General features: G+C 33.4%; 2 protein-coding genes across 2 annotated transcripts; one reads left to right on the top strand and one right to left on the bottom strand.

The window, feature by feature from the left end:
- Nucleotides 1–33,713: 33,713 nt before the first annotated feature.
- LOC120184438 (nucleobase-ascorbate transporter 4-like) lies at nucleotides 33,714–42,743 on the bottom strand. The gene is given in 15 exon segments (XM_039188910.1): nucleotides 33,714–33,972; nucleotides 34,068–34,228; nucleotides 34,574–34,651; nucleotides 34,824–34,850; nucleotides 34,853–34,914; nucleotides 35,191–35,249; nucleotides 35,352–35,438; nucleotides 35,563–35,659; nucleotides 35,770–35,954; nucleotides 36,199–36,258; nucleotides 36,941–37,016; nucleotides 37,099–37,199; nucleotides 37,288–37,464; nucleotides 37,545–37,642; nucleotides 42,611–42,743. Coding segments are annotated over 15 exon segments (1,599 nt in total). The 5' UTR covers nucleotides 42,723–42,743; the 3' UTR covers nucleotides 33,714–33,753.
- Nucleotides 42,744–57,950: 15,207 nt separating this feature from the next.
- On the top strand, nucleotides 57,951–58,663 carry LOC120184457 (cysteine-rich and transmembrane domain-containing protein WIH2-like). The gene is made up of 3 exons (XM_039188922.1): nucleotides 57,951–58,076; nucleotides 58,196–58,352; nucleotides 58,603–58,663. Exons 1-3 carry the CDS (start codon nucleotides 58,025–58,027, stop codon nucleotides 58,646–58,648), a joined length of 255 nt encoding a protein of 84 aa, XP_039044853.1. The 5' UTR covers nucleotides 57,951–58,024; the 3' UTR covers nucleotides 58,649–58,663.
- The last annotated feature ends 13,426 nt before the right edge of the window (nucleotides 58,664–72,089 follow it).

The following is a 72,089-nucleotide window of genomic DNA, read 5'->3' as shown; positions in this document are numbered from 1 at the left end:
TAGATATCATGACGGGGTAGGTGTTATATTCATCTTGGAATAACATTTTTATCCATATCAATTATTTTACATGTACTAACTTGTTTTTCTCTTTTATTTTTACACACTAACTTATTTATTTTTGTTTGTGTCATTTTTCATCATTCTTTGCATTGCATTGCATCGACATAACATAATGCGAAATTGTTGATCCGCAAGGGGATATCCATGAGAAAATCTTCACAAGAAGAGATAAAAGTTTTCAATCAAGCAATCGCATACACAGATATGCACCGAAGGTTAAAAAAGTTCAGAATACAAGAATGAGACTTGCTCAAAGATCGTGAAACATTTGAGACTGAAGACATGATCCCCTGATCCACTGAGTAATCTAGCAGTAGAGCCTCATCTACAATTATTCATCGCTATCCATCAAGGAGTGACGCACTGACTTCAGCACGGCCGGGGCATTAATGGTGTCAGATTATAGAACGCTTGAGGGTCATCGTTTTCAAGGACGAAGATCTGAGACGAAGCAGCGATCTACTTCAGACTCAAACATCTAAGCCAAAGAATGTTTGTAAAGTGGATTGTCTTGTAATGTGAAAGCTTTTATTTCTGGTGAAAATTATTCTATGATATTCATCGTTGGGATCAACATATTTGCATCTGCATTTGCATATTTGCATTTTGCATATGTATTTCATTTGTAAGCATTTTCACATGCATCATTCATAAAAACATGTAATTAATCCATAGAGTATTTGATGAAGTGGTCCTAACCACATTTTCAATTAAAAGAAGAAGCTGAAATCATTACGATGAGAGCCTGTTCAGCTGGTTGTAGAACTAAGCATACCAGGACAATATGAGAAAAGAGTCTCCGTTTCTTGAGGTCCATAATGTTGATATCACATAGGAAGCTCCAGACAGTCCGCTAAAAATTGTAAGGCACTGAAGCGCAAGATCCAGAACCTGATGGATTTAGGGGTATGTACAATCTAATAAGGACTAGGGCATGTCATCTACCATTTGCATCCAAAGAGATTGTGTTGTTTGAAATCGTTTTTGTTCTAGCTTTAATATTTTTAATATTTTTAATCTTAATGTTTGAATTTATGCTACCTTCTAAGGTGGAATAATTGAACAAATTTTAATTTTTAGTTCTTTGAATATCGAATAAATTACGTATTCTCTTAATTCTTCAAGAATTATAGATTTTTTTGACATATGGCAAGATTAAACCTTTCTTATCCCGTCTAAAACCCAAAATAAAATCTCTCAATTTTTACCCAGAATAATTCCTGATCACCACCAAAGAACCAATTTTTACATTCCCTCTTTGAGACCTTGAAACATTCTTTTCAAATTTTAAACATTGTATATATCCTTTCGATATACAAAAATCATACCCATGCATTTTGTTGAGTTAATAAATTCACACCATCGTCTTCTTAGACGTCAAACCAACTTTTTCTACCAATAAGACCTACAGACATTGAGTACAAGATGTTCACTTGAACATGAAATTTCCTACAAGAAGAAACAATGTGGGACATCTCGAAACGATCTTCTGAGGATGATCGAGCAATTGAGACATGTTGAGAGCAAGAAGCAGAATAAGAGAATTATTTCAAAATAATTCTATAATGCATTAATTACATTGTTTTCATGTAACTAAAAATTAATCCTGAAAATCTATCCCCTGGGGATACCTCTTCTGCAAGGACTTTGTGTATGAGATGATGAATGACATTTTTTATTTATCCCTTCACAAAATGAGAAAATATATCCCTTGTGTCCCCTTTGAGCCTAAATTATGTTTTCTTCTGATTCGACCCTAACCAAGGATCACCCTCCATACTGGGGGGCAAGGTGGAGGAAGTCTGCTCATATGAGTGAAGACATCGATTCAGATGATATACCGAAAGTGAACTAAATGCCAAGTGCGAAGATCGAATCAAAACAAAGAGAAAAAGAAAAGAAAAAGCAAAGAATAAAAAGAAGACAAAAGCACAAAGACAAAGAGTCCCTTGACTCAAAGGACGCATCAAGATTCAAACCGTGAGATTGATCAAGCACAATCACTCCAAAATCACTTCATTTGAAGATCATAGAACATTAGGAGAAGACATACGAGCATATTCAAATTGAGCAAGACAAGATCGAATGCATCAGAGTTAATTGATCCTTGGTTCAATTACCCTTAAACACTTGTTTGGGCCTTTTATCTATTTCTTTCATAACCGTGAACCCCATGGCCTACATTATGTTCCTTAAAAGTCCATTCTAATCATACATGGATTTCTAAACAGAAAAGACTATCTTCATATATCATCCCGCCCATCAGGATTAATCTTTTATTTACAAAAGGTTTTCTAAAATCTTTAATGCATGATAGAGAAAAAATAACAAAGGGGGGTTCAAGACGTAAATTCTAAGTAACGCCTTGAAACCAAAGTAGGATTCGAGTTGAAAACCTAAAAAGGCAGCTCGAATATGGAGACTATTGCATATGAGGCGATCGTACAAGTCCCTTGATAAGGCATCGCACAACCCGAATAAGAACATGAGAGCTGGGAGTCGGAGAACACTTCCAATAAATGAGTACAGAAGATACTCCATTAGACCAGTGAACATCAAATATATGAGAACACCATACCTTTGACCAAAGACAATAACCTGAGACATTTTTTTCATCACTTCCTTACTTAACCATTTCTCAAAGATAGCATTGATCTTGAAACTTGTCAAATAGTTATAATTTATTGAAGAATTAACAGTGTAATTAATTATTTGATATACAATGAACTCTTATTTTAGGATGTGTCAATTGTGAAACCTTGAAAGGGGTAATATTTTCAAAATCTTTGATTAAACATTTTTAAAACTCTTTTGATAGATATTTTCATATTTTTGAAAATACAAGAAGAAGAAAAACGTTTTTCAAACAAGATAATCTCTCTGGAGGCATATATTAGAATTCAACGAAGATCCCTCTGAAGCTCAAGATTGAAGCTGGGGCAAGAAAAGACAAATTTTTGGGGAAATTTTGATGGGGCAAGGAAAACAAATTGTCTCAGTTTGAGGTTTGCAAGAGTACACATGGTGGAAATGAATGAAGACAAAATAAATCAAAGATAGAGTGAAGACTGCTCTCGCAACTATTCTCCTTCCAAATCGAGAAAACATATATCAATGCATACATACATCAACACATATATACATATTACATGAGTTTGCATCGTTGTATCAAACATTTATCATCATGTACATTAAAGACATTTATCTCATCACTTGAGGACAAATTCAATAAAAAAATCAAATAAATTTCATCTTGACATCCATCATAACATCCAAGATAGTCAGTCAAAAATACATCATTTTGATCTCTCAGGAAATCAAAGCTCAGAAATGACTAGATATCTCTAACTTGAAGAAGCAATGATTTGACTTCTTGAAGTCAACAATCAAGACATTTCCTCAACATACAGGAACAAGAAGATGATTCACTTGAAAAAAATTAATCTCACTTGAGATTGTTATTCTTTTCAAAACAAATTTCGTCTCGTTTGAGACATTTTTCCTTTGAGAATACAAATTTCAAATTTGTTTTCATATTAAACAAAGTTGATCTCACTTGAGATCGTTTTCTCAAAAATAAACGTTGTCTCGCTTGAGACAATTTCTCTAAAAACAATTTTTGTGTTGTTTGAGACAATTTCTCTAAAATCAAATGTTGTCTCACTTGAGACAATTTTCTAAATTATGAATTTGTTTCACTGGAAACAAACATCATCTTTGAGTCGTTTCTTTGAAACAAATGATCTTTGAGTCTATTTCTTTTGAAAAAAAAATTTCTCTCTTGAGACAGATTTTCTTGAAAAATCTTTGAGTTTGTTTCACTTAAAACAAAATGAAAAAATCTTTGAGTATGTTTCTTTGATAACAAAATTTTGTCTCTTTTGAGAAAGTTTCTTTTGAAAGAATCATTGAGTATGTTTCTTTGGAAACAAAATTTTGTCACTTTTGAGACAGTTCCTTATGAAGAAAAATCTTTAAATCTTTTTTTATGAAAACAAAGGTTTGTCTCTTTTAAGACAATTTCTCTTAAAACAAACATCTTTGAGATTGTTTCCCTTGAAACAAAACCTATCTTTGAGTTGTCTATTTTGAAATAAAAATCTGTGAGTTGTTTCTTTTGAAATAAAAATCTTTGAGTTGTTTATTTTGAACCAAAGTTTTGTTTCTCTTAAGACAATTTCGTGAAAAAAATCTTTGAGTCGTTTCTTTTGAAACCAAAATTTTTGAGTTTGTTTCTTTTGAAACAAAGTTTTGTCTCTCTTGAGATAGTTTTTCTTGAGAAAAATCTTTGAGTTTGTTCTTTTTGAAAAATCTTTGAGATTGTGTCTCTTAACAAAATCATCTGTGATTCTATTTCTTTAAAAACAAATTTTGTCTCTTGAGACAATTTTTAATGAAAAACAAACCTTTGAGATTGTTTCTTTTGAGAAAAATCCTTGAGTCTGTTTCTTTAGAAACAAAATTTACAATCTTTGAGTCTGTTTCTTTTGAAACATCATCTTTGAGTCGGTTTCTTTTGAAATCATTATCCCTAAAGATGGCCAAAACTCTTCATCACGTATGAGCCGTGTCATCTCCCGACCAGATCTCCTCATCACGTAGGAGCCGTGTCAACCATAGATAACAAGCCGTCCTCATCACGTAGGAACCGTGTTATCTCCCTTCCTAAAGATGGCTAGAACTCTTCATCATGTATGAGCCGTGTCATCCCCCGACCAGATCTCTTCATCACGTATGAGCTGTGTCACCCCTAGATAACCAGCCGTCCTCATCACGTAGGAACCGAGTTATCACCCTTCCTAAAGATGGCCATAACTCTTCATCACGTATGAGTAATGTCATCCCTCGACCAGATTTCCTTATCACGTAGGAACCGTGTCACCCTTAGACGACCCAAACTCTTCATCACGTATGAGCAGTGTCGTCCCCAACAACCAACATTATTCAATTTCTAAGTTTGAAAGGGAGAGAACCAGATAAACTTGATGTCTCATCTTTGCCCTATTCTTGTTAACACAAGAATGTGCAAAGAGGGGCAGCTGTAGACACCCGTTTTTGTCCGGGTCTTTTTTTTATTATTATTATCGTTATTTATTATTATTAATTAATTACATATATTTTTGCAGGCCAAATTAAGGCCTGATTACAAGTGACCCAGCTGACCCATTACAACAACCCGAAGCCCAATTGGCCCAGAGACCAGAAGCCCACTGCTAACCCGGACCCAACCTAACAGATTAGGGTTTTAAACCCTAAAACATATTAGGGTTTAAACCATAATCCCCTACTCAGCCGCCGCTTCTGTTTGGACTTCCAGCTGCCGCCGTGTGACTCCTTAGCTTCCCAGACGTCGAGCCACTCAAGCCGAGCCTCCCCTCCGACAGCCTCCATCGCCGCCTCCGTCCTCTTCTGTAATAACATTGACCCACATCCATCATCAACAGTGAATGAAATCACCAAGTCAAAATCAAAACAAATCTAATCCTATCTCTGCTAATAAATAGGATAATGATATCCTATTTTTTCGGGCAGTGGGATTCAATCAAGATCCATCACCAATCACAAAGGGGAACCCATTAAAACAAAAGGCAACAAGACAGAGGGGGAGCATTCGGGTTCAGAGGGAGGAACGAAAAAAACCAGAAAAAAAAAGAAAAAAGAGAACTACTCGAACCAAACAAAAAAAACAGGAGGGAAATAGAGAGAAAAGAGACCGTACCTTGATCGGAGGAGTTGTCAAGTGGAGGAAGGGTCACCGGCTTCTTGTTTTCTCGAAAGGTATAACTTAGATCTAATGGTTTAGGGTCAGTTTTAGGTTAGGTGGGGGTGGTTTTAGGGTTGAGGGTAAAGGAGGGACTCATTCGAGACTGTTTACTCCCTCCGTTCGCCGGGCACCGCCGTGCCGGCCGCCATGGACCACCGTGGGAACTGCCAGTATGAGGCGGTCGTTACTTCCCCGATGAGAAGAAGTTGAGAGAGTTTTAAAACTCTCTCACTTCTATTTTCTTTGGACGAGAGGCAAATGAGAAGTGAGGGGAGAAAGGCTCGATTTTGGGCTTATATTGCCCTACTAAAACGACGTCGTTTAAGGCTATGGAGGGTTTGCGCGTTTTGGTAAAATGGGTAAACTATACGTTAGGTCCCTCCTGATTTGTAACATCTCGTTGTAGCCATTAATGAAATTTCATAATATTTTATTTTGGGCATTTATATTTTAGTCTTTATTTCTTTGTATTTTACCATTTACGTGAATTTTCTAATTTGGTTGTGATATTTATGCATATTTCATTTTAGTCCCTGATTTCCTATGCTGTGTATTGTCTGTGATATTTGAATCTGGACACCATGTTTGTAAAGGTTCCATTTTAGTCACTAATGCAAGTTTCGATTTCAAGTTTTGAGTTTTAAATTTCATCATTCTTTCATTTTGATCACTGAATACAATTCCAGATCATTTTATTTCGAGCCTTTTAATTTTTAATGATTTCATTTCAGTCATTAATTTGTATATTATGTTTACTGATATTATAATTTGGTCATAATATTTATATTTATTTCATTTTAGTCATTGTTTCAGTTTATTGTGCATTTTTCTTTGATATTCAGATTTGGTCATGAAATTTGCAAATGTTATATATTTTAGTCACTGTTTGATATTTGGTTTAATTGCTTTGAGCCCTTTAAATTTCTATTTTTTTAATTTTAGACCCTTAAGTTTCTATTTTTATTGTTTTAGCCATTTAAGTTTATGTTTTGGCCATATTAGTCCTTTAAATTCCTATTTGTACTATTTTGGTCCTTTGAGGGTTTGATATTTTGGTTTTCTTATAATTTCAAATATTTACTTTTTGGTTTATTTGTATTTTGGTCTTTAATAATTATTTGTTTTCATTTCAATCCTCTATGTATGTACTATGTTTTGTATTTATTTGTACCATGTGTAATTAAATATACTTAATTTTGTTTGATGTAAATATTTATTACGCATATTATATTTGTATTTATTTGCATTATGTTTCTTTATCTAGTATATGTTATTCGAAATTTTCAAGAACGTATTTGTAGAACGGACGTAGAAAGTATCACTTGATCGAAGTGGTACAATCTAATACGACGTTTGAACTAAATGGAACTTGAAATAAATCAATTTTAGTTTGTTAATTGTTAAGTCGTTTTTATTTTACACTGAACAGTGTAAGTTATGTATTTTATTTTATTTTTTCGCAACTGTCAAATTGCAATTGCATCTTTCACATATTTGACGATAGAATATTCTTTAACAATGAAAAATAGTTGAAATAGCTTTCCCGACGGAGGATTGCTAATTTCAAGGTTTTTTTATTGAATTAAAGGATTCTCTTTAAATAGTAAATTCGAATCAAATTAATGTTCGATAATGGATCGTAATTTTATTTTATTTTCGATTTATAATTTCCACTATGTACGACAACGTGTAAGCGACACAGTACCAATTTTGGGCACTGTGGGGGTGTTTATCCTTCCCCACGCGTAATCGACTCCCGAACCCGTTTAAATCGAATCTTTGGTAAACGCAGACCAGTTTTCATCCTAAAAATGATTTTTCTTAAGATTGTTTTAAAAAGACGTTTTTAGGTATTCGACCTACCTAACCCAAAGGTCGATGGCGACTCCTATTCCTTTAATCCAAATTCCTCAAATTTTCCAAATTAAAGTCATAATCGTTTTTTACCCTAAAAATTGTTATGACACACACAGTTATTTAAATTAGAATTCTTTAAAAAAGAATAACATTTTCTTTTACCTCTTAAATCACTTTGTAACAAGTGGTGCACATCTGTGTTTGTATACGAACACAAGTTTTATGTATACTTCTTCGACCTTTTAGTTAAACTCTACGGTTTCTAGATATCACACATGTTTGCACATGTACACGAACTTCAACCTCAATTGCTCTCTTAATCATCTATTTATAAAATTGTCAGTTGGGGATCTTTGCAGCTGGTTCCAATGCTTCTAATTTTTTTAGCCATGTTGGTTCTTTGTTATTTTTATTAACATTATGAAAGTTAGATAAAAATTCTCCAATTACCTAATTTTATAAACTTTTTAAAAATATTTTTGGACTTCACTTTTATGCTTGCCACGTGAAATTTTTACACAATTTTAGTAAATTGTGATGAACAAAAAATTTGTAAATTGTTTATTTTTAATAAAAATAAATTATTTTTAATAACCAAGTTAATGAACGATTCATTACCATTGGAAGTTTAGGTTTTCTCTTTTATGTTCTGATCTTTACTAAAGAATATATATATATATATATATATATTGTAACACCCTTAGACTGATACGGGTGATCCGATCCGATGTGTCACATTAGGACTACCGAAGTGACCACACTGAAAATCTGGAGAAATTTAGAATTTTTGTTTAACCATTTGAAACCATTAAACAATTTATATATAAGTTCATAAAATAATTTATAATTAAATCACACTTTAACAATGCACTATATAAAAATAAATTTTGAACTTAATATGAAAACATTAAATGACCTACATGCCCCCTAATTACATGCACCGTACTCTGCAAGCAACGCCAGTAGAACTCCTTTTACCGATGTTGATAAAAGTACTGGATCAAATCTTTTAACCTAAAAAGGTTAAGTAACAGAGTGAGTTTTGGGAAGCTCGGTAATACAAAACTACTAGATGAATACAATAGGTCATCAGATATATGGAAATGCATAAATTTCCTTAGTGATCCAGGCATCATCAGGTTCTAGCAGTGAGTTCAGATTACATAGTCTTTGGATACAAACTGGGTGTAGGAGCCAACCTAAGGGAGCATCTTGGGTCCATAAGGTCTTACCCTAACCGAAGCGTAGGAGTCCACTTGAGGGGAGTGCCCTCATGCATATAAGGACTAACTCAATGCACAAAGCAGGTGAGCCACCCTAACAGAGTACCTTAGGGTCCATAAGGTCTTACCACTAGGCTCATGAGTCTACCCAAAGGTCACCTTAGGTCCATAAAGAATTATCAGCTTGATCAGAGTTGAACCTGCATAAGAAATTACCAACTTGATCAGAGCTGAACCTATAGAGACTTTATACCAGATCCCAGATAAACCCCGATGAATAGGAATTTCAGACAGTAAATAGTAATATAATAATTTCGGAATCAGATATATTCTTGTATCAAAACAGAAATCAGAGATCATAAATTTTTTCCAGATATCAGAGTCATACTTTTAAAATAAGAGAAAATATCCATGTGTTTAGGGAACATACTAGAAGATTCAGTTATTTTTCGGGGGTACTTAGTAATCTATCAGGTAGAGAAACACGAAACTTTTGTAAATCGATAGAATTTTCAGACACGACGACCCTATTAAAAGGGGTTTAATAGCTAACGGATTAATCAGTTGCTTAGAAAGTGTTACATCTAGATCATTTAGTATTCGGATATATCATAAGGGTATTCAGAATCTACTGCATCAGAGTTGGTTAATATTCAGATAATTCTTGGGGTGATCCAATAAATCAGGCTCACAAGGGTATTTTAGTCATTTTAATTCTTGATAAATTTAAGTAATTCAATTTAATAAGGGTAAACAATGGTTCATATTATTTCAAAGTTTAAACATCTTATCAGGCGTCCAAGTCCAATCGTATTGTACAGGTCCCCACAATGGCGAAACTTACCAAATATGCAAGTAGAGAAGCTTCACAAGTATTCCTTTATTAATATTGGCTGCACTATAAAATTGATATAATCACCTTCAGATTAATCATTGAACGGATCTTGAGGAGACGAACAGGTATTGAGGCGATATTTATTTTACATAGTAATATCAGAGTTGGTCGACATATTTAGGTTGTGCTCCATAATCTTTAAGGGTGGTACTTCCATAATTAATCCAAAAACATTCACTTATGCTAGGTTTTAAGGGTATATAGGTCATTTTAAGGATTTAGGGGTATCTTCATCATTTTATCAATTCAGGGTTATTTCAGTCATTTTATCACCAAATATATACTGTCGTTAAATCCTTTCATAGGAATAATCAGAGTTAAAGATTTTTAAGGTCAATTGTCTTATTAACTAATCATTGTGCTCAGAATTCCCTACTAGTCATCAAATTATGTGTTACTTCCGAGTTTTAAATCATTTTGTTATCGCTTTTCTGTAATCAGATTGGGTTTAAAATAAACAATTGAAACTCTTTTTCCAAATCATTATTAATCATGCAATGACCAATTACCAATATGTACGGTAAAGCATGCATAGGATAGTAAAGTATTATCCCAATTTTCAAGCCATATGGGTCGGCCATTAACTTTGTTCGATCACTCTTGAACTTGAATCCAACGTCTCATAATATCTCATACACAAGGCAAAACAAATTGCGTCAAAAACTGAACATAAACGCGAAAATCGGATCGAATCGGAAGGTCAAACAATGGAAAATAACTTATCGGGTTTGAATTTAGCGGAATGTACTTCGGATTTGAACTTAGGACATCGAAAAAAAATAAAATATGACTTTTAAAAAAATTTGACTTTTTGGTCGGTCAGACTGGTTCAGGTTAACTCAGACCAGTTCGGGATGACTCGGTTTGGTCTGAGTTGACTTAAGTAGGTTCGATTTGACTCGAATCAGTTCTACAAGGTTTATGGACTGAGGAGGTGCCCCACCCGCGTCGGCGGCGACGAGATCAGGTTGATCGGTCGATTGCTCCACGTGTTTCCACTTACCATAATCAATCAAAATCATACAAAAAATCCAACCAATTTTCCATTCATTCGCAAAATAAATTAAATAGAGTGAGATCGAACTTACCCACACCGACAACTGAGGAAAACGACGATGGCAGGGTGACCCAAGGGTTAGGTTTTGAGCGGACGACGATAGTGAGTCTAACGACGTACGCGGTGCAGTAAACCGGTGGCTAGAACGACCGATATCGATGGAGATAGCAGTGGCGACACAAGGGTTTCGACAAAACTTTGGTGAGCTCCCCACGGCGAACAGCGACGGATATCAACGATCTACCAGAGGGGTTTTGGTTGGACAATGACAGCGCATCAAATGAAGTTGACGGTGATGAACACCGATTAACGACGATCGGGGTCTGATATGGGTTGCTCGAACAATGTTTCTCCCTTCCTCGCGGCAACCGATGGTCATTTCGGGTAAATTAAGGGTCAAGGTCGGGTCAGAGGACGCTGTCGATTCTGCTGATGGCGACAGGGCACTCCACGACAGTAGGAGCCGGGTGGATTGACGGAGAAGGGAACAGCGAGTGAGGGAGTTTGAGTTTGAAACCGAGGGGAGGGAGTTGGATGATTTTGGGGTTATATGACTGAGCCAGATAACAACCAAAATGTATTTTAATTCATTATTTCATTAACAGTGACTTAGCTTAGATGGCTAAAGCACAAGACTTAGTGCTTACAAGACATGGGTTTAAGGCTCCATAGTCACAACTTATTTTATTATTTTTTCAGATGATATTTTTGGTTAAGGGTAAAATTATAGGGCCCTGAACTAACTAGGCTTACAAAACAGGTCTAAGGTATCTGAATCTTTAAATTTGATCATTCGAAATTATTAATTTAATAATTTATTTATTTAAATCTCTAAAAAGTTAGGGTGTGACATATATATATGAATAATCTATGGTGATTATAAGATAGTATCTATTCTAAAGATTCTCAATTATTTGATAATGAAAGTTCAAAGACCCTTAGAATTTTTAGGTCTTGAACTTAAGACCTATAAGGATAAGAACCATCCATTTAACTTATGAGGCAGTTTGGTTCGTGTAGTTAAAGAATATATATTGAAACCACTAAATTTGAATACACTACATGAAAATTTAAGAGGAAATAAAATTAGTTTTTGGTCAGATGATATTTTTGGTTAAGGGTAAAACTATAAGGCTAGTCCCTTAAACTAACTAGGGCTTACAGAACGGTCTTAGGTTTCAGAATCTTTAAATTTGATCATTCAAAATTATTAATTTATTAATTTATTTATTTAAATCTCTAAAAAGTTGGGGTGTGACATATATATAAATAATCTAGGGTGATTATAAGGTAATATTTGTTCTAAAGATTCTCAAATATTTGATAATGAAAGTTCAAAGATCCTTAGAATTTTCAGTGCTTGAACTTGAGACCTCTAAGGATAAAAATGGGTGTGACATATATAAATAATCTAGGGTGATTATAAGTATATCTTCTAAAGATTCTCAAATATTTGATAATGAAAGTTCAAAGATCCTTAGAATTTTTAGTGCTTGAACTTGAGACCTCTAAGGATAAACATCATCCCTTTAACTAATGAGGTAGTTTGGTTTGTGTAGTTAAAGAACATATATTGAAACCACTAAATTTGAAATACTATATGAAAATTCAAAAGGAAATAAAATTCTTTTTTGTCAGATATTTTTGGTTAAGGGTAAAATTACAAGGCTAGTCCCTGAACTAACTAGGGCTTACAAAATAAGTCTCATATTTCAGAATCTTTAAATTTGATCCTTTAAAATTATTAATTTAATAATTTATTTATTTAAATCTCTAAAAAGTTGGGGTGTGATATATATGTGTGTGTGTGTGTGTGTGAATAATCTAGGGTGATTATAAGGTAACATCTCTTCTAAGTATTCTCAACTATTTGATAATGAAAGTTCAAAGACTCTTAAAATTTTTAGTGCTTGAACTTGATACCTCTAAGGATAAGAACCATCTCTTTAACTAATGAGGTAGTTTGGTTCGTGTAGTTAAAGAATATATATTGAAATCACTAAATTTGAATATAGTATATGAAAATTAAAGAGGAAATAGAATTAAGAGTACCCATATTCTAACCTCCAATCCCATATAAAAAATCTTGTGAATTTATTATAGAGAAAATAACCTTAGTGACCGAAAATGCCTTATAATATACGATTTTAACCAACTTTTTTTGGATTTGCGAAAATGACCAACAAATTTGCAACGTGAACTCCAATTTCGCAACCCAGTTTCCAAATTCGCGTTGCGATTTCCAAAATTCGCAACGCGAATCTGTAAATCGCAATGCAAATTTGTAAATCGCAACACAGAAGTCAAATTCTCAACGCGATAGTCAAATTTGCAACGCGAAAGTCAAATTCGCAACACTGAATTTCAAATTCGCAACACTGAATTTCAAATTCGCAACACAAAAGTCAAATTTGCAACGCGATAGTCAAATTCGCTACGCGAAAGTCAAATTCGCAAAGCCCGTTTATTTTCGCAACACGAATTTTATTTTAGTTTTGAATTCGAAACACAATATTAATTTCGCAACACAAATGTAAACAATATTATCGCAAATTATAACCTAAAACCCTAAATTACAACTCAGTCCCATCTCCATCTCTCACTCTCTACGGCGACATCCGTCCCCATCTCCGACGAAATCCATCCCCATCTCTGGCGAAATCTGTCTATCTCCATCTCTCAGAGCAACCCTCACAACCATTCACAGTCAGAAATGGAAAATCAACCACCGAGGGTTAGTTTTTTTAATCTCTTATTTTATTTTGAAATTTTTGTATTATTATTAGATTTTTCTTATATTGATGATAAATTTACTGGTAATTTCAATATATATAGATTAACCATTTCACTGAGATTGCTTAGTAAATTCATTCGGTTGCTACCAATACTGCTAAACTGTTTAGTCTTTAACCCTGTGAAGTTAGTATTTGTCTTTGTTTTTTGGTTGAAGTAATGCAATTCATTCAAGTTTCAATTTGCAGAATAAGAGTAGTTTCTGAAACTACTCTTATTCTGCAAATTGAAACTTGAATGAATTGCATTACTTCAACCAAAAAACAAAGACAAATACTAACTTCACAGTTTTGCTAATTTAAGTTTCAAGAATAAACTACTACTTTTTATGTTGTCCTTGAACATGCAGTAAACCTATATGTTGTCCTTTATGTTTATATAAGTGCTTACTTCTGGAATGTTCTGATGCATTTGTGAACTATGATAGAATAATGACTTGGGTGAATACGTGCTAGTTTAAAACATATTGGCTTTGTTTTCACTGTTTAATATCATGTCTGTTTATAGTGTATAATTTGTAGTTTTTTGGTATATCTAACTTGGTATGTTTATTGTTTTTGTAGAAATTTTTTTCGGCTCAATTGACCTTAAGGAATAAATTAAGCCTAGCCATTAAAATTGCGTCGATGGTTACACCTCTACAAAGAAAATTGTTTGAGGATACTTGCTTCGGGCCATGGCTAAAAGTACAACATTCGAGTGGAGATTCTATGTTGACACATTTGTTTCTTTAGACCATGACTAACAATCTACCCGAGAGGATACAACGTGGTGATGAAGAGATATGGTTTCATTTTCCTCCAGCGTATACTTGTTTTGGGCGGGAGGATTTTTGCTTAATCACTGGTCTACGCTTCGGACACGATGAAGTAACCCGGTACACTAGTCATATCTCCCGCCCATCATGGTTATCTCGGGTTTTTCCTGAGCTGGCAAAGTCGAAGACGAGTTTACACCTCGACGACTTGAAGAGATTATTTGTTAAAGATGGTTTTACTCACATGGATGACCTTGATATTGTCCGAGTATGCCATTTATTACTTTTGCATGCCGGCTTTTTAGGCAAAGAGGGCAGACAACCTATTTCTGAGGACCTAATTGTAACACCCCCAACCCGTATCCGACCCGAATACGAGTCCGAAGTGTCACATTGACTTTTCAAACATTTATTCGTATGAAATAATGAGTAATTTAAAAACTTTTATAACATTTAACTTATTCAAAACGTTTACAAAATATATCAGAGTTCATACAATTTATATCTTTAGACTACATGCCAACTACACTCTATATATAGTACATATATTTTCTGATCTGACATTTGGTAAGGAGAACTGACCTGTCTTGCTCCGCATTAATCTTTACTCTTCTCGAAACCTACGTGTGAAACAATCACACGCTAAGTCGTTGACTTAGTGAGGAAATAAATAAACATATAACAATAAATTCATAAATGTGCATTCATACCATTGAATCATGACATTTCAATATGCATGTATCTATTGCATGATAACAATATATAATCATGTCATACACACATGCAACATACCTTCTTGTATTACTTTCACTTTCATTTGTCTTTCAATTGCATTACCCATGTATATTATTATCTTTATCATCATCATTATAATTCAGGCAACACATGTCATATCACTAAAAGTATATACCTCACATATATTGTATTTGTTATTGTCTCTTTATTCGCCCATGATACCTACGTGTAAATCACTTACACGCTAAGTCATAGACTTAGTGAGACATATAACACATTTAATAAAACCACAAACCATTTCATATAACATAATGCATACATAAACATATACCATCATTATCATTAAGAAACACACATAACATCATATGGTTCATGTAACACATTTCAAACCACTTACCTTTGATAACCATTTATAAACCCATCGTATACATATCACATTCAATATGTTTGTTTGATCTCTTTATTAGCCCATGTACACTATTGAGAACTTAAGGTATGTGAGTACATTGAGGTTGTGCACTAATGTTGTCACCACAGCTCGTATCAATTCCCTCATGGAGCACCGAACCTTAGTTCAGTATTCGTCCCGAAGGACCAGTCCATAGATCCCGAAGAATCTAGGTAAACAGTCCATATGTCCCGAAGAATATAGGTAAACAGTCCATATGTCCCGAAGAACATAGGTAAACAGTCCATATGTCCTGAAGAACATAGGTAAACAGTCCATATGTCCCGAAGAACATAGGTAAACCCTCAACCCTTGGCATGCCACTATACCTATAGCTCTCTTATCACATAACATGGCATTAACCTTCATAACAGTTCAATTTACTTATTCATATCCTTTCTCTTATGAACATATATTTTCTTTTCAGTCACGTACCAAATGTACGTGTAATCATTGATCTTATAATCACTCTTATTCTCTTCGGTCACATACCATGTGTATGTGTAAACATATATCTAATATCATATAACACGCATCACAAATGCATGTATTCACATAAATCATTTCTTATAGCTTTATTCATATCACATATTCATAAACTCATATCTTATTTCATATACTTTCCATATAACTTATATATCATAATCACACAATCATAACATTGATCACCAATCAAATAACATTTTAGGAGTTACTTCTTACCATAGTAACTCCATCACTGGCTCATCGCAAGCCAAATGTTTATTCAATAATATAAGTACAAATAAAATTGCACTCACCTTAGTTTTTCTTTGATTCGATTCTAATCCTTCAGTTGATTCAGAACGGGATCACGTTCTATATCTACATAATCATACATAGATCTATATCAGTATCATAACTAATATACTCTAATGGTTCACTCTTTAGACCAAGAGAAAGTCAATTTCATCTTTTAATGAAGGTATGCATCGATGCACTACTGATGCATCGGTGCATAAAATGTATTCGATGTTGTATTATTGCTGAGATGCATCGATGCACTCCTTATGCATCGATGCATTGATTGCATTCAATGTTTCACTATTAATGGGATGCATCGATGCACTACTTATGCATCGATGCACGAATTACATTCGATGTATTTATTTTAAAAGAGTGCATCGATGCATTACCAATGCATCGGTGCACATTCAAACAAATTTATGGGTTTTAACCTTGATGCATCGATGCACTATGAATGTGCATCGATGCACTCTGCCCAAAACCTCTTTCTGAACCCGAAAATCCTTCATTTTGGATTAAATCCTTCATGTTTAATCCCCTCTTTCACTCTTAACTCTAGTACACATCCTAAACCATTTATATCATTTATTTCATCTTTAACCTTCAAATCTATCCTTCATAAATTCAAGAATTACATCAATAATCCAACATGTTTGAATTCCACTTTTAACACTTCATATATCTTAACTAGATTGATGACAAGTCAAATTTAACTTTCAATTCTAGTTATGAACTCTATTCCAAGATTTCATTTAAGAACTTCAAATCTTAAATCTACCTAACTCATCATCATTTGATGTTAAGATAACTTAAGCTTTCCTTAAGCTTAGTTATCATCTAATAATCAAAACCCAATATTAAACTTACAAATAATTAACTAAGTAGAATACTCACCTTTGAGCTTGGAGATATGGGAGGAGAGGAAGAAGAAGAAGAAAAGAGAGTTTCTGGAGAAATCTCTCAATCTTATCCCATATATATCATTATCTTATCATTTCCAAGTCAAATGACCACTTTGCCCTTAAAATCCTTTAATAATTACTAAAAACTTTTAGGATTTATTTTTAGATAAATCATTGAACTAATCCATTCTTCTACTTTAATCACCAAATTTCTAAAACTTTACCATTTAGTCACTAACCCATAGTTTGGGATGTTACAATCTCCCCTCCTTATAGAGAAAATTCGTCCTCGAATTTTCACTGCACATCTTAATAAGAACATATCTTCTAATGTTCTTATGTTGCTTCCCTGACTTATTCTTTGTTGTATCATCAGAACTTACTTTTCAATCCTTTAGTTTTCCAACTATCTTTTTTGTTTATACATTCATCTTTTGTTGCTTATCATATAAACAATAACCAGTAATATCAATCCATTGTTGTCTTTTCTCTCATTCGATTATGCATTTTTCCTTTGACCTTTCTAAAATTCCTATAATGTTACTTATTCTGTAGACAGTAACATCAATTCTTATCACTCTAAATCAAAAATCAATCAATTGATTTCTTTCCTCATTTTCTAATTAATTCACCACAATCCAAACTTTTACTCATTCTTTCATCCTTGTCTGTATTACGATACACATAATCTCTTCATATACCCTTACATACTTTTCTTACTTCTAATCAAACTTATAATATGCACTTACTTATAACCCTTTATCATATTTAATCCTTTAAACACCATTTTTTCATTTCTTTATCCATTTATCCTTTTATTATCAAAATCTTCTTATAATTGTATTTTCCTTCATCAGCTTCTAATCCTTTAACTTAATATACTCCAACTTCATAACTCTGTTAAACAATATTGATTCTTCTAATCTAAAGCGAAAACATTCATCTAACCATTCATATACATTCTTTGCAATTGAAATTATTTCAACAATTACCAAATCTCAATACTCATCTCACCCCTTTATAACACTTTTCCCGCTTCAATTTTCATAACTCTAACAGAACTTTTAATCTAATTCACAAAGGTTTTCTTTAACCTTGGTTTATTATCAATTAAATCATTGCTTAATCTTTCAGTACCAGACCATACTAATTGAGTCTGTCTGACTCTCTTTGATGGTACTGAACTCTATGAAGCACCAATTCTCTTAATCATATCCACACTCTTGCTTATACCCAATATTATCCCTTCGTTTCAAACTCATAAGCTCTGGCTTCATATACCTTATACACTTGTTACTGATGCACTTATCCTTGAACTCTTTTACAAATTCTCACTAATTCATTTAATCTTTTTAACGTCCTTATGGTGACACTCGTTCACCATATTCCATCTTATCCACATAATAACAAACTTCTCAATTTAATTTCTCCACTATGGAGAAATGAACATCTTCTAGCATTATCTTCATATCATTTATCTAAAGGTCTGTAACAACAGAGCCTTCCTCAAATTCACCCTTGAGCTCGGGTGCTCATAACTCTTTTAACTATTTTAATACATTCATTCTATGAGTTAACGAAGTATACAATTAAAAACACATCGGAATATCATTCAACATCATGAATCATTCTCTAATCTTATACAGACATTCCCTGAGGTTTTCGCTCTTCTCCCTAACTGGCCAGGGAAGGTGAATGCTATTACCTTCAGGTCTATCGTCTTGTATTTCACTTTACAAACTCTCATATCATTTCTTCTATCACATATCACGTGTGCATACAATCATCCAATTCATATCATATAACATGTCATTTGCATATGTTCACATATCATCTATCATATCATATAACATATATATATCTCATAAATCATTCTCAATATTCACTTATCTTATATAACATAACAATTTAACTCTATTAACAAGACAGCACACTCCTTACCCTATCAAATCAGATTTTTTTTTCACTTTGTGTTGGCATGTGCACTTTTAAAACACTTTTGATTTCGTTTTTAACCTATAATCAGCTAAACTGTAGCTCTGATACCATTAAATGTAACATCCCCAACTCGTATCCGACCCAAATACGAGTCCAAAGTGTCACATTGACTTTTCAAACATTTATTCGTATGAAATAGTGAGTAATTTAAAAACTTTTATAACATTTAACTTATTCAAAACGTTTACAAAATATATCAGAGTTCATACAATTTATATCTTTAGACTACATGCCAACTACACTCTATATACAATACATATATTTTTTGATCTGACATTTAGTAAGGAGAACTGACCTGTCTTGCTCCGCATTACTCTTTACTCTTCTCGAAACCTACGTGTGAAACAATCACACGCTAAGTCGTTGACTTAGTGAGGCAATAAATAAACATATAACAATAAATTCATGAATGTGCATTCATACCATTGAATCATGACATTTCAATATGCATGTATCTATTGCATGATAACAATATATAATCATGTCATACACACATGCAACATACCTTCTTGTATTACTTTCACTTTCATTTGTCTTTCAATTGCATTACCCATGTATATTATTATCTTTATCAACATCATTATAATTCAGGCAACACATGTCATATCACCAAAAGTATATACCTCACATATATTGTATTTGTTATTGTCTCTTTATTCGCCCATGATACCTAATTGTAAATCACTTACACGCTAAGTCATAGACTTAGTGAGGCATATAACACATATAATAAAACCACAAACCATTTCATATAACATAATGCATACATAAACATATACCATCATTATCATTAAGAAACACACATAACGTCATATGGTCATGTAACACATTTCAAACCACTTACCTTTGATAACCATTTATAAACCCATCGTATACATATCACATTCAATATGTTTGTTTGATCTCTTTATTAGCCCATGTACACTATTGAGAACTTAAGGTATGTGAGTACATTGAGGTTGTGCACTAATGTTGTCACCACAGCTCGTATCAATTCCCTCATGGGGCACCGAACCTTAGTTCAGTATTCATCCCGAAGGACCAGTCCATAGATCCCGAAAAATCTAGGTAAACAGTCCATATATCCCGAAGAACATAGGTAAACAGTCCATATGTCCCGAAGAACATAGGTAAATAGTCCATATGTCCCGAAGAACATAAGTAAACAGTCCATATGTCCCGAAAAACATAGGTAAACAGTCCATATGTCCCGAAGAACATAGGTAAACCCTCAACCCTTGGCATGCCAACTATACCTATAGCTCTCTTATCACATAACATGGGCATTAACATTCATAATAGTTCAATTTACTTATTCATATCCTTTCTCTTATGAACATATATCTTTCCTTTTCAGTCACGTACCAAATGTACGTGTAATCATTGATCTTATAATCACATGTTCATTCTCTTCGTCACATACCATGTGTATGTGTAAACATATATCTAATATCATATAACACGCATCACAAATGCATGTATTCACATAAATCATTTCTTATAGCTTTATTCATATCACATATTCATATAAACTCATATCTTATTTCACATATACTTGCCATATAAGTTATATATATCATAATCACACAAATCATAACATTGATCACCAATCAAATAACATTTTAGGAGTTACTTCTTACCATAGTAACTCCATCACTGGCTCATCGCAAGCCAAATGTTTATTCAATAATATAAGTACAAATAAAATTGCATTCACCTTAGCTTTGCTTTGATTCGATTCAAATCCTTTAGTTGATTCAGAACGGGATCACGTTTTATATCTACATAATCATACATAGATCTATATCAGTATCATAACTAATATACTCTAATGGTTCACTCTTTAGACCAAGAGAAAAGTCAATTTCATCTTTTAATGAAGGTATGCATCGATGCACTACTGATGCATCGGTGCATAAAATGTATTCGATGTTGTATTATTGATGAGATGCATCGATGCACTCCTTATGCATCGATGCACCGATTGCATTCGATGTTTCACTATTAATGGGATGCATCGATGCATTACCAATGCATCGGTGCACATTCAAACAAATTTTTGGGTTTTAACCTTGATGCATCGATGCACTATGAATGTGCATCGATGCACTCTGCCCAGAACCTCTTTCTGAACCCGAAAATCCATTCATTTTGGATTAAATCCTTTATGTTTAATCCCCTCTTTCACTCTTAACTCTAGTACACATCCTTAAACCAATTTATACTCATTTATTTCATCTTTAACCTTCAAATCCTATCCTTCATATGAAATTCAAGAATTACATCAATAATCCAACATGTTTGAATTCCACTTTTAACACTTATATCTTAACTAGATTGATGACAAGTCAAATTTAACTTTCAATTCTAGTTATGAACTCTATTCCAAGATTTCATTTAAGAACTTCAAATCTTAAATCTCTCCTAACTCCATCATCCTTTGATGTTAAGATAACTTAAGCTTTCCTTAAGCTTAGTTATCATCTAATAATCAAAACCCAATATTAAACTTAACCAATTATTAACTAAGTAGAATACTCACCTTTGAGCTTGGAGATACGGGAGGAGAGGAAGAAGAAGAAGAAAAGAGAGTTTCTAGAGAAATCTCTCAATCTTATCCCATATATATCATTATCTTATCCTTTCCAAGTCAAATGACCACTTTGCCCTTAAAATCCTTTAATAATTACTAAAAACTTTTAGGATTTATTTTTTGATAAATCATTGAACTAATCCATTCTTCTACTTTAATCACCAAATTTCTGAAACTTTACCAATTAGTCACTAACCCATAGTTTGGGATGTTACACTAATATTATTGGTAGAGGACCTAAATGCATGGAACATGTTTCTGTGGGGTTCATATCTATGGAAAGCTACTTGGAAGAAGTTGTCGTCTGCCTTCGAGGATCGAAAAAGTTTGCGGGGCGATGGTTCTAAATACACTTTGGCAGGCTTTATTTGGGCCTTTAAGGTTAGAATGTTTATATAATGTTTCAAAATTTATAATTAATTATTTAACAATTATTGATGTTTGTGTATTATATTGTTTGTAGATTTGGATATTTGAGGCTTTTCCCAGCATGCGGACATATGCGATAAAAAAATCAAATGATTTTCCTAGACCTATTACCTGGAAGAGGATCCGCATGTTGGATTGGGAAGAGTTACTACCATATACGACGATGAATGATGTAAGTTAACACACAAATACTATCATATAGTTAAACAAGTTATTACTAGTACTCATTTAACTTTGTTTGAGCTTTTATATTGTTAGGAGGCCAACTATCCATTACAGAGGCTGACACCCACAGAGGCCGAGCTTGCCACTGATTGGTGGCAAGCTAGTAAGCGGTTTTTTGATGGGATAGATGATGAACACCCCCCACTTCGAGAGCCATCACCTGATCGGGCCGATTCTACAGCTTGACACCCGGAGCCATCACCTGATCGAGCCTCTTCTCCACCTCAACCATCACCTATTCCATCAAATCATCGAGCCTCTCTACACCATCACCTCATATAGGTTTAACATCCCAAAAGTCAGGTCAATGACCAAAATGGAATTTTTGGTAATTTAGTGACCAATCTTAGAAAGATTAAAAGTTTAAGGATTTTAATGAAAAATGTTGGTGTTGGATTTTATAACAAAGTTTGGAAGTAATAAGGGTATCATGGTCATTTCTCAGGAAAGATTTTATTTCCCTTTATAAAGGGTAATAAGCACGTGGGAAAGGAGAGAATTCTCCAGAGCTTTCTTTCTTTCTTCTTCTTCTCCAGCCGTGAGCTTCAAGAGAAAATGTGAGTTTTATGAATTCTTGATTATTTGTGGAATTAAAGGTTGGGTTTTGATCATTAGATAATAACTAATCTTAAGGAAACTTAAGTTATCTTAGAAATCAAAACATAAAGGTGTTACAAAAGATTAAAGAAAATGAGTTTCAAAGCAAATTTCTGAAAAGGAGTTAATAAATGAATGTGGTGATGGAATTTGACTTGTCATAGGTGTGAATAAGAAGTTATAAGTGTTAAATCAAAGTTTGGATAACATGAAAAATTGGGAATGATTTTTAATTTTAAGAATCATGAAGAGATATGAAAGATAAAGATATCTTATATGGATATAAGTTGGTTTATAAAGTGGTAGTTGAGTTTAATGACATGTTAGGGGATTAAAATAGAAGAATTGAGTGAAGAGTTGATGATTTTCGGGATTGAATACAATTTCTGGGCATGATGCATCGATACATATTCAATATGTACCGATGCACTCTTAAAAGAAGAACACCAAATGCCTGGAATGCATCGATGCAGTTTGAGTGTGCACCGATGCACCAAGACAAATTTTGAAGGTGCATCGATGCGTTAAGGGGATGCATTGATGCTAAAATTCGAAGCCATTTTGTGTATGAATCATGTCAAGTAAGATCGATCAAAGGGAAAGAAGAGATTGGAATTGACTAGTGAGGCCAGGTGAGTGCATATTCAATAGTATATGATATATGATGGGAAGAAGACTTGCGATGAGTCTATTTCCTGAAGAGTTACATATGAATTCATTATTAAAGGCATGAGTTGAATATGAGTGTATGTATGCTTGATTATATGATTGATATGTTTTGTTGTGATATGTGTTTATGTACACACACTATTAGTGTTAATGAGAGAATATCAAATAAGTTATGAATTATATGATATAGAAGATAAGTCAAGAGATATAGGAAATGGAAATAGAGGTTTGAAGAATCATAGGAGAATAAATATAGTAATAAGATAATGAAAATATAAGACTATGTGAAATACATGGTTATGAGAATTAGTAAATGAGTTATTTGATTTAATGAGAATTGAGGAAACTAAATAAGATGAATTATAGAATGGAATGAGAATAATATATCTATTAGGGAACTTGAATACAAAGCGCTGATATGTATATATATATATATATGATAAATTATATGCTAAAGTTCTATGGGGTTATATGAAAAGGTTATAAGGAATGTATGAAATTGAATTAATTAAATGGATTAAAGTAGTATATAAATAAAATATGATTAAGTGTAATATATTGTTTAGAAATACGACATAAGTTATAAATCTAAGGGAATAAAGAAATAAAGCATAAAGTAGACGAAATGAGATAAGTTATTATATAACTATATGATATACGTTATCAGGTAATATGAAAGGATTCAGGAAACTTATATAAGCTATGTGAAAGTGATCTAGGTGTTTATATGTGAATTATTCGGTAATAAGTTATATGAAATAAGTGTAGTGATTACCATATCATAAGAGATAAGTCAGAGAATGTGAATAATATGACCAGAAACTATGAGCCTGTGTGATGAAATAAATATATGAAGACATGACTATGAGATATATGATAAGAAGTTATGATTAAATGATCAAGAGATATAAACTAAGGGATATCTGTGAATTACATGAAAAATGTGCTATGTATAAGTGAATTATGTGATTATATGAATATGAAATCATATGAGAATTTACATGAACTACGTAATTACATGTATGTGTGAATGAAGCTATGAGCTTATATGAATATGTGATATGTTACATGAATATGTGCAAGGATATAAAAGATAGTGCCCATGTTATGTGTCTTGAGAGCTAGGGGTATAGTTGGCATGCCAAGAGTCGAGGGTCTACGTGGTCCTTCGGGATATATATATATTCTTTGGAACATGTGTGAAGTCTTGTGAGACACATACTTGATCCCTAGTATATGTATATGATTCTTAAGGAATGATATGTGGTTCTTATGGACATTATTATATGGCACTACGGTACAATTCTACGCGGCACTCCGGTGCAATTCTACGTGGCACTTCGGTGTAATTATACGAGCTGTGGTGACAGCATTAGTGCACAACCTCTATAGACTCACCTATCTATGGTTCTCACATGTATACATGGGCTAATAAAGGAAATAATATAAAAGAACCTTGCATGATAGTATGTGATTGGCTTGTAATATTTATGGTATGAAGTGATATATGTGATATGATGATGTGAATATATCTTGGTTAAGAGGAATTGATGCAAGAACATATGAAAAAAAGATAAAGAACGAAAATAAGACTAATAAAGAGATAATAATAAATACCTTACATATGATTTACATGTTTTGTGCTAGGAAACCTGTTATAAGAATATGTGAATGATGTGTGTGTACAAGTGGATAGTGGTTGCATGACAGAATGTATGATTTTGTATGATATAATAAGTATAGATTATGAATGCATTAGTAGTGGTTATATGTTTTTATGCCTCACTAAGTCATCGACTTAGCGTGTGAGTGTTTCAAACGTAGGTTTCAGAAAGCTAGAAGAAAAATGAAGAGGAGCAAGACCGGTCAGTTACTTCTTACCAAAGATCAGATCAGAAAAGATGTCTTGAATTAGATGTATTTTTGCATATTGAATATAGTTGGCATGTACTAACTGATTGAGTTAAACAAACCGCTGTGACTAATGAAAATTTTAAATTTTCTCAAGTTTTTTTCATGAGTTAAAGTTTGAAAAGTCAATGTGACACCTCAGACTCGTATCCGGGTCGGGTACGGGTTGGGGGTGTTACAATAGGCGACCGGAAAAGAGGCCACGGTATTTATCTCCTTGTTCTCCACCTCCACGGGATGAGTTAGGGGAGTTACGTGATGAGGTCAGTGCTTTGTGTCATGAGGTCGGTACTTTACGTGAAGACAATGGTGTATAGCGTCATGAGGTCGGTACTTTACGTGAAGATAATGGTGCATGGCGTGATGAGGTACGATCTTTATGTGGTGAGGTGGATATTTTACGCGATGACAATGGTGCGCTACGTGATGAGGTATCTACTTTACGTGATGAGGTAGCCGCTCTACGTGAGATTGTTTCATCGTTGCAAAATAAGGTTCATACTCTACGCAATGAGGTAAATTTGTTTAATACTATACTAAAAATGCAAATAACATTTTTTCGGCATTATTTATTTATTTATTTACTGATTTATGTATTAATTTATTTTCAGCGGCTCGATAAGGTAGATGCTTTACGTCGGGTTTTTCTTACACGACGGGGTTCACGCATCAGACGTCGTGCACGTGCCATTACTTCTCCTTTCACCCCACTAGTGCCAAGACTCAGTAAGAAGAAGCCCGATTCACCTGTCATCATTCAAGAGGCGCATCCTATCGTTCAAGAGGCTCCTCTCATCGTTCAAGAGGCCCCTTCCACCGTTCAAGAGGCCCCTGTCATCGTTCAATGGGTCTCTCCCACCGTTCAAGAGCCCGATTCACAACACGTCATTTGTCGACATATTGATAAACCCCCTCTCGTACCCGATATGATGGATGCGTGTTGGCTTTCGTATGAGTTACCGGCCAGTACCATTCCTCAGGAGGAGAGGGAAACACTACCGGACACAATTATGGATAATACCTTTTGGGCTAAGACCGCAGTTGATTTTTATCTACATGAGCGGAGCCAGGGGTGTTATTCTGACATATGCAAACTCGACGATGTTATATATTGGTTTCTTGATCGGTCTTGGTGGGGTATTTTATTAAGGGTTGAAGATAATGGCTACTTCGAAGGGGGATAAGTCTTATATTCTTCTTATATTGCATTTTTATTATTATTTTTTAAATTTATTAATAAATTCACTAATATATGTATTTTTTTTATAAAACAACATATTAATGCATGAGTGTCACGTCTTCTAGTAATAAGGAAATTGAAGAAAATAAAAAATACTCGATGGACTATTATGTCGACGTCTTTTCACGTAGATCACTTAAAGGATCCGATAGATTCTTCATATATGTTGGGTAATGGAAAAGCTAAACTTTATCCTGCAAGGTGGGAGGTCGATAAGGTTAGTATTTATTTTTTGAATATTTTAAAGGTGTTCATAATTTTTATTTGATGTACGCAATTATTTATGATTGCAGGTGTTTATCCCTGTTTTGGAACGTCGTCATTGGCTTCTCGTCGAGCTTCAGCTCCCATCCCTGAAGACAATGGTATATGACATCATGTTGAATTACATACCATTGTCTGATTTAAGAGATATTAAAACAAAGGGATGAAGCGCTCATTTGGCTAAATACTTGGTTGCGATTGATTATTGGACTAATTATGGAAACAAGAAGCCAAAGAAGTTCAAAGTTGCAATGATCAGAAATGAGACTGCGTCACAACAAACGCAGGGAGTCAGAGGGGATTGTGGTCTTTTCGTATGCATGTGCTTGGAACGTTTGACGACAGGAAGTAAATAGTTTCTACCTCCCACTGATAGAGATAGAGGTTCAGTAGGCTTGTGGTTTCGGCATTTTATGGCTAAATCGATATATGCGAGACGCTTCCTACCTGCATCCACGTGCTGAAAGTGTGCATAAACAATTGGTAAGTTTGAGCAAGTGTTGTTAACATATATACTCTTTAATTGGTTTGAAAATATTTGGTTAAGTGCCTAGAATTCAGTAATTTGTTGTTTGTTGGTTTTAGATGTGTAGAAAGTGTTCTTTGAGAAAATGTTTGGTTTCTGCAGGTTAATCCTGAAGTGAGCTGCGTGAAATTGATGTATTTGTGCATAAACAACAGTCTGGGGTACACTTTTTTTTCTTGTTTTTAATTGAATTTTGCATTGAAAGTTGATTTGTTTAATTGATGAGGAAATAAGAATTATTTTTTGCTTGTTTAATTGATTTGTAAAAGTTAATTTGTTTAACTTTATGTGTAAATAAGAATTATTTTTTTGCTTGTTTAATTGATTTGTAAAAGTTGATTTGTTGTTTTAAATTCAATCTGCATTATGTTGAAGGCAAAAAATACCTGTTGAAGGTACAAATTCGCAACACGAAAGGTAAATTCGCAACGCGAAAGTCAAATTCGTGTTGCTATTTTATCGTTGCATAGTCAAATTCGCGTTGCGATTTTTGGTTTGCGATTTCGCGTTGCGAATTTGACTTTCGCGTTGCGAATTCAAGGAAAACACCTTCAAAAAGATAACATACAACAATCTGATAAGTGATAACAACTGAACAGATCATAGAAATGTTCAAACTCAAGTTACTAATGAATGTCTAACTGCAAATGTATGCATTCACACATAAAATACACATAATACAACGTTTGCATTTAAAAATCACCTAAGTTAATAAGTCCCAAAAGGTGAAGTCGGTTATGATTGGGATTTTGATTTGATTGCGATTTTGATTTCCTTTTGCTTGGCACCATATGAGCTTTGGATTTTGATGAGGATCCATATTTTAGTAGAGGAAAAGATGATTATGATGGCACTGATGATCCACAGGTCAACCTTGTATGACCACTTTCCTTGCACCGACTACATGTCGATATCCTTTTCTCTTCACCCTTAAACGGTATACGATCTTATTTTTTGGTCGACCATGTAGCCTGTTGTCCATGACTGGTGGCAAAACTGTTTGTAAGTCATTTGGTATGTCCCACTCAGAAGGATATGGAATAGGGTAGACAATCTCGGCATAAGTGTGTCGATATACTTCTGTAGTGTAGCAATATATAGCGTATGTTCTTGAATCATCTTGGTTTAGATGAAGAGCAACTTTTATAACATGGCCATACGGATAACCAGATGTTTTCCATTTCTTAACACTACACGTCTTTGCATTTAGATCGACAAGTCCATTTGAGTTATTATCTAATACTTCAAACAAAGTGTTTGAACATGGTTCAACTCTCCATGACATTGACTTCACAACACGTTTCATTATCTTTTTTTCAGTCCATGGTGTAACACGACGTTCCAATGTTCATGTAAATTTAAATAAATAATACTTAGGAAAATATATTAAATATGATAAGTTACGAATTTAAAGAAATAAGACCTGCATGGTTTCTTTTCTTGTAGTACCACTGTTGAATAGAGGCTCAAAAAAACTCCATTAACATAGTAATGGTAATTTCCGGGAATGACGACTTAGAGCGTTGATTGATTCTGCACTATTAGACGTCATGAAACCATATTTTGCTCCAAGTTGATGTACTCTTGACCATCTTTCAAACCCGACATCTTCTAGTGTTTGAGCACATTGAGGCAAAACACGTCTTAAACAATTTATATGCTTATTAAAATCCACTTCTCGATAAGCTTTTACAGCCTTCCAGTATGTCCATTTGTGATTTTTTATACCAGCAGACCTTGATTTTAGATTTATGTACAAATGAACACCACAAAGTCCATGAAAAGCATCTGGGAAACACCTTCTAACAACATTGTCAATTGAGTTTGCCCTATCGGATATGATCGTCAGATTGCTAATAGGACCTATACAATCCCTAAGATGCCCCATAAACCATGTGTCCATGAATCGAAGGTTTCAGATTTACCAACCCCGTAAGCTATTGGCAGTATCCCATTGTTAGCATTCATGGCTACTGCTAATAAGTTTACTCCAAGGTATCGACCTTTCAAATGTGCACCGTCAACTATAATAACTGGGCGCATGCAAGTAATAAATGAACGAATCTACAAAATCATATACACAAGAAATATAATCATTTAAATGTTAAATTCATGCAACTAACAAAAATGAGCCAACAAAATTATAATGATTTACTAACCGCAGCACCAATGGCGATAAAAAGCAACTCAAAGCGTCCATCTCTATCTGTTTTGATATGAGTTACCGACCCAGGATTTTTCAAACTTTAAATTGTGACAATAAGCCGACAGTTGGACAAACGATACTTCTGGCGACCCCCTCAACAATTCCAAGGCATAACATTTGGCTCTCCAAGCTTGAGAATATGAGATACTAATCTTGAACCGAGCATTCATGTCAGTCATAATTTCATGTCCCCGATATACCCTTCCATTCAAAAACATTAACTCAGCCAGAAAACCACCCAATACCTTTTTGTTTGCCTGTCAATGGTGAGGAAAAACTTGGGTTCTTAAACATGTATGTTTATCAATAAAAGTCCTAACTTGAAACATTTCGCAATCTTTTATCCTCTTTTCAATCATATGCCATGTAGTCAATCATACACTTTGTTTCGAAACGATCTTTGCTTGATTTGTTAACTTTTAGTTGATAGCCATCTTCCACACATTTCGTATATAAAGCTATCTTCAAGTCTTCCTTTGTATCAAAACAATCATCTTTCTTGATACGAATAACTTTTGTGTAACAATCAATTGCTAACTTTACCAACTCTTCTTCCGGTATCTGAAGTAATTCTGGCATATTCCAGTTATACTCCTGTGGCATTTTCTTCTTTTTCTTTTCTTCGGGGACTTCTTCATCTTTTTCTTCTTCAGGGTTATATAAATTACAGAATGAATGTTCAACATGTTCATTCACAGTCGTAACTTCCTCCTCATTATCATCAATAACATCTTTCTCGGCAGCGGCTGTTTCATCATCAAAATTTGGGTATTGACCAATATTAAAATCATTACATGCAGGGTTTGTTTCTTCTTCTGAAAACATCATCAAAATCCGAGTATTGACCAAGATCAAAGTCCGGGTATTGACCAAGATCAAATTTTGAATACTGACTAGTACTCACAATTTTTCTGTTGGCTCATAATCGTCTAACTGGTCAATACGAAAATCGAATTTGGTGCTGAAAGTTGATTGGGATTTGGATTAGGAAAAGGTTGTGGGTTTTGAGATTGTGTTTGATATTGTGTTTGGTATTGGAAATGTGGTGAAACAAAATTTTCTTGGTGATGAAATTGTGGTGGAACCATTAAATTTTGAGGTTGATAATAACGTTGTACATTGTGAGCACCATAAACTGGGATTGAAGAACTTAGTTGATTACTACCCGCTACTGACCCAACTTCACTACTTCTAGGTTCAACAACATACAATGTAACATCATCTTCTTGTGAAACACTAATGTAAGCAATGAATGTTCAACATCTTCATTGTCGGTTAACAAATAAACTTTACCTTTTCTCTTATAAGATAGCCTAAATCCACTTAGAGGCTCTAAATTCAATTTCTTTGCAACACGTAACATTAGAGTTTCATAAGTTAACTTTTTTAATGACAGTTTTAGTTGAAGATTCATGGGTAAAGGCATATATCGTAAAACATCATGAACATTCTCCCATGACCCTCCAAAACACAAATCTATCCAAACATGATCAACATTAGATGATTTCATTCTACAAATTGTAAATTAATTTACTAAACAAACGAACTATAAACTACATATCATCACTAACTTAGAGAAAAACATACATTTATTAAGTTGATAGTTGATAATTTGGGAGAGAAATCATTGAAAATTTATATAGAAATAAAATTATGTAAAAAAAATTAGAGATGGGGAAGGATGTCGTTGGATATAGGCACGGATGTCGCCGAGAGAGTGATAGATGGAGATGGAATGAGTTTCGATTTAGGGATTTAGGTTATGAGTTGTTGCTGCTGCGTAGTTATATACCAAAAACATTTGTGTTGCGAAACTAAAACCTGCTACGAAATTAAATTCGTGTTGCGAATTCGAAAATCGAGTTGCGAATTTGAAATTCAGTTGCGAATTTGAAATTCAGTGTTGCGAATTTGACTTCTGTGTTGCGAATGTGACTTCTGTGTTGCGATTTACAACTTCGCGTTGCGATTTACAGATTCGCGTTGCGAATTTGACTTTTGTGTTGCGAATTTGACTTCGCGTTGCGAATTTGACTATCGCATTGCGAATTTGACTTCTGTGTTGCGAATTTGGAAACTGGGTTAAGAAATTGGAGTTCGCGTTACGAATTTGTTGGTCATTTTTGCAAATCCAAAAAAAATGGTTAAAATCGTATATTATAAGATTTTCGATCACTGAGGTTATTTTCTCTTTATTATAACATGTGTAAAATCTTTAAGGCTTACTTTCCTGTAAATTAGAAAAATATATATTTAAAACCAGGAGATGTGTGATCATTGCTTATCTCATCCTTTAATTATGAGGTAGGTGTTAAAAACACTAGAAGCAGGGACCTAAGGTAAACGTTTAAAATTTTAGAGTGTAAAAAATTTATAAAATTTTAGGAAGTAAAAATATATATCAATAAAAAATAGATTTTAGGAGAGAAGGATCTAGTTCGAAATATATTTGCTAGCTTGTTATATTAGTTGTACTTTTTTTATTATTATTAATTTAAGGTGTTTAAAGTGATAATATATGTTTTAAAGATTTTCAATCATTTAATAATGACTTCAATACCTTGGAGTTTCTGGTACTCGAACCTAGGACCTCTAAAAACAATAATTCTTTTAATCACTAAGATAACTTAGTTCGAGCTAGTAGTTGCAATTCATTTAGCTGGTTAGAGGTAGTTATTGGGTTTATTAGAGGGTTATAAATTGTATTGGATCATCTGATAGAGCCCATGGAAATTATTCACTATGTTAATGTAATTGCTGAATTATTTGGATATGATAATATTACTTCAATTTTTTTATATAACCATCTGTATCTAATTTATTAAACGATTAATTTAGATTAAGTATTGTAAAGATGAAGATGACTCTCTCAATCCAATTTATTTTATTCATAAACATCATAATTCAAACCTTAACTTTGTTTAAAGAATCTAATATATCATCATTCATTTGCAACGTCAATAATATTATTTCAATAATACATCATAAAAAGAGCACGCAAACATCATATAATATACGTTTTTTTTTCTTTATGATGACGTATAAATATTTGTAAGTGCCAAAATATATATAACATATTACTGAACCATCTAGGATTTAAATGAATAAACAATTAGTTTTAACTCGATTAATATAGATTTTATTACAACACCAAGAATGTAAGTTCAAATCAAGTTCGTTTATGTATTATTGTGGCCTACTACATATCACAAAGTCTCAAAATTTTGGGATCCTCACATATGAATACCATTCAGGCCAATCTATGTACAATTTTTGTGCGTTGAGGATATTTTCGTCCAAAGAAAAAACAAACCTTCTGTTTGGATTTCGAGAAAGCTATAGGGAAAGTTGCAAACGAAGATTTTGATAATATCTTTAATCGTTTTTCATGACAAATTTTGATAAAAAGGTCTCGTAATCCCTTCTAATTTCAAATTTGACAAATTAGTACTTATTATAAAACATTTGGGGCTTCATTTAAAAAAGTAGCACAGGGTTTGCACATCTTTTGGGATGAGTTTGGTTCAAATGTGTATAAAGGTGTATTACTTTCCAACGAATTGATACAACAGAATTTGCCTAGTTTAAACATCATTGTATTGAGAATCAATTATATACACATATTATTATTTCAACGACAAGAAATAGGATATATTGAAAAAAAACTTGTATAAATATATTATTTCAATGAAAGAAAATAACAGGAATACAATATGAATACATGGATTATCATATCTATTTTTCCTTGTATTTTGTATAGACTACTAACAATAAATAGATTCAAACGCAGGCAATGAATACATTCAATGCTTACTATTGTATTTTCATGCATATGTTTAGAATGAAGGGAAGAACCTGTTAAGATTAGCAGGCAAGGAATAGAATTCTTCAGTCCTTGTATCTGTACTGAAAGTCCTGAACTTTTCCCACCAATGCCGTCCGCTCTCGATTCGAACCGAGCTATGCCCGTAACTGTGGGTGCAATCCAAGAAGAATGCAACCATGATTCCCACTGTTGCTGGGGATGAAAATATTACTTGCATAACATTGTTGTACTGCAAAGCCACGAAGAAAATGAAAATCATAATCATAATGGAAAAAAATCTGTTGTTGGGGTAGTAGCATATGCATTGAAATGTAACACTCTGACCCATGTAGAACCAGTGTTAACAGGGCCATGGCCGGAAACTAGTAGATATTGATTGAAATATTGAGGTACCGAGAGACCGATGAAGAGAGAAAATCCGAGTATGAACTTAGTCCTGAAGCTGTTCAGGTTGCAAAACTGAAGGAGACCAAGTCCAGCTGAAGCTGCTCAAGCATGGTATTTCAACAATTAAGTTGATTCATATATAGTTGGTACTGAAACATAATCAATGCATATAGAAGAAACCAGGGATGGATCGAGGGGGGACGGTTGCCCCCCTTAAAGATTTCAAATTTCTATAAATTTTAGCCAATATATGTTCCTATGCATATTTGGATTATTGGATATGATACGAGGATATGACCTTTCAAAGATCCTTCAAATACATGAAAAAACTCGACATACCTGTGTTGGACAAATATTCTTATCCTAATCCACCACTCACAGCCGAGTTCCAGTAACATAATTTATGTGTGTGTTTAACCCAGAAATGTGAAAGGGGTACATACCAACATAGGCAAAGAGGACACAGTACAGAGCAGCCATAATTGGCAATGGTATTGAAGCCAGGACAGCCCCGAATTTTCCTGCCCATGAATTATGACAATATCAGATCAATCTCCATGAAATAAGAAGCCAATGACACTTTAAAGTCCTATTGTCAGCTATTGGTCAACGATTTACAAAAACTATGCTATATTAATTCCTTTATTATGAATTAGTTGCAGATTTTTTTAATCAAAATATGGATTACCCTACCTAATACAGAAAAGAAAAGCATAAAAAGGCTGCGATTTGAATGACTCTCCGACTTCCAACTCTTGTTAGTCCCAAAAGACCTGCATTTTCACTGAATTACAGCAAAATAGCATTAAAACAGATGAAAACTACTTTTCCTTTTTGTCTTGCTTGAATCAACCATCAATTATTTATTGCTGCTTGACCAGCTCTCGGACCCTGACAAAGATTAAGGTGACAAGCACCTAACTGTTCAGGACTAGAGAGCTAACGAATCAACCAGCAATTATTGAAACTAAGACACCAAGTTATTGATATAAAGATATCATCATCAATTAATTCCCTAGAAAATGTATATCAGAGAAGTTGAAAAGTTGATCCTAATTACACTGAAGCAGTGGAGCCACTTCCAGTACCAAATAAACCATTCAGCAAAAGGCCTACTCCCTGGAATTCAAAAGAAAATTGAAGGAGTGGTTAGAATCTATAACTAATGAATTGACACAAAGTTGGGAAATGAACAAGAGGTAAAGGCCATTATTTATTTACCAGCCAGCCAGCACCACGGCTAAGCACAGAAGGTGGCATAGGAGTGGCACTTGCATATCTTGATGCTGCAATAAATGTACCTGTAGACTGCCAAAGAAAATGATGTATACAAAGAGGGATAATCTGCGTCATGATTTATGATCTAGCTGGTTTCTTTATGTATTTTCAAAGATAAGAGTACATATCAGGACTAACATCCCCGAAGTCACACCTCGATGATAGCAACAAAAGAGGCAGCTATCACTGCAACAGCATCACCGGCGTCGAAACGTGGCCTTCCCCATTGAAATGGATATGGAAACCTTATCCTGGATGCATCAAACCAAAGAATTTTAACATGATCATACAACTGAAAGAAAGGTCATTGGAAGTTTGCGTAACCAATATGTCACAATTTAACTGATAGTTAAAATCTCACCAAGGTGCAGCACTGATGAGCCCAGAACGATCAGTACGGCAACTGAACTGAGTTTGTGTTGCTCTGTTATCATAAGCACCAACAGCTGTCAAAATTTCTGCAAAAGCCCATATGATCCCAACGGAGAAAAGTATTGCAAAACGTTCAAATATTCCTCTCCTGGACTTCATCCAATGGGGAACATACTGTAGAGGCATTAGTCATAAACCTTATCAGTTGGTAACTTGGTAAATGGAACTCATTACTATTTGCAACTCTGAGGGAAGATAAACAAAGATCTTGGTAATGAGTCAAGAGTCATGCAAAGGTGAAATCAAGCCCATCACATAATATTTACCGCACTGATATTTGATGCTTTCTTAATGTAATCATTATAATGGCAAAGCAAAGAATGTTCTTAGTAACAAAAGGGTTAAGAATGCAGGTCACCTGAGATAAGAAAACAACTGCTACCAAAGCTGGGAGTCCAACTTCGATGCATCTAGCCAACTATATGCAACAAGGAGAAAACAAAAGGGTCACATTGACAGGAGTGAAACAATTTATAGACACTTAGGTAACATAATGATATGAGCTCTGTATTTTTTTTCTTTTTGGGTTCTATGCATAAAAAATCTCATTTTAATCAAAAGATTCTAACAGCATCCACATGATCAAGCATGCCTCTATTACAGAATGAAAGAATATATACAATATTTACATATCAATGGAGCAAACCATATATCCACCACTAATACTCATGCATTGCTAGTGAAATTGCTAGAACAATAAAACCACAAAATATGCATATCGAGAGGAGTGGACTCACTAAAGACTAAAACTGACAATGTCCATTGAATTTAGCAGTAGTTAAGATTACAGCTTTTGAAAAATAATACTTGCAAAAGATAAAACCTATATAAACATGGTTGTTTTATGTTTGAACCAAAAGCGAACTTCATAGAGAAACTTTGAGGTCTCTCAATCATTAGTGAAGCTGAAAACATGTCTTAATATCGGGTTCATGGTAAGAAGTAGCACAGTTATTAGTCAATGTAACATCCAATCGGCCTAGTTGCCTTAAAACAATTAGTTAGAGCTCAAGATATAAGATGACCAGAACTGTAGCAGCCAGCTTGAACACAACTATCTCTAAAGAGAAATGACAGAATGAAGAGTTTGGTGCTCTTACTTGTGGGAAACCTTGCGCATAGAGCCCAAGTCCTGTGAGAATCACCAGAGGAATAGCTGCAAGAGGGCTGATAAACCTGCATCACAACATATGGAAAAATTCACTGCAACTGCAAAACAAATCCTAAAATTCAATTATGCATGTGTGCCACATCCTACCTCCCAATAATTCTCAAGAAACCAAAGAAACCAGTAGCCATAGTGAAGAATGATGCCACAATAAGACTTCCTTGGAAGTCTCTCATGGATGCTTTAAACCTCTGAAATATCATAAATTTTCATTAGAATAAAAACTAGCCAGGCATTAGAATCATTAACTGTAAATGTCTCTCATCGAAAGAAATTAACCAGGCGGGGATCGATGATGACGATATATCGACTGGATAAAGCAATGGAAATAGAGGGGATGATGTAGGCATAAGAAGCCCCAATCACCACCGGCAGCCGTGTTCCGAACAGTGTTTGCAATAGTGTGTTTATACCCGCTACGAAGAGAATTGTGTTAATAAAATCAGCTTTCTCCACCTGTTTCTCATCAAACAAACAAAACGTTTAGCTCAAAGAGAAGACAGAACTAATGCTATAATGAAAAACTGCGTTCTTACATTTCCACCTCCCATTAAGGGGACAAGTATAGATGATATGATGACAGTGGTACCAAGCATTACCAGGTAATGCTGAAACCCTAGAAGTACAGCTTCAGCTGCAATTTAACCAGAAACAGTTAGCGGTTTTTCCAAATTCAACAAAGAGGAAGAAAGATCAAGTCGAACATGTTAGAATTCCCTATGACTCTTTTAGGTTCAAAGTAACAGAGCATAACGTGAGAGAGATCAAGAGTCTTGAACCAAATACTCTATGTTACTTGAAACACAAGAAAACGAGAACCTCACTAGGGAAACAGAAAAATGGAATGAAACATAATCATTCCTGTTAAAAGTCAAATAATTTAGGTACCAAATTAGGCACCAAATGATGTTTTGTCAAAGTAAAAATTAGGCACCTAATTTTTGTTGAAATTGGGTAATGGGATAATTAATTTTAGTCATTGTAATTTAGGGTATTTATAAGATTAGTCCTTAAGTTTCAACTATAAATACCCTAGCTCATTTAGCTTCAAAATCATCCCAAAGCATTCTAGCTTTCTTCCAATACTAGAGAGATTTTAGAGAGTTTCTTGAGAGTTGTTTTCTCCTTTTTATCTAGAAAGAATTATCATTGTTTTCTCCTTGGTAGATCGAGAGAGGTTGTAATTCCTATTTTCTCATAGTGAAATTCTTCAACCGTTGCCCGTGATTTTTACCCTAAATTTTTAGGGGTTTTCCACGTAAATTTTGTGTCTCTTTTATCTTCATTTTTATTTTCTCAAATTATCAGTTGCGATTTTGCTCTATCTGATAGCCGTCTTCCACAACAATTGGTATCCGAGCCAGATTTGAGTGTGTAATATCTGCTTATTGTCTTTGTGGTTGCCACCAAAAGGTGGATCATCCAACATAAGAAAATAAGAAGGTATTACCCATTCTTTGAGGTTCTAAAAAACTATTCACGATAGTGAAATAGTGGGAGCTATCAATAATAGAAGCTATGGAAACGAAATTTGATATTGAAAAATTCAATGGGAGAAATTTCTCATTGTGGAAATTGAAGATGAAGGTCATCATGAGGAAAGACGGTTGTCTAGCAACTATCAGTGAAAGGCCAGTGGATTTCACAGATGACAACAAATGGATCGAAATGGACGGGAATGTTATGGCAAACTTTCATCTAGCATTAGCAGATGAAGTATTATCAAGCATCGAGGAGAATAAGACAGCTAAGGAGATATGGGACCATCTCACCAAATTGTACGAGGCCACATCGCTGCACAATAAAATTTTCCTTAAGAGAAATTGTACACTCTCCGTATGCCAGAATCTACTTCAGTGACGGAGCACTTAAATACACTGAATACTTTATTTTCTCAGCTTACATCCTTAAGTTGTAAAATAAGAGAACAAGAACGTGTTGAACTTCTACTTCAAAGTCTACCGGATTCGTATGATCAACTCATCATCAACTTGACAAACAGTAATGTCACTAGTCTAGTCTTTGATGATGTTGCAGCTGTTGTTCTACAAGAAGAAAATCGTCGCAAGAACAAGGAAGACAGACAAGTAGATCTGCAACAAGCAGAACCGTTGACAACGATGAGAACGATGAGAGGGAGATCAACAGAACATGGCCAAAGCAGCAGTCACAAACATGGTAGATCGAAGTCGAGGAGCAAGAAGAATTTAAAGTGTTACAACTGTGGAAAGAAGGGTCATTTGAAGAAGGATTATTGGAGTCTAAATAAAAACTCCAATCCACAAGGCAATACCGCAAACACTTCAGATGATGGAGATGCTCTATGCTGTGAAGCGTCAACCACCGTGGAAGAAAGAAAACGATTTGCAGATATATGGCTCATTGATTCAGGAGAAACATATCACATGACCTCAAGAAGAGAATGGTTCCATCATTATGAACCTGTCTCAGGAGGATCTGTTTATAGTTGCAATGATCATTGCCTTAGAGATCGTTGGCATGGGAACCATCAAATTGAAGATGTATGACGGAATAATTAAAGTTGTTCGAGATGTGCGGCACGTGAAAGGCCTGAAGAAAAATTTATTATCCTACGGATTGTTGGATAATAATGCAAGTAAGATTGAAACACGAAAAGGAATCATGAAAGTGTTCCGTGGAGCGCTTGTGGTACTGAAAGGCGAAAAAATAGCTGCAAACTTGTACATGCTGAAGGGAGAGACTTTGGTAGAAGCAGAAGCCTCTGTTGCCTCATGTAGTTCAGATTCGGCAATGCTATGGCATCAAAAACTTGGACACATGTCAGAACAAGGAATGAAAGTCCTTGTGGAGCAAAAGCTACTTCCAGGCTTAAAAAAGGTATCACTTCCTTTGTGTGAGCATTGCATAACAAGTAAGCAGCACCGGTTGAAATTCAACACATCAAATTCTAGAGGCAAAAATGTTCTAGAATTGGTTCACTCTGATGTATGGCAAGCACCAGTAATGTCCCTAGGTGGAGCAAAATACTTTTGTCTCATTTATTGATGACTACTCCAGGAGATGTTGGGTGCACCCTATTAAGAAGAAGTTAGACGTGTTTTCAACTTTCAAAAACTTCAAAGCGTAGGTGGAACTTGATTCTAGAAATAAGATCAAGTGTTTCAGAAAAGATAATGGAGGAGAATACACAAGCGAAGAATTTGATGACTTTTGCAGGAAAGAAGGCATCAAAAGACAGTTCACAGTGGCGAACACTCCTCAACAAAATGGAGTGGTAGAGCGGATGAACAGAACATTGTTAGAAAGAACAAGAGCAATGTTGAGGGATGCATGCCTAGAAAAATCATTCTGGCAGAAGCAGTCAATACCGCCTGTTATTTGGTGAATCGAGCTCCATCAACTGCAATAGAGCTGAAGACACCAATGGAGATGTGGACTGGAAAACCAGCTGATTATTCAAACCTCCATATATTTGGAAGTATAGTGTACGTGATGTACAATACCCAAGAAATTTCAAAGTTGGATCCAAAATCCAGGAAATGCAAATTCTTGGGGTATGCTGATGGAGTAAAGGGGTATCGCTTGTGGGATCCCACTGCCCGCAAAGTGATCATTAGTAGAGATGTTATCTTGTAGAAGATAAACTACAAAGAAAAGAAGACGATGATAGCACTGAAAAGTCAGACTACTTAGATACATGTGGAAAAAGAGTTTGAAGAAGGAGATTCTTCTGAAGCAGAACCAGCACATGATGAATAAGAACCAGAGAGTTCTGAAGCTCCAATAACTCGTTAATCAGATTGTGTGAGAAGACGTCCCAATTGGCACTCAGATTATGTTATAGAAGGTAATATTGCATACTGCCTTTTAACGAGGACGGTGAGCCATCAACATACCAGGAGGCAAATAAACAGCTCAGATGCTTCACTGTGGATGATGGCGATGCAAGAAGAAATCGAAGCCCTTCATAAAAATAATACATGGGACCTTGTGCCACTACCACAAGGAAGGAAGCCAATTGGTAACAAATGGGTCTTCAAAATCAAGCGAAATTATGCATCAGTAGTGGAAAGTTTAATGTCGTTGTGATATGCAAGACCAGACATTGCACAAGCAGTGGGAGTGGTTAGTCGGTACATGGCGAATCCAGGCAAAGAGCATTGGAATATTGTAAAGAGGATCCTCAGATACATCAAAGGGACCTCAAAATGTGCATTATGTTACAGAGGATCAAACTTACTAATCAATGGTTATGTAGATTCTGACTATGCAGGGGATTTGGATAAAAGCAAATCTACTACAGGATATGTGTTCAAAATTGCTGGTGGAGCTGTAAGCTGGGTTTCAAAATTGCAGTCAGTTGTGGCTACGTCCACAACAGAGGCAGAATATGTAGCAGCTACACAAGCCAGTAAAGAAGCAATTTGGTTGAAGATGCTATTGGAGGAGCTTGGGCACAATTAAGAGTATATCTCTCTGTTTTGTGACAGTTAAAGCACCTTGCATCTAGCAAGGAATCCAGCATTTCATTCAAGGACAAAGCACATACGAGTTCAGTACCATTTCATTCGTGAAAAGGTGGAAGAAGGAATGGTAGATATACAGAAGATCCATACCAAAGACAACATAGCAGATTCATGACGAAGGCAATCAATGCTGATAAATTTACCTGGTGTCGATCCTCTGTGGCTGTCAGAAACGTAAGCAACATGAAGGTACAAGGTAGAAAGAATGGTGTGAAGATATGATTATTCCAATCAATCTTCAAGTGGGAGATTGTTAAAAGTCAATAATTTAGGCAAAAATTAGGCACCAAATGGTGCTTTGTCAAAGTCAAAAATTAGGCACCTAATTTGTTGAAATTGGGTAATGGGAAATTAATTTTAGTCATTGTAATTTAGGGTATTTATAAGATTAGTCCTTAAGTTTCAACTATAAATACCCTAGCTCATTTAGCTTCAAAATCATCCCAAAGCATTCTAGCTTTCTTCCAATACTAGAGAGATTTTAGAGAGTTTCTTGAGAGTTGTTTTCTCTTTTTTATCTAGAGAGAATTATCATTGTTTTCTCCTTGGTAGAGAGAGAGGGTGTAATTCCTTTTCTCATAGTGAAATTCTTCTACCGTTGCCAGTGGTTTTTACCCTAAATTTTTAGGGGTTTTCCACGTAAATTTTGTGTATCTTTTATCTTCATTTTTATTTTCTCAAATTATCAGTTGCGATTTTGCTCTATCCGATAGCCGTCTTCCGCAACAATTCCATCATTTTTTCTTCGTTTTTCACGTATTTCGCGTGATTCTCAATTAATGGATTTCCCTAAATATGTTTTTCTTCTCCTTTCTCTCCAACCAAACAAACCTGAAAGTTTGTTTATGGCACATTGAGAGCTTTATCCAGTATTTTGATTTCCTTTTTTTATATGAAACAATGTATAAAAATAGGAAGAAGAAAATACAATTTTAAATAGAACATCAAATGGAAGTTAGGGAAAACAAAAACAGAGCAAGTAAAAAAGAGGGAAAGAAGAAGGGTTATAACGAGAATGAATGTAGAAAGTGGAGTGGAAATGGAAACTTAATAGACACAAACGAAGAGAAAAAGGGAGCTTAAGGTGAGCATACGCCATGAAGGAGCATTGGAGAGGCAGAAATCAACACCAGGGAGCTGGTCTTTGACAGGGAATGGCTGGAAGTCATCGGACTTTCCACCACCGCCACCTCCGCCGACAGCCATCGCTTAACTGTCGACTTTTAGTTGTTGCTGGAAAGAAGTTTGTTTTTAATATAAGGGAGTAAGGAAGAGGAAGAGGAGCACCAATGCATTGCATATGATAGAAGCAGAGGTTAGGGGGCGACGTTTTGACTGCAAACTATTTCTCACTCTTCCTTTGTTGAGATGCTTGTACTCTTCTCTAGTCGAGTAGTTTATTTTAAGTCCTTAAGAACTCGAGTGAACCTATTTGATTTGAATATAGAAGAAAGTTTGACTAAGTCGAACTCGAATAGTTTACGAATTATCTGTCAATATATATATATATATATATACTATCTCGTTCGAACCAAAACGCTCCCTACTCCTTTTTTCAATATATCATTTGAATTTGAATTTGAATATATTAATTAAGTTAAACTCTTAAATCCAACTATTGTAAATAGAACAAACTGAATTGGGAAAGCCGTATTTATTAATGTAATACCTGATTCAAATTAATCCATTAATGAATTAGAAATCAGTGTTAATAAAAAAAAACTCTCAAATCCAAAAATTATGACATTTTAGTCCGACAAATTAATGGGAATCATTTATCATTTTGATTAAAGAGAAAACAATTTGAGTGCACATCCTATCAGCACTAGAAGTCTTCATCTTCCAAACTTGGAATTACAGTAGCTATCATTAACCGTAAAATCAGAATTGAGGTTAAGACAAAAGAGAATTAATGACTGATTGGCCACACTTCCTTTACTTAGTATTCATGCACATCCACATCAAGAGCAAGCATTCGATCGTGTCAAATCGAGTCGAATAAAAAAATTTCAAAATTTTCGAACCGAATCGAGTTGTTCGGGTTTTTATTTAAATTTAATTGTAAATATTTATAATATTATTTTATTCCAATTTAAACGGTTTCTATAATCATATACAATATATATATATATATATTTCTTCATAAACCCTAAACACTAAAATTGAAAGCTAATCTATTAATTACTCAAAAGTTTTGAGTTCTATTTTATAACTTAAATTGAATTTAAAACTTTTTTAGTCGAGTTTATGAAATTACAACTCGAAGTTAATTTGAGTCTAATTTCTTCTAGTCAAGTGAGTCGAAATTTTAAGGGGAGTGGAGTAGTTTTGCTCACCCTATACATGCACATGCAGGAAAGCACTACTAATTAACTTCTCTCATTGGCTGAGTTTCACTTTCACCTCATAAATCTACAATGGAAGCCCATTTCCAATTGCTTTTAGTTTACATTTCTTTTTTTATAATTCTTTCTAGTTTTGGTCTAATTTCATTTGAGATTGTCAAGGTTTGGTTTATGGTTATTGAAACTAAGAATTCAATACTTTAGCAACAAATAATATATTCTTTATTTAAATTTACTTAAAAATAGTAATCTAAAATCATTTCTTTAATATTTTTACTATAATTCAAATTGTAAAACAAACTTGTCTATGTTTGGTTGTACGTAAGGGTGTAAATGAATCAAACTTGAACGAATAAGTCTATGTGGTACTCGTTTGTTTACTTTTTAAGGTGTTCATGTTTGATTCGTTTTCGTTTAAATTTTTAATATCATATTCGTGTTCATTCATTTATTTTTAAAAGTGTTGGTATTCGTTAATTTATTGAATAGGTTTGTGTTTATATATTCAAAAACGGTGAAATTACTCCACTAGTCATTTAGATCCTTAGGCTTCACAATTTGAACTTCAATGCTTATCATGTTTTCAATTTAGTCCATATCTTAACCAATATTTAAAATGTAAAACAATGAAAGAAAGAGGAGAATCGGATAAATGACCTTATAAACGATTCGATAAACAAGCCAATAAACGAGTTTGTTCGTGAACATAAACGAACTGAACACATCTTTAAATATAAATTACAGAAATTAATATAAAAATAATAAATAAATAATTAACTATTGCTTAAGATTGTTTCAAATTTTGAATAAGCCCTATATAACAATAATATATATTCTTATTTTAATTTTATAAGTTAGTTTTACCAAAACAAACTAACATATTGAAAAATTCACCCCAAAAAAACACTGCTGGTCTTCGAATTAAAGTGTTTTAGAAATTAAATTAAAGTTTTCATTTTTCCCCATTGACCCAAATTCAAGAATAAGAGTAATAATCTTATTATATATAATAGTTTTGTTTTGGGCTTTATTAGGTATGGAGCTGTGCCAACCTTGTGTTTTCTTTCTATGGTTGGGTTTTAGTGAACTACAATATTCACAAGGTTGATCTATTCCAACGCTAATAAGAGATTAATTGATCTAAATAAAACCAGATTTTTTCTTCTTTATACTCGTCTAAATAGAAATGAATAGAAATGAATAGAAATACCTAAACAACATTGGTTAAAAGAATGATTGTTATTTTTAAAGATATTGGGTTCGAGCACGACGTCAGAGTATTTGAGCGTTCATTGTTAAATGATAAAGAGTCTTTTGAACAGATATTACCTTATAATCACTCAAGGCTAATGAAATGAATTAATAATGTAGGAGAGGTTGGTGAGTATTGTTAAGCTCAAAATGAAAACTCTCGCGAACTTAAAATTTTCAAACTTAAACTTGAAATGTAAAATTGAAGCTCGAGCTCAAAAAACCTTGAATTCCAAATATTCTCAAATTTAACGCGATTGAAGCTCAAACTCGAACTTAAACCTTAAATGCATGAAAGATTTATATTGTATTTAAAAAAAGCAATAACATATAAATGTTAATATTATTATTAATTTGATTTAAAAAATTTAAAATTTTAATATATTATTTTTTCGAGTTGCTCGTAAATTTTTTAGTTGGTATCAAGTAACTCATTTTGGCTCGTTAAGAATTCGATTCGAGTCGATTTAATTTGAATATTGATCAAATTTTTATTAAATTAATCTTAAATAACTCACAATCTATCTCATCTTATTTATCGTTCTAACCTCGGTAACCGCTCCACACACCCTCGCTCTTCGGTCAAAACTTAGTCAATAAAAATGTTGCTCAAATTGGTTCAAGACTATTATCGGTTCATAGTGATTTGTACTATTTTGATCTGATTCACAATAGTCGACCCAATTTCACTTTATGGGTTTGGCCCAATTAATCTTATAAGTTGACTCAATTTGACTAGGGATAAACACGGGACCAGAACCTGAAGGATTTTGATCTGACCCGACCCTATTAAGTCATATTTTTTAGAAAAATCGAGTTCGAATAGGTTGGATAAGAGGTTTTAGTGGTTATGTTTAGGTTGGGTCGGGTTTAGGGTGAAAAATAACTGACTCAATCCGACCTAAAAAAGTAATTTACCTTATATATTTAGGGGTAATTGCAATAATACACCTCTATATATTACCATATTTTAATTAGATCCTTATTTTTATTGAATAAAAGTAATAATTTTTATAAATATATTATTTCAGGACGGTTTGGGTCGAGTTCAAGTTCAGACTGGATGAAGGGTATATATATTTTTGGATCGGATTTGAGTGGAGTGGAGAGTGTATAATTTTTAGACCAGATCAGGTTGATTGAGAATCCGATCTAATCTATGCCCATCCCTATTTTGACTCATTTGTGCTTGACTTGGGTTCGGTTGGATTTTAGCCTTTTGTGGGTTTGAGTTGTATTTTAGACTTTGTGGGCTTGGTCTCCTTAATCATACGTTGGCTTTAAGAAATTGAATTGCATTAAGATTCCATTTAATAAATTTAGTGGACTCATGTAATGGGCTTGGATTAAATTGAAACAGTTTAAACGAGTTTATTACATTTTTCAAAGTATGATTCTAATTTTAAATTGATCTTTAAATTTATAAATATTTTAATTTTATCCCTAAACTATGATTATATTTCTAAATTAGTCCTCAAATTTTTTAACATTTCAATTTCATCCTCAAACTATGACTTTCGCTCTAAATTGGTACCCAAAATATTTTAACATTCCAATTTTATCCCAAACTATATGTATTTACTAATCACATCCCTTGTTAATAAAATCATTAGACCAAGTTATATTATTATATGTTTGAAAAAAATTAGGTTAAATTATGGTTGAAACTAATTGCATATTTGGATAAATTTAGGGATGAACTTGGAAGATTCAAAAGTTTGGAGACCAATTTAGAAAAAGGTCAAAGTTTAGGGATGAAATTAGAATGTTGAAACATTTAAGGAATATTTTATAATAAGAGTCATACTATAAAAACGAAATTGAAATATTAAAAAAATTTAAGTACCAATTTAAAAGTAGAGTTATAATTTAGGGGCATATGATGCAATTAACTCTAAAATTCATCAAAATTATCATATCATGACATAAAAAATCATAATCAAAATAAAAATTTCCAAATTTATTTTGAAAAACTCTAAGCATATTTTGATTTTAAGCATGCTAAGCAAGGATTTAATCATGCTATGATATCAAATGTTAGATCCAAACAAAAATAAATTAATAAAAATATATATTTAATTGTTGAAAATGAAAATTTTCAATTGTAATTCTAAGATCTAATTTAATACAAAATAAAACATTACTAATCTCTAATCATAGATTTGATCGATGATATAATTGAATTGCTCAGAGAAATTCTAACAAATCACTATATTAATGAAATTGATTGAAGAATTATATCTACTGGGACCTTTAAATATCTCTCTTAAACTTTATAATATCTCACATCTTACACTTTCTCAAACCTTATAAAAATTTCTTATGTTTTTTAGAAGGAAAAAAAGAAAGAAAATCAAAAGAGAAAATAGAATAGAATGATGAAGATGATAGAGAAAAAAATCATTAATCCTTAGAATAAGTCTACAACGCACGTCATATACCACAACGTGCTACTAAAGCGACGTAACGAAACACACCACAAGCAAATTTTTCTTTATTATGTAAATATTAAAAAGTATAAGGACTTATTTAAAACTAATCATTTATTAAAATTTAATTATAATTTTAATGGAATTATAATTAAATTATAATTTTTTATTGAAAATAATAATTATTTAAGTAATTGAATTTGTTTAGAATTAGTATTTTTTAAGTTATATAAGTTAGAATCGATCATTAGCATCAGTCACCGTTGACGACAACATTAACTCACCGGAAAAACTACTACTACAACATTCAACGCTTCAGTTTGCTGTTGTCTAGTTATTTTTAATAAAAATGAGTAAACTACACGTTTAGTACGTAAACTATTATTTTTATTCCGTTTTAGTACCTTAACTTAAAAAAAAATTCAAAACCATACTTAACGTTTACTTTTTGTTTCATTTTAATACCTCAGCTGTTAAAAAGTTAATCACACATATGCCGTGGTATTTTTTTATTTGGATAAATTACATAGTTAATCACTCAACTATCTTCTAACTCCTATTTTGATCACTAAAATTTAAATATTTTGAATGTAATCATTAAACTTTTGAATTGCTTCTATTTTGATCCTCTCTAATGACATGGACTATATTCTTATTATTTTTAGTGTGACATGATAAATTAATTAATATTTAATATCAAATAATATTTAAAATAAAAATAAAAATTTATAATTTTAATTAAACCCTTAATCCCTAAACCCCAATCATCTATCCAAACCCTAACCCCACTAACATCACCCTGACCACCACATAAGAATCCCTTGAAAAATTGTCTGAGAATTGGGAACAAATGAACACAGAGAAACAAATTTAAGTGTAAAAAATACAACAACCACCACACAAAGACAAATTAAGAAAAATGTAAACACAACTCAATACTCAAAATTGATACAACAAAAAACTCATAATTTTTTTTATATAAAAACAAAAACAACAACAATAAAAGGGAAATCATATTAAGTGGATGAGAAAGAAGTTGCCATCCATGCTTCCTCATTTCCTCTTAAAATGTTACTGTTGAGTTAATCGATCGATGGAATTGGCCAAGAGGGGGGTGAATTGACAATTAAAATTTTGGTGGAAGCTTTTGCAGAAAATTGAAAAGATTTGCACATCGATTTAGAGTGGTTCGACTTTCTCAACCAAAGTCTACGTCCACTACCTTAGCTATCCACACTAAGGATTTTCCAACAAAATCACTAATTTTTTCTTTCTTTTGAGGCCAAAGAGATAACTTTACAACTCCATCAAGAATATACCCCAATTTTTGAGAACACTCTTTCTCAAAGAGAAGATTACAAATTTGCAAACTTACAAGGAAATCCTCACAAGGTAGATTGTTTGCACAATTCTAGAACAAAAAAAAGAACACGAAAAATGAATACAATTGAGTACAAGTAGTGTTCCTGAAAGAAAAATGAATATTGAATGAAAAATAGGCTTGAAATGCTCAAACTTGAATTTTGATGTTTTCTCTTTGATTCTCTCTTGATTCTTGTTTCTTGTGTTTTCTTGTTGTTGATCAATGGCTTCTAAGCTTGTTTAAATACACCTTCAAATGATTCTGAACATTGGGGATGATTAGTGGAGTCAATAGAGCCTTTTAAGTGTGAAAATAATTAATTAAATCAGTTGGGAGCGTCAGTGCATCGATGCATACCCAAGGTGCATCGGTGCATCAAGTGTAAAATTCAAATATTTTGACCGTTGGACCCTTAGTGTATTGGTGCACTAAGAGTGCATCGATGCACTCTTAGTGCATCGATGCATGAAATGCATTCAATGTTTCAAAATAGCCAGAGTGCATCGATGCATGGCTGGTGCATCGATGCATCAAATGCATTCGATGTTTTCATAAAAACTCTGAGTGCATCGATGCATAGTATGTGCATCGATGCATGAAATGCATTCGATGTTCAATTTATTCTATGGTGCATCGATGCATGAATTGGTGCATCGGTGCATCACTTTGAAAAATTGATTTTAGGCTTGATTTTGGCTCAAAATACTTTGTAAAAATTGTTTCAAAAATATATTAAGTATAAAACACAATTTTACACATTTAGTAAGGTTTGAATTTGATCTTGAAAAGACTTGGAGTAATTGATTTGATATTCGAATAATTGAGTCGAATATACTTATAAAATCATTTGTAAAATCTTAAAATTCATTTAACTTAATTTGTTATGTCGAAACATCAAAATGTTTTCAACAGTTACAGTTATAGAAAAAGTAAAACTAAAATAAAGAAGAGATAAAGAGTATGAAACAAAAACAAAACCAAAAATCTATGTTTATGTTTATACTTATTTTCTTGCACATTCCCTAATTTTGCAGGCAAAATAAATATAGCTCGTTTCACTAATCAAACAAAAGTAGCACTACCCCTTTTACTTTCGCGAGCCTAATCATAAAATCAAAATGAAAAAAAAAGAAGAACACGAACTTGATAAGATAAGTATGGACTGCAAGGTTATTTTTTATTTTTTATGTAGTTTCACTCAATCGTAGCACTGTCTCACGCAAGAGAATAGAAGGAAATGAAAGAAAAAACAAGGGTTGGTATGTGTTTTGGGGTATTCTTGGTTTCATGAAGATGAAGTTAAGGATGATTTTAGATCGGCGCTGGAGTTTGGAGATTTAGGATTAAGATAAGGATTTTGATTTTGATTTTGATTTTAAATTTTAAATTTTATTTGACATTATTAATAATAATATGTCATGTCATACTAAAAATAATAATAAAATAATCTACATCATCAAAGAGAGATCAAAATACAATTAATTTGAAAGTTTAATGATTAAATTGATTTTTTTTAAAATTTTAGTGACCAAAATAGAAGTGAGAAGATAGTTTAATTATGAATCATGTAATTTACCGAAATAAAAATATCACGTCAGCTGTGCCATTAACTATTTAACGGTGGGTGCTAAAATGAAACAAAAAATAAACGTTAGGTATGATTTTTAAAAAAATGAAAGGTGAGGTACTAAATCAGAACAAAAGTGATAGTTTAGGTACTAAACATGTAGTTTACCCTAAAAATTATAATTATATTAAAATTATAATTAATGTTTAGTAAATGATTACTTTTAAATAAATCCTTATACTTTTTAATATTTACATAATACAAAAAAATTTCTTGTGGTATGCATTGATACGTTGCTTTAGTGGTACGTTGTGGTATGCGACGTGTGCAATATAATTTTCCTTAATCCTTATCTATAACCTAATATTCCCACTTTATGCAATAATCGCCTAAAATGAACTATATCCACTTGTATGTATAGTTAATACATATATAAAATTTATTTAATTTATTATAATATTAACAACCACTTTATAAATAATTTAAAATATATATTAAAACAAACTATATCCACTTATAAGTACAATGAATCCATTGATTAACCTTACTTCTAAAAGAAGGTGTTATTATCCTTAGTGGGTGTTTGGTTCGCGGAAAAGATCATAATCATATTTCATGTTTTACTAGCACTTGGTTTACTTGGGAAAGAGGAATGATTGCCGAAACAATTATCAAAGAAAAATTAGATTAAGGCGTGATAAATAGTATTTGGAGTCAAGTTTTCCTAAACTATAGTTTGACTCATCTTTGACATTCTTTTTTAGACCACTGCCCTTTGTTATTGGTGACTGAGTGCTTCTTACGGCAATAGACGTTGGCACTTCAAAGTTGAGGCTTCTTGGCTTCTTGTGGAATCTTGTGAAATTGATGTTAAGCTATTGTGGGAGGGGGTTCATGGCTCTATGCCAACCAAATTAAAACATGTTTGCCACGGCCTAGATGGATGGTTTAGAAGAATTTGTGCTAAAAAACGTCTCACGAAAAAATACTTGAGAAATCGGCTAGATGCCCTAGCGGAGTTGGACCCTACGGATGATGTTATTGGCGAAATCCTTGACACTAAGCTCAAATTGAATTTTGAAGCTAATAAAGTGGAGTTGTATTGGGAACAGAGAGCTGGAACTAATTGGAAGAAAAACGACTATAATAATACTACATTTTTCCACCGCTTTGCTTCCTAAAGAAAGCGTTGGAATAGGATCCCTTACTTGGAGGATGAGGATAGACTCCATGTAGAAGATGAGATAGGCATGGAAAGGGAGGCATGCCGCTACTTCGAAGACCTTTTTACTTCTTCTTCCTCCACTATTAACTCGAATATCTTAGAAGGGGTGTTGCCTCGTATTAACCAGAAAATGAGTGAAGGGCTTTTACAGGGGTTTTTAAGAGTGGATGTGTTTAAGGCGATAAGAGCTATAAGCCCCATCTGGGCTTCTGGGGAAGACGGTCTACGTGCCCTTTTTTACCAAATGTTCTGGCATTTAGTTGGTAATGAGATGGCTGATTATTGTATCGGAATTATTCAAGGTCGTCATGATTTTAGTAAGGTAAACCACATGCACATTGTTTTAATTCCAATGGTGGACTCCTCAAGAAAAATGAATCAGTTCCGACCTATTAGTCTCTGTAATGTTCTTTTTAAGATCATCTCAAAGATGTTGGTTTTCCACTTCCAGGCTTTACTAGACATTTGAAGCACAAAGTGCGTTTGTGCCAGGGCGTTTGATTTCTGATAATATTATAACTGCTTATGAATTGTTGCATTCTTTTATTCGCAAAAGAGAGGGAATAACTAGATATTTTACCCTAAAACTATATATGAGTAAGGCATACGACAGAGTTGAATGGCATTTTGTGTGGGCTGTCATGGCTCGTATGGGTTCTCAGATCTTTGGATTGACATCATCAAGTGTTGCGTGAGTTCGATATCCTATTCGATTGTGCTTAATGGTAATGTTGGACAGCCTTTCACCCCACAAAGGGGTTTGCGCCACCCTCTGAGCCCTTACTTGTTTCTGTTGTGTAATTAGGGGATCTCTTCCCTTTTATGGAGGTCCGAAGAAGATAGTAGTTGGAAGTAGTGCAAGTTAACTGATATGCTCCTAAAACTTCACACCTCTTTTTTGCTGACGATAGTTTGATTTTTGGAGAGGCAACACCCGTAGTGGCAGTAACGTTAAAGAATCTTCTACGTGTGGATGGTGAGAGCTTTGGTCAAGCCATAAATGTTGATAAGTCGGGCATGTTTTTTAGTTCGAATTTGAAGGACATAATAGAAGAGATGTTAGAAGAATACTTGAGGTGGATAGTACTGCCAGCCTGGAGAAATAGTTAGGACTCCAGACACTAGTTGGGAGGAACAAAAGAGGTGCTTTCATGAACTTCAAGGATAAACTGAAAGCTGGAGTTCACAATTGGAGTGTTTGATATTTTTCACAGGGGGTAAGTAGGTCTTTATTAAATATGTTCTTTAGGCTATCCCTCTATTTGCAATGTCTTGCTTTTCACTTCCAAAGAGTCTGTGCGCTGAGTTAAAAGGTATCATGGCAAGATTCTGGTGGCAGAAGTCAAAGAGGAAATGAGGTATTCATTAGTGTACAAGAGACTCGCTATGTAATTTAAAAGAATCGGGGAGCCTTGGCTTTCGTGATATAGGTAAGTTCAACTTTCTATATTACCATTTTACCACCAACTTTTCTAAAACTTATGAATTGAACTTCTAACTTATACAACTTCTCATATTAATCCAATTTCAATATTTCATCATTTATCTATAAATTTTCTGCATATCACACTAACTTTTTAACTTTTTCATATTAATCCTTAAATTCTTATGAAATGTAAAAAGATTCTTAACAACTTTTACCAAATTACAATTTATTCTTCCAAGCCCTTCTAATAATCATTTATTATTATAATTTACTTATACTTTACATATTATTTTATATACAATTTCTATTTTAACCCATAAGCTCCCCCATATTTACAATTTAGTTATTGAATTTATACATATTTCCCAATCAATTCCAATTTAATATTTCAACTTCAAAATCACCATTCTACTATTTACTGCTCATATTTATTCAATAACTTTGAAACTCACCATTTATACAATTTATACTTTGATCACCAAACCTTAACAAACTTACAAACTAACCCAAAATCAACATTCCAACATTAAATCATTATTTTAATATTCGATTCCAGTATAGTACTTAAAGATTTTAAATAACTACACAATTAAGTCCCTATACTTTCAAAATTTTCCAAATTAGTTCAAATCATATTCTAAGCATGTAGAATCACTCATACATCATTTCTAGTCATTGTAAAATCTTTCTACCATTTCTCTTTGCCTTGTTCCTTTAGGTCGAATTAAATAAAATATATCAAGCTTAATTTTTCAACTTGATTCAAGCATAGAAACAATGAAATATTATCATCAAATGATAGAAATTTTGATATGAATCATTTTTCTATTTCATAACTTAATCCAATAATCAAGGAGAAATGACTAAAATGAAGAAGAAGAAAACATACCTTCATATTTGCATAATTGCAATTCAATCTCTTATTTTCTAATCCATTCGAATTCAACCATCACACTTTACCAAATTTTCAATTTGATCCTAAATCAACATTTTAACTTAAGCCCAAATATTAAATTTCAACATTGAATACTCATAATTGAAAATTTTCACTTCAATTTCTCATAATTCCTAAAACTTGCAAAATAGTCCTTTTATTATCTCAAGGTTCCAAATTGATCTAAACCAACTTCCAAAGCATGTAGAACTCATCTAATATCAATTATAGACTATAGAAATTTTTTGAAAATTTTTCCCCTAATAACTTTTCCATGGCCGAACCCAATTAAGAATTTAGGGTATACTTTCCATTCAATTTCAAGCATGAACTCAAGCTCCTATGATTAAATTCATGCAATTCCAATCATCCCAATACCAAATTCAATCAAATTTCAACCGATCTCCATGAATCCTAGCTTGGCTTAAACTTATATACGCAAATTCAATTAATTTTACTCGTCACATAAGCTTGAAGATTAATCTACAACTTTAATAACATAAAAATCAAGCTTTAAATCATCGAAATCAAACTTCTTCTTCATCTAACTAAATCATAAAATTCATCATCCGAACATGATTTTCATGAAATAAATTATACCAAATGATAGAGAATTTCAAGTAGATTAATTCTCTATCTAATAGCTTATTCCAAAAATCAACCGTGAAAGCTTTAAAATCAAATTGAAAAACTATCCCTTACCTACAATGGAGTTCACGGCCAAAGCTCGAAGAAGGCCAATTTTTTTCATCATTATCATGATACACATGGATTTATAATAATTAAATGAATTTAAAATTTATTTATAATTAATTTATCATTTTGCCATTAATGAAACTTTATAATTTCATCCATGTCACTCCATGATATCATCCCTAACATCATCATATCCATAACAAAAATATCAAGATCTTGATCTTTCATGTTTGCCCTTGCACTTTTCCAAAATTTTAATTTAATCACTTAATTTCCACTATTCAACTTTAACATGGAAAATTCACTTAATTCTACTGTTCCATGTTAAGTTCTACTGATTAAAAATATAAATAAAATGTTTCTAGCCCCATACTACCATCCTTGAAATTTTTGTAAAATTTTTATTCGATCCGTTTATCTGAATATTTTATTGAACTTTATCTTTTAATAACTTTTTACACCAATTTCAAATCGAAATTTGATTTCCATAAAAATCTATTCTTAAATATGAACTATTTATCTATAGAATAAAATTTCTTTTTAGGAAAATTACCTCTTTAGTCCAAGGTCTTTTCCAAGTTTTTACTTTGACCACTAAACTTTCAAAAATTGCATTTTAGTCACTAGTCAAATTTTGGGTATTCCAACACTTGTAAAATAAAAAGTTGACTTTTTTTTTGTATAACCACCACTATCTGATTTATCAATAAACTAATTCGGATAAGGTAGTGTAGAGGCGAGGGTAACCCTCTCAATCCAATTTGACATTGTTTAAAGAATCTAATATTTCATCTCACTAAATCAATTATTTGTTGGTTAAAATAGAGAGTGTTTACTGTGAATCCTTGAATCTATGGGGGTCGATCCACCTTCTATCCTCTGCGGCTTGGTTCTCCACTCTGTTTGGTGCTTCTTCAACCTAGTAATTGTTTGCTTGGACCAAATCTTTGCCTTCTGCCATGAGGTGAGCGTGTGTTGGAACTGACATACCCTAAGGGGGTGTTTGATTCAAGGATTGATGAGAATCCTACATTCCTATGTTTGGTTGGCCGGGAATCTTATTCCCGGTAATGTTTTATTACCAATAGTAGATTTTTTAGGGTATATTACCGGGAATGTCATTACCTCCCTTCCTTTAGGTATTGTAACATTACCGGCGTTTTGAACTAAAATGCCCTTAAATTTTTATTTTTTTTCAAAAATATCATTCTTCTGTCATTGAATAATAAAAATTCTACGAAGGTTAAATTACAAATTTATCCTTAAATTATTTTAGATTTAAAAAAAAGAATCTATAATTAAAATATTATATGAAGTTCAAGGGTTAAATTTTCTTTTACCATTTCATTAAACCTTTTTTATATTTTTATTTTTGTAAAAAAAATTATATAAATATTATGAATTTAATTTTTTAAAGAAAATATATAAATATTTTACAATTTGTAATATTATATAAATATATAATAAGGACAATTTTGTCAAATATACATTTCAATAATCTTTTATTCCTTTAACCAAATACGGTAATCTTACATTCATGCTAAACCAACCAAACACAAAATACAACATTCTCAGTAATCCTATTCCCTGGTAATCTTTTATTCCCACTGGTAATCTTTTATTCGTACTGAAAATCTTACATTCCGTGAACCAAACGCACCTTAAAGGCTTCTCTCCTTCGCGTTGCTTCCCATGTAAAGGCGCTAATTTCAGAATCGTCAGTTTTCCTAGAGTTGATTTTGTCGATTACCATCTTTGAATCCCCATCTAAATGCTCTCTTGGAACCCCATATCCGACGCAAATTGGAGAGCATGCACAACAGCCACTGCTTCTGCCATGAACGCCGAGGTATTTCCTTCACTTTGCCTTCTGCATGCACCCAGGATTAGTCCTTCACTGTCTCTGATTAATATCCCTGACCATGCTTCCCTTTGCATAATCGAGCGTCGAAATTGACTTTGACAGTCGGGAAGTTGGGTGGTTTCCATCTGCATCCGCTTGCCGTTTGTTCACTTTGGAGACTAATGTTTGCTTTTGAAATCTCCATGCACTGTGCTCGTATGAATGATGTTGTTTGATTCTAATAATCTATTTATAGTGTTAAGTATCTTAATTTAATTGATATCTAAATATAATATTAATAAAGTGATAATAGATATAAAACAATAAATTTAATTTAATATGGATACAAATTCTATTTTAATATCTATATGACTCTGTCTAATTAAATTATTTTTCCAATTGGTATTACTTTATTAATATATTAAAATATATATTTGAATACAAGAAACTAGAAAAGGTATTTTTTATTTAAAAGGTTGCTATTTTATTATTAATAATCATAATTATATTATAAACACGTTTGAATAATAAAAGCGAGTTATTAAAGTAGACCTAAATTGTATAAATTGATTTGAAAAACTTAAAGTGGTGGCCCAGAAGACGCAGCCTTAGCCGTTAAGTTTCACCGAGTAGGATACGCGTCCACATCTTAACACAGGGAAAAAAAGGTAAACTGCTACAAATTTAATAATTAAACTATTAATTTTGATATGATTTTAGTATCTAAAGTTTCATTTTCTTCTAACTATATTTAACGTATAGTTTTTATTTCATTTTAGTACCTCAACGTTAAAAATTTAACGAATAGACTCACTGGTCGACTATCGTATCTACAGTCGTTGGCCTTAACATGCATCGAACGACGAAGCCAAAACTTTCCACACTGCAATTTTTCGACCCCTGAACGCGAATTCAAACTCTGTTTCATCGGAAAACTCTTCAATCTTCCCAAATCGATGATGGACTCTTAGATTTCTTCATCCTTCGATTGACATGATCCACTGTCTGACATTCCTAAAACTGGACTATGTTGGTTGACCCGTCATTCCCTCATGGCCCACTGTTCAGATTGATCATCCGCACACTGGGGCTATGCCACGTTAGCCCATCCGTTAAATTTTTAACAACGGGATACTAAAATGAAACAAAAACTAAACATTAAGTATGATTTAAAAAAACTAAAAGTTTAAGTAATAAAATAGAAAAAAAATTATAAGTATTAAAATAAAAAAAAAAACTATAAGTATTAAATACGTAATTTACCCAAAACAAAAAGAGAGTAAATATTTTCCTTTTTTGAAATTCCACTATATAATCCTTTCTCTATCTGAACTGCCTTTCCAGTCCAACCAGTTCTCTATCCCCTTGAATTTTCGTCAGCACCAAAAAAAAAAAAAAAAATCTCTGTCAAAGTATTAATCAGCAAACGATGAGTTACTACAATCAGCAACAGCCTCCTGTTGGCGTTCCTCCACCTCAAGGTCAACACCGCCTCTGAGTTTTTATTTCGACTTACTTTCTTTTTGTTCGTTTACGCTATTTGAGTTGATCTGATTTAGTTCCCCCCCCCCCATCTTTTCTGTGTGATTGGGAAATATAGGTTATCCACCGGAAGGATATCCTCCAAAGGATGCTTATCCACCTCCAGGATATCCTCCGCACGGATATCCTCAGGGATATCCTCCGCACGGATATCCTCCTCAAAACGCTCAGCCACCGCCTCGGCAAAATCAGAGTCCCGGTTGCCTAGAAGGCTGGTAAGAACTCTCTCCATGTTCTACTCGTATGCATATAGAGTATGGTTGTGTACATACGGTATATGTCAAGATCTACTAAAAGTCTGATTTCTGCACAATTCAGTAATGCTTATTTTTGGGGGGAAAATGAAATCGGAACCGCTCGTTACGATTTCCGATGACAAGAGAGATTGGATTTTAGTTATAATCACGTTATTTTATTTTGTAAATCGTGTTTGGTTTGATTTATATTTTATGGGTTGGGTTGCAGTTTGGCTGCTCTTTGCTGTTGCTGTCTTCTGGATGCTTGCTTTTGAGGAACAATCAACTTTCCATTACTAGCTTTGTACTCATGTTTTATAGTAATATTAGATCCTTTTCTTTTATCTCTTCTTTTCTTTCAGTTTCTATTGGGCTTTTGTCTTTGTGCTCGGATGAATATGTAAAAATAATCACAAAATTAAGAAAGGGAAAAGTTTAGTACTTAGACTATTATTCTGGTTCGTTTTAATACTTAAATTTTTAGTTTTTTTTAAATCATATTTAATATTTAGTTTTTATTTCATTTTAGTATGATCTATCATTAAAAACTTAAAGCATTTAATATCTAAATTATCAGTTTTGATTTGTTTTAGTATCTAATTTTTTTTCTTCAAAACTTAAGTATGATTTAGATTCTAAACATGTTTTAATGTTTAAACTTTCAATTTTTTAACGCTTGAGTTTGGGTACTAAAAATGAAATAAGAACTAACTTTAGGTATGATTTAAAAAAATTAAAAGTTTAAGTATTAAATCAGATCAAAATTGATAGATTAAATACTTAATGCGTAGTTTACCCATTAAGAGAAAATGAAGAACGGAGGAAAACTATGATAAATAACCACATTTGATCGGTCTTATTATGATTTAAAATAACCAATAAAAAATTATATTCCACGCATTATAATGTATACATTATTGCATGGTGTTATTTATTAACAAATAGTCTAAACAAATTTATTTTTATTAATGATATCATGAATTTACTATTACTCATACCTAAGTGGTTAATTTCTAGTTTCGGTGGATTCAAGCTTTGGCCAAAAGCTTTTAACCCACAAAATAGGCTTTTCTTTACAAAATTTTGAGCAACGTAAGGACGAGCTGTAAAAAAAAGTTGTACTCGACCCTTTTTTTTTCATACAAATAGAAGTTAGTTTTATTAAAAAAATCAAAATTATAAGGACAATATATTTAAGTATAAACTAAATATATAATTAAGAGATTTTCTATAATCATTAACATGAAATTAGTCACTTAAGATCTTATAAGGATCATACACGGAAAAATTTAAAATCTATCTCCTAACAAAAATCGCATATCTAAATTCGTCTGATGGTCCAAAGCAGGACAGATCAACAGAATAACAATAAACATTATCTTTGATTCGTTAAGACGATCTCAAATTTAACCCTGAAAAAAATAAATGTTGAGATCGACGAAACAACCTATAAAAAGACTGGAACGTATCAAAAGGTTGGCAAAAACGTACCATAAAAGCAAAGTAAAACTAATATTGGCAGTCGGTGATTAACACTAGGACTAATACCGTCGTAAACCAATCAAGATAAAGAAAAAGGAAAATATGAAAATATTAAATAATATTAAAGTTGTACTAGACTTGAAATTAAAGATCTACATTTTGCCTAATAAAATCAATTTAATTTTAAAGTTTGTAATTTGATCTGAGATAAAAAAATCTAGTTGTTCGATTTCACTCGATTAGCTTTAAGCAAACTCATTTTTATATAAAATGAGTTCAATTCTCATCTCGACTTTCAAAATGAAATTTTTTTAATAATAAATAAAAATGATTTTTTTATCATGTGTGTGAACTATTAAAGTCGAGCATTAGGGCGTCCAAATCTGATTTACTCAAGTTTGAGTTTGAATGGATATTTTCAGTATTAAATAAAAATATATATTTAAAAATTAATTAGATACACGAGATATTCAAGTTAAGAACTAGAATATTTGTGTAATATCCATCTTATCTTACCCGAAAACTCTATTAGATAGGTGATGATAGAGTTATGTTTATGATAAAATGTGGGTTGTAACAATTATAGGTCGTTTATTCTTTTTTATTTGGATTGGAGAATTATAATCGATTATTTTATAAAGAATGAAGATGATGAATAATATAAGATAGAAGAGAAAAGAATGATAGAGAAAAAAATTAAGAAAGAACATATCAATCTATCCACTATGTTGGGAGCCTTCGACATAGTATGAGTCGAAAGTGGAAGTTATCTTTAAGGTTGATGTTGATCATGTTAGAGCTCTTCAAGACCTTTCTCAAGGTTATTAAATCATCGAATACTAATTGTTATCTTAAACGGTCAATTGAAAACTGCCAAGAGGGGTGAATTGGTTTTTAGAAGATTTGATGAAAGCCTGATGAAAAAAATAAATTTTTTATCACAATTGATTTAGAGTGGTTTGACTTTCTCAATCAAAATCTATATCCACTATATCATCTTATCACCGCTAAGGATTTTCTAATTCACTTAATTTGAATCGAACGTTTCAAGGATAAGATTTAACATTTACAACTCTATATTTTACTATGGCTAAGATAGAATCATTCTAATTTTTCTAAGCTAAACTAGAATCACTCTTTTTTTTTTCAAGATTTGATTTGTATAAACAATGATCTCTCTCTAGGTGATTGTTTATAAAGATGAAACTAAAAAAAACGATACAAATGATATTCAATGAAGTTTGAATAAAATATGTTCAAGAGAAAATGAAAGAAAAAAGAGAATGAAACCTCTTTTATCTTGGTATTTAAGTTTGGATAGGTGTAGTTAAGGGTGTATTCAGTTCGATTTGATTTTCAATAAAATATGAATTGAACCATACTTTGCTGGTTTTTAAAAATTGAAATCAAAATTAAATGGCATAAAATCATGGGTTTTGGTTTGGTTCAGTTTGATTTGATGGTTTTTTACTGTTCACTGTAATCACCATTTTTCAAATCTACCCCTATATTATTATTATTATTATTTACAAACCAAAAAACCAATACCCAAACCCATTTACAAACGGGCCTCAAGCCTAACCCAAACCAACCCCAAAATAAGACCCAAACATGCCCCAACCTAGAACTCGACCTAAAACCCAACCAATATCCGACCCGGGGCCTAAAACCTAGCCCAACCCTAACCTAAACCTAACCCTAGCAGCCGCCCTTAAACCATTATCAACTGTTGACATTCTCTACCCCAATCGAATGAGAGCCACCCATGCACGCCAAGCTTCATGCGACCCCTACAAAAATAACAGAGAAGAAACAAAATAGGAATCATTTTGTAATTGCTTTGTAATGGGTATAAAGACCCATGCAAAAAACCAGAAAAATCTCTCTGGAGATTCTGAAAAATACTGTAACTTGGTTTTTTCAAGCAATAAACAACGTATTTAAGGTTATTAGTTTTTTTTCTTTTGTAATTTCGAATAACTTGTTGTATTTCACTGCTATTGTTCTTGAATCTCAGTAAAAAGGAAAGCCTTTTAGTTTTTGAAATAAAACCCTAACTTTTAGTTTCATTCAAAAACATCAACAACATTTCGAACAACAATAAGACAGAGTTTTTAGCCGAATCAACAAAATAGGTTTTCATACAGTAAAATAAAAAAAAGATAATAAAAGGAATAGATCAGAGTATTACCTTGGTCATCGAAGGCGTCGCCGGAGTTTGGGAAGCCGAAGAGTTTAGGTGGTTTTTGGGTAGTCTAGGGTTGTTTTTCAATGTTTTTTGGGCCTTTTTGGGTTTTCCAATCGCCGTGTGCGACTGCTGGAGGGGGTTCAGGGTCGGCCGACAATGGGTCGGCCAAGAAAAAAGGAGAGCATTCTATGGTTTTTTCCTGATTTCGGTTCAAATGAAAAAAAAGTGATATTTATAGAACAAATTAAGAGTAAAATCACACTTTAGTCCCTACTATTTTAGCTTTTTGAATTTTGGTCACTTGTAGAGACCAAATTTGATATTTTACCTTTTCCTTGCGTGCCTTTTTTGGGTTATTCGCGTTTTAATTCCCATAACTTTAGCTTGTTTTTGCATTATAGTCACCTGTAGGGTTTACAATTGTAATTTTCCCTTTTCTTAGCATGTTATATATTTTTTGGTAAATTTATTATTTATTCCCTATAAGTTATGCATGTTTTTACACTTTGGTCATGTGTAGTGACCTTTTAATTTTATTTGAATTTGTGTGGACTAATTTTTTAATGTTTCCTTTTTTAGTTAAACATGTTATTTTGGGCTTAAATAAAATGTATAATTATCTTTTGGTCCCTTTAGTTTTCAGGTGTTTTTGTATTTTAATCCCTAAATATTTTTTATTTTATTTAGATTTAGTCTTTTAATTTTGATTTGTTTTAATTTAGACCTTGATACGTTCAATTTATTTCCTTTAATCCTTGTAATTTTATAATTATGTGATTTAATTCTCGTTTTTTTATTTCTTTGATGTGTGCTCGTTTATTTAACATGATCAATCGTGTTTATTATAGCTAGTATTTCTTAGTTTTTGGTTAATTAGATTTTTTTAGATTTTGTTTTTAGGTTAATAAATCAAATCGGACCTAGAAATTAGGACGGTCCCTAGTTTTTAATTATGGAGCAATTTGAGTCGACTTTTCGCATAAGATACCTGATTACTCGAGTCGATTGCTTGACTTTTAAAATTTGTTAATCATCAACTAATTTTTCTAAAACTCTTTTAATTTAATCTCCCTTTTTATATAGGTTAATTTAGATAATTCTTAGGATTTCAATTTGTTAATTAGTCCGTAAACTTTAGGAGTTATTGACTTAGGTCCTAAACTTCTAGTCTCTTAGAACTCGATACTTTAGATCTTTGACCATTTAGTCCCCGAACTTCAATTAGACCTTTAAGACTGACATAATCAAATAGGTTAAATAGAGCCTCCATTTTTAACTAGATTTCAATATAGTCCTCTTAATTTAGGGAATAAATCAAGTCGGCCCTCGCGTAAATGCTCGAGGGACCATCTCGGTTATTCGATTCAATAATTGGTTTAAAAATCAAATAGGGTTAATATTAGTACCTACACTTCTAGGTTTGTGCCTTTAGGTTCTTTAACTTTCATAATTCGACACTTTAAGCTAGAAAAAACCTTAATTTGCCCTTAGCTTAATTAGGATGAATAAAAATTTGCTTGATTGCATTTTATTTTTAAACCTAAGGCAATGTTCACTTATTAAGGAATTAATGGTGTATCTCCCACAAGTATGCTCAGGGGGTGACTACTGGTTATTCCTGAAATAGGTCGACATCCTTTTCAAAGACCACATCATGATTTCTAAAATCGAGGTAATATTTGATTATCGAGCACAATAGTTGATCTCCTGCTTTTATGATAGGGGGCGAATGCTATCAGCTTTAATAAATGAATACCCTTTTTAACTTTGCATCCATAATGATTTTCAAATTAAATAAAGATCGAACTCAAAATATCCGATTTTAAATATAGGGTAATTAACTAGGTATTAATTTTTGGGTGCTTGTGGAGGTGCTAATCCTTCCCCACGTGTAACTGGCTCCCGAACTCGATTTCTGGATTTTATTAGACCCTAAAACTCACTATTTTGATAAAAATAAAATGTTTTATTAAAATCACCCGTTTTCATAATGTCTCAATCGCACCTTAAATGATTGGTGGCAACTCCTCACATTTCAAAATTCTTTTCAAAGAAAATCCCCAAGTTGGTACAGGTCTTTCCCCGCCTGGGCGAAAAACAGTGTCGACAGCTTGGCGACTCCACTGGGGATGTTTTTTTAAAAAATAACTTGAGAGTCAAGCCACGAGTTGGTTACCCTATATTAAGGATTCTGGAAATTATGAGTTCGATATTATTTTAATTTACGGTTCATTATGTTATTTCAAAAGAAAAAAAGAGATTTTCTCTTTGGTTAATGCTTACACTTCTATGAAATTATTTAGGACTGTTGCATATCATAGCTCTAAACACGAGCTCAATCCCGATTTACCTAAGTAGAGAGAAACGTTACGCCTCATGAGGAGCATTGGGCTTCCTTGTGTGGGTCTGATAAAGTATCTTTAGAAAGCATCCTAAGTTGTATGTCCGTATATCAATTCTGAGACACGCTTTTAGCGGTGTGATCCCTTGGGCCAAATTTGATTCGCTAGTCATAATGGGCCAGAATCAGAGTCAACCTTAGTAGGTTGTAATGATGGCTTGGGAACCCTTTACTAGAACCCAGTCTCATATAGAGAATTTAGTAAAACTACCCCGTTAGAGCCATGAGGATAACCTAGGAGAATTAGAACGTATGCTGTTAGGACTTTTAATTTCCTTTGTATGCTTTACTTTTCAGTCTCAGTTTCGAATATTATTTAATTATTTTTGCTAAACTTACATTTATGTGAATAATCATTTTAATTAACTTGATTCTTTTTGTCTCACTAACTTGACTTCATTTTTGTGCTTTACTGTGTTTTTGTATGGACATGACATATCATTCAGGGGTATTGATCCCCTAAATAACTGATATTTTAGAAGGTTCTTAAAAAAATAATGCCACATCAATGCATTTCGTTGTGTTAGGTAGAATTTCGAAGATGCTCTACGTAGATAGAGTAGCATCAAGAGAGAGTCTACCTACTAAGGAGACAAGCCAACCGTCGATCAGCTGAGGTAACAAGTTAGACTCAAGAAGATTCGACGCTGAAACCAACAGTTGAACATCACGAACCAGTTAGAAAAACTTCTGAAAGTAGGAGACGAAGTAGAATATTTTTAATATGCCTAAATCTAACGAACGATGATGCGATACCCAGACGCTCGCATGAGTTGGAAGATGGACCAGATTTTCACTTCCCCATTGTACCGAGACATTGCCAGTTTTTCAAGAATTGTTCAAGTAACAATTATTTTGAGATTAATCCTTTCGTTGCATTTGCATCTGCGTTTGCATTTTTGCATTTGCATTCACCTTTGCACCTTACCTGCTTTTATATGTCCTAACTTGTTTTCTTTTTGCTTTTCTTTTTCTTGCATCATATGGTCATGACATATACGAAAGGGTGTTGATTCTGAGTAGTAGTCAATTAAAAGGTTTTCACAATGAACAAGGGGTTTCATGATCAGATAGACCATAATACGGCTAAGAAATGACATTTGAAAGAAGTTTTGAAAGAAGTAGAGAGTTGTACGTCTGAAGATTGCATGTCTGATGAAGAACAAAGTGAACTGCAACAAATGAGAGATCAAATGTCCAAGATGATGGATAGAATAGTTGTGCTGGCCAAATGAAAAGAGGCTTCTGTGCAAAGTGAGAAAGAACTTGACAAAAATAAAGATGTAACACAATAGGCTACCTTTAAACAATGGGATCCAAGCGAGCTTAAGGAACCACGTGCAATCATTGCCCTCATCAACAAGTTGTCAAGAAGTACAAAGGAAATAGTGACAACGGTAAAATTTTAAGTAAAGATGGATGAAGAAAACCTATATGATCATTTCAAACAAGGTAAACTCGTGTTCCTTAAAGATCCAAATGCCACAAAGGTATATGAGAATATGAAGATAAGGGATAACAAGAATCAAACTACTGCGGCTAAGCATTTGACGCCAACTTCGAAAATAATTGTTCGCTCAACAAAGGCGCACCTCATGAATGGCTAGAAGTTAGGAGATAGCGAAACTGACTTTTCTCCTATCGCATATAGAGATTTATACAATAAATTGTTAGAAGCACGAGAAGTGACCCCATAGTATACGAATCCTTTGTAACCTCCATATCTAGAGTGGTTTGATGCCAAAGCCAATTGGGAATATCACGCAAGAGCTCAAGGACATTATATTGATACCTATTTTTCCTTCAAGTGTCGAATTTATTTCCTGATAGAGCATGGAATACTGGAATTTGAGAATGAGGGTCAACATGGTTAGTAGCTGGACATCTAGTCGAGGTGAATCCAAAAGAGTCCAAGGACAAAAACATCAGTGAGAATATTCAAAACATAGTGCGTCTGTTGAAATATAAAGCTCAAATACATCAGTTGCAAAACAAAAAAGACATTCTGAACAAAGAATTGGAAGCCATTCAAGATGGTTTTCAAAGAATCAGTCAAGCCTTCCGAAGTGTGGGTTTAGGCAATACACAAGAAGAGTGGGCAAAACAAGCCTCTAAATTGAAGAGTGACATCGAACAATGGAAAAGAAATTTCAAAATGCACAAAGGATGAGCTAAGAGGTGCTCTCGAGATCTACATATTGCAGAAGGTGAACGTAGAGCAACCTTACAAGAATTGGGGCTTTGGAAAGAAAAGAATGAAATGTTGAGAATAGCCTTTACCAAAGCAGAAACCTCATTTCAAAACCATGATCGTGAGAAAAATACCGAGTTAGAAGACAGTAGAGTCAACAATAAAGCATTGACAGAGTTGATACATGAATGTAGGAATTTTGCATGAGAACTTTATGACCATGTCGAGTTTTTTTACGAGATAGAATGATCAATCTGCCTAAAACTTCAAAAGTTAAAATGTAAAGTGGATAAAAAAGACAACATGATGATTGAGATGGTTACTCACGCAAGCCATGCGTCTCATCAGTTGGTCGACTTAGTTGCCTTCGTAAGAGATTTGAAGCAGATTGATGTCTCAGCACCAGACCATACCTGGAAGATAAGCTAGCTCCGAAATGAGATAGAGAAGCTAGGAGCTAGAGCTATTTATTATTTTTAGTTTGTCTATTCGATGTACTGAAACCTTTTGGTGATCAATGAAAATCATTTAAGATGGTTACTCTAAATTGACACCTTTTTGCATGCATTGCATTTATTTTAGTTTTTATTAATTTCTTATAAAAAATCATTAAAATAATTTATAGAAGGTTACATCACAGTAATATCAAGATCACCCATTCATATTCTCCTCCACTATCGATGGAAAGAGGTTAGAAGCAATAGAGCAGTCCCAAGGCGAGTTACGAGATTAAATACGAAAGAAGATGACCATGCTGCAACAGAGGATGAGAAGTCAATCATTAGTTTCACAAGAAGAAGTGTTGGGTCAGATGACTAGGATATTGGCTATGCCATAACATCTCCCTCGGGGATCTGTTAGACTTGAGAAATTTAATTATGGAGAATGCGATGAAATATAATTTTGAAAACAATTTGATTTTTGAGTCACCACCAACCTTTAAGATAGGTAGGTTGGAAACCTTAAAGGATAAAAAATGGTCTGTGATTTACCAAAGATTCATTTTTAATAGTTCGGGAGTCGATTACGTGTGGGGAAGGGTGTGCACCCCCACAACACCCAAATTGTGGTACCTAAACGATTATATGTTGTTTAAATATTGGGAATTACAATCTCGAAAATATAATTAAATTACGATCCTTTTATTCATTTGACTTTATTGAAAAAGTGTCGATTTTTGGATAACAAATGATCTTTTGTGTGAACAATCTTCGGGAATGCACTTCCTTTGTAGTTATGAGACTTTCCCATAGATTCCCCTCACAAAAGACATTATTTCTTAATTTTTCGCAAAGATAAAATTAAATAAAATAAAAGTGAAAAGAGTTGAAAAATAATCAAAATAAATAAACGTGGAACAAAGATAATTATCGAATACAAAACCAACATTTATGCGAAAAATCCTCGAAAAGACACATTCCCTTATAGTCAAGAGATGTTTTCGTAGATTTCCCTTATAATAAAATTTCCCATTTACATATCTAGAAAACAAAATGAAATATATCTATAAAATAAGGTTTAGGCAATAATATCAATGCAAAAAATTAAGGAACCAACATGCAATATTTTTAAACAAACTATTTAGATTAAATATATAATACAATTTAGAAGGTAAATAAATAAGGCTGAAACATAAACATTAAAAATTATAGGCACAAAAAATAAATATACCACCAACAAGCCCAATGATTAAAATAAAATAACAGAAAATAAAGTGCCAAAATCATAAATAAATAAAATAGGAAACATAACATATTAGTGACTAAATTAAAAATAAGTGAACTTAAATGCCGAAAGAGAAATATATCAAACATAGAGCTTTAGGGACTAGAATGTAAAACACAACAATATATTAGGGGGCTTAACGTTTTTTTTTCGCAGAAATTTAATGACCAGTTCATAAAAATACGCTAAAGGTACAAGTGCCTAAGCATGATTTTTTGTAAAAGTTCAGTGACCGAAATGTAAATACACGGCAAAGGTAGAGTGGCTTAAGCGCAATTTACCAAATTTTCAACTTATATATACTATCTTTATAACATTTTAGGCAAAAATCCTAGCCAATTTCATCTCTTCTTCTCAACTCTTTCTCTATTTTCTCTCAATACCTCACCGACCGAACCTCCTCCAAGGCCGAAGCTTCCTCCCTTTGGTCGAACCCTACTCCGACGGAGTACCAAAGCTTCCTCCCTTTAACCTAACCCTTAAAAACGAGCACCTAAACACACAAAACCAACCTTAGTTTCAAAGAAATACCTTCGGACGAAACTTGAGCCCCTCCTAGCACCGCCGTAAATTGACGGTTTTGCTATTTCGGCCACCACCAACGGTGGCCGAACAACCCAAAACTAACCCAAAACTGTAGTTTCTAAAGGTGAGGGTTTCTTCGACGTCCAGCGGATACCCCTATTTCCTAAGGTAAAATCTAACTCTTAGTCTATTCTTATTGTATTATTTTGAAATAAAAAAAAGAACTTGCATGCACTAGGTAGAGAATACCTTTGAGAAAAAAAATTATTCTTGAATCTGAAATTTCTTACTTTGTGTATTGATTTTTTTCGAATGATTTCTTCCCTCTTACACTAGTTTTTGATGGGGTTCTTATAGTCCCCTTTGGTTTACATAAAAAAGAAAGAAAATCCCCTCCTTTCTACAATATTCTATTACTTTTTGAATATGGGGAATGAATTATTGCCTTTCTATTTCTGTGCTAGGGTTGTTGGCTTCGCGGATTTGGTGGTGGTGCTGCTGCAGTGTGAACTGGTCGGTGCTGACATTATCAGAGTGCAGCAATAGGTATTCTCTCTCTCTTCTCTCTCTCTTTTCGGGCTTCTATCCATTAGGTCTCGGGTCTATCGGTCAAAATACCGGGCCTACAACTGCCTCTCTTTGTCCATTGTCGTGTAACGGGAATAGGAAAAAGATCAAAGACACTGATTTTGATCGGCCTCTCTGCTTGTTTTAATGATAACACTGCTCTCCTCAAGTCAATTTGGCTCTCTGCTTGTTTTGATGATGACACTGCTCATTCGCGTTGAGGAGATCAGGTCAATTTGGTGTTGACGACGACACTGCTCATCCTTGTTGAATAGATCTAGTCACTTTCAGATGAATTATTTGCTGGAGATGATGCGGTTCCTTCTTGTTGAGGAAATTGGGTCAATCTGGAGATGATTTGGAGATGACACTGTTCATTCACGTTGAGGAAGTCTGATTGTCTGAGGATGACACTGTTCCTTCACGTTGAGGAGAACGGGTCAATTTGGAAATAATTTGATGATGAAGACGACGTTGCTCATCCGTGGTGAAGAGATCTGGTCGTTTTTAGGTAAATTATTTGTTGAAGATGACGATGTTTCTTCGCGTTGAGGAAATTGGGTCCATCAGGAGATAATTTTTAGGCAATACCGTTCCTTCGTGTTAAAGAAGTTTGTTTGTCTGATGATGACGCTGCTCCTTCACGTTGAGAAGATCGGTTCAGTGGATGACACGATTCCAACGTGATGAGGGTGTCTGACTATCTAAGGGTGGCGCGGCTCCTACGTGATAGGGAAATCTAGTCGGTGGATGACACGGTTCCTAAGTGTTAAGGACGTCTCGTCATTTTTAGGGATATGGTGATAACACGATTCTTGCATGATGAGGAAGTATGGCTATCTAAGGGTGACACGACTCCTACGTGATGAGGAAATCTGGTCGGTGGATGATACGGTTTCTACGTGATGTGGACGTCTAGCCATATTTAGGGATATGATGATAACACCGGTTCCTACGTGATTAGGAAGTCTTACTATCTAAGGGTGACATGGCTTCTACTTGATGAGGAGATATGTTCGGTGGATGACATGGTTCCTATGTGATGAGGATGTTTGGCCATCTTTAGGGATATGGTGATAACATAGTTCCTACGTGATGAGGAAGTCTAGCTATCTAAGGGTGATGAGGAGATCTAGTCGGGGGATGACACGGTTCCTACGCGATGAGAATGGTAGGTCATCTTTAGGGATTTGTTTCTAGAGAAACTGTCTCAAGGGAGAATGACTCAAATATTTTTGTTTCAAGAGAAACTATGTCAAGGGAGACAAATTTCGTTTCACGGGAAACGATCTCAAATATGAGTGTTTCAAGATAAACTGTCTCAAGAGAGAAAAAATTTGTTTCAAGGGAAACGATCTCAAAGATGTTTGTTTTGTTTCAAGGGAAACAGACTCAAAGATGGGTGTTTCAAGAGAAACTGTCTCAAGAGAGACAAAATCCATTTCTAGGGAAACAATCTCAAAGATATTTGTTTTGTTTCAAGGGAAACGATCTCAAAGATATTTGTTTTGTTTCAAGGGAAATAGACTCAAAGATGGGTATTTCATGAGAATTTGTCTCAAGGGAGACAAAATTTTGTTTCAAGTAAAAATAATATCAATTGTTCATGTCTAAAGGAAGACTGTCTTAAGTGAGACAAAGTTTGTTTTGATAAAAACAATCTAAAGTGAGATCAACTTTGTTTCAAGTGAAACAAATTTGAAATTTGAATTTCAAAGGAAAAATGTCTCAAGCGTGACAAAATTTGTTTTTAGGGAAAACTATCTTAAATGAGATAAAATTTATTTTCAAGAAAATTTGTCTCTAGCGAGATGAATATTTTTTAGAAAAATAATCTCATAGGCTTATAGACTATCTATTTGTTCCTGCATGTTGAGGAAATGCCCTTAGGAGATCTGATCGTTCACTTCAGGATGTTGAATCTCCAAAGATAACCCAACATTCGATGTTGAATCTCCAAAGATGCCCCATCATTCATCATTTCATGCTATAGCACTGATTCTAAGCATGACCTTTTTGTGTGAAAGCCACATGTCAACTACCCAGATCCACTCCAGAGAGATTGTCTTGTTTAAAAACGTTTTTCTTCTTCTTTTATTTTCAAAAGTCTGAAAATATCAATTAAAATAGTGTTGAAAAATATTTAATAAAAAAATTTGAAAAAATATTACCCTTTCTTAGTTTCACAATTGAAACAAATAATAAATCAAGAGTTCATTAGATATCAAAGAATTAATTACACTTTTAATCCATCAGAAAATTATAGCTATTTGACAAGTGTCAAGATTAATGCTAACTTGGAGGTAGGGTTAAGTAAGAAAAGGATAAGATGTCTTAGGTTATTGTCTTTGGTCGAGATCTAGCATTCTCGTTTCTTTGATGTTTATTGATCTGGTGGAGTTGCTTTTATGCTCATCTATTGGAAGTGTTCTCCTGTTCTCAGGTCTCATGAGCACATTTGTGTTGTGCGATGTCTTGTCAAAGGATTTGTGAGATCACATCCTATACAACAGTTGAACAGTCTTTATATTCGAGCAGCCTTTTCAGTTTTTCAACTCGAATCCTCCTTTTGGTTTCAATATGTTATTCATAATTTATGTCTTGAACCCCCCTTTATTATTTTTTCTCTAGCATGCA

Source organism: Hibiscus syriacus, unplaced genomic scaffold (genome assembly GCF_006381635.1).
Source record: "Hibiscus syriacus cultivar Baekdansim isolate YM2019G1 unplaced genomic scaffold, ASM638163v2 tig00112910_pilon, whole genome shotgun sequence".
Classification (NCBI taxonomy): domain Eukaryota; kingdom Viridiplantae; phylum Streptophyta; class Magnoliopsida; order Malvales; family Malvaceae; genus Hibiscus; species Hibiscus syriacus.
Note: the sequence above shows the minus strand (reverse complement) of the source record. Positions and strands in the feature narration are given on the sequence as shown.

Coding starts and splice junctions, on each gene's coding strand:
- LOC120184457 (XM_039188922.1), top strand. CDS start 58,025: ATGAGTTACTACAATCAGCAACAGCCTCCTGTTGGCGTTCCTCCACCT. Junction 58,077..58,195: donor TGGCGTTCCTCCACCTCAAG/GTCAACACCGCC, acceptor TGGGAAATATAG/GTTATCCACCGGAAGGATAT. Junction 58,353..58,602: donor CCCGGTTGCCTAGAAGGCTG/GTAAGAACTCTC, acceptor GTTGGGTTGCAG/TTTGGCTGCTCTTTGCTGTT.